Source organism: Triticum aestivum, chromosome 4A, assembly GCF_018294505.1.
Source record: "Triticum aestivum cultivar Chinese Spring chromosome 4A, IWGSC CS RefSeq v2.1, whole genome shotgun sequence".
Taxonomy (NCBI): Eukaryota; Viridiplantae; Streptophyta; class Magnoliopsida; order Poales; family Poaceae; genus Triticum; species Triticum aestivum.
The window spans coordinates 624911446-624983534 of NC_057803.1; the positions used below are offsets into that span (position 1 = coordinate 624911446).

General features: G+C 45.1%; 1 protein-coding gene, 1 long non-coding RNA gene and 1 other non-coding gene across 3 annotated transcripts; all 3 read left to right on the forward strand.

The window, feature by feature from the left end:
- Window positions 1–17431: 17431 nt before the first annotated feature.
- LOC123087708 (uncharacterized) lies at window positions 17432–17850 on the forward strand. Its single transcript, XR_006441491.1, has 2 exons — window positions 17432–17650; window positions 17759–17850. It is a non-coding gene; the product is annotated as an uncharacterized lncRNA (long non-coding RNA).
- Window positions 17851–32953: 15103 nt separating this feature from the next.
- LOC123084119 (wall-associated receptor kinase 3-like) lies at window positions 32954–42026 on the forward strand. The gene is made up of 5 exons (XM_044505888.1): window positions 32954–33712; window positions 38833–39394; window positions 39715–40221; window positions 40431–40574; window positions 40660–42026. The coding sequence occupies exons 1-5, from the start codon at window positions 32954–32956 to the stop codon at window positions 41931–41933; spliced, it is 3246 nt and encodes a 1081-aa protein (XP_044361823.1). The 3' UTR covers window positions 41934–42026.
- A 1132-nt stretch (window positions 42027–43158) lies between these two features.
- Window positions 43159–43240, forward strand: TRNAS-CGA (transfer RNA serine (anticodon CGA)). The gene has a single exon. It is a non-coding gene; the product is annotated as a tRNA-Ser (tRNA).
- Window positions 43241–72089: the final 28849 nt, after the last annotated feature.

The following is a 72089-nucleotide window of genomic DNA, read 5'->3' on the forward strand; positions in this document are numbered from 1 at the left end:
TGATAAGCTCGAACCCAAATCGGAGAAATGTGTCTTCATAGGATACCCAAAGGAAATTGTTGGGTACACCTTCTATCACAGATCCGAAGGCAAGACTTTCATTGCTAAGAATGGATCCTTTCTAGAGAAGGAGTTTTTCTCGAAAGAAGTGAGTGGGAGAAAAGTAGAACTTGATGAGGTAACTGTACCTGCTCCCTTATTGGAAAGTAGTACATCACAGAAACCGGTTTCTGTGACACCTACACCAATTAGTGAGATACCTAATGATGATGATCATATAACTTCAGATCAAGTTACTACCGAACCTCGTAGATCAACCAGAGTAAGATCCGCACCAGAGTGGTACAGTAATCCTGTTCTGGAAGTCATGCTACTAGATCATGATGAACCTACGAACTATGAAGAACTGATGGTGAGCCCAGATTCCGCAAAATGGCTAGAAGCCATGAAACCTGAGATGAGATCCATGTATGAGAGCAAATATGGACTTTGATTGACTTGCCCACTGATAGTAGTGTTACTATCTACAAAGCTAGAATTGTCGCAAAAAGGTTTTCGACAAGTTCAAGGAATTGACTATGATGAGAGTTTCTCACTCGTATCTATGCTTAAGTCTGTCTGAATCATGTTAGCAATTGCCGCATTTTATGAAATCTGGCAAATGGATAAACAAAACTGCATTCCTTAATGGATTTATTAAAGAAGAGTTGTATATGATGCAACCAGAAGGTTTTGTCAATCCTAAAGGTACTGACAATATATGCAAGCTCCAGCGATCCATCTATGGACTGGTGCAAGCATCTCGGAGTTAGAATATACGCTTTGATAAGTTGATCAAAGCATATAGTTTTATACAGACTTGCGGTGAAGCCTGTATTTACAAGAAAGTGAGTGGGAGCACTACAGCATTTCTGATAGTATATGTGAATGACATATTGTTGATCGGAGATAATGTAGAATTATTCTGCAAAGCATAATGGAATTTTTGAAAGGAGTTTTTCAAAGAAAGACCTCGGTGAAGCTACTTACATATTGAGCATCAAGATCTATAGAGATAGATCAAGATGCTTGATAAGTTTTTCAATGAGTACATACCTGGACAAGATTTTGAAGTAGTTCAAAATGGAACAGTCAAAGAAGAAGTTCTTGCCTGTGTTACAAGGTGTGAAGTTGAGTAAGACTCAAAACCCGACCACGGCAGAAGATGGAGAGAGAATGAAAGTCATTCCCTATGCCTTAGCCATAGGTTCTATAAAGTATGCGATGCTGTGTACCAGATCTATTGTATACCCTGCCCTGAGTTTGGCAAGGGAGTACAATAGTGATCTAGGAGTAGATCACTAGACATTGGTCAAAATTATCATTAGTGGAATAAGGATATGTTTCTCGATTATGGAGGTGACAAAAGGTTCGTCGTAAAGGGTTACGTCGATGCAAGTTTTGACACTGATTCAGATGACTCAAAGTCTCAATCTGGATACATATTTAAAGTGGGAGCAATTAGCTAGAGTAGCTCCGTGCAGAGCATTGTTGACATAGAAATTTGCAAAATACATACAGATCTGAATGTAGCAGACCCGTTGACTAAACTTCCCTCACAAGCAAAACATGATCACACCTTAGTACTCATTGGGTATTAATCACATAGCGATGTGAACTAGATTATTGACTCTAGTAAACCCTTTGGGTGTTGGTCACATGACGATGTGAACTATGGGTGTTAATCACATGGTGATGTGAACTATTGATGTTAAATCACATGGCGATGTGAACTAGATTATTGACTATAGTGCAAGTGGGAGACTTAAGGAAATATGCCCTAGAGGCAATAATAAAGTTATTATTTATTTCCTTATATCATGATAAATGTTTATTATTCATGCTAGAATTGTATTAACCGGAAACATAATACATGTGTGAATACATAGACAAACAGTATGTCACTAGTATGCCTCTACTTGACTAGCTCGTTGAATCAAAGATGGTTAAGTTTCCTAGCCATAGACATGAGTTTTCATTTGATTAACGGGATCACATCATTAGAGAATGACGTGATTGACTTGACCCATTCCGTTAGCATAGCACTTGATCATTTAGTTTGTTGCTATTGCTTTCTTCATGACTTATACATGTTCCTATGACTATGAGATTATGCAACACCCATTTACCGGAGGAACACTTTGTGTGCTACCAAACGTCACAACGTAACTGGGTGATTATAAAGGTGCTCTACAGGTGTCTCCGAAGGTACTTGTTGGGTTGGCGTATTTCGAGATTAGGATTTGTCACTCCGATTGTCGGAGAGGTATCTCTGGGCCCACTCGGTAATGCACATCACTATAAGCCTGGCAAGCATTGCAACTAATGAGTTAGTTGCGGGATGATGGGTTACGGAACGAGTAAAGAGACTTGCCGTTAACGAGATTGAACTAGGTATTGAGATACCGACGATCGAATCTCGAACAAGTAACATACCGATGACAAAGGGAACAGCGTATGTTGTTATGCGGTTTGACCGATAAAGATCTTCGTAGAATATGTAGGATCCAATATGTAGGATCCAATATGAGCATCCAGGTTCCGCTATTGGTTATTGACCGGAGACGTGTCTCGGTCATGTCTACATAGTTCTCGAACCCGTAGGGTCCGCACACTTAAAGTTTTGGTGACGATTGTATTATGAGGTTATGCGATTTGATGTACCGAAGGTAGTTCGGAGTCCCGGATGAGATCGAGGACATGACAAGGAGTCTCGAAATGGTTGAGACGTAAAGATCGATATATTGGACGACTATATTCGGACGTCGGAAAGGTTCCGAGTGATTCAGGTATTTTCGAGAGTACCGGAGAGTTACGGGAATTCGTATTGGGCCTTAATGGGCCATACGGGAAAGGAGAGAAAGGCCTCAAAGGGTGGCCGCACCCATCCCCATGGGCTGCTCCGAATTGGACTAGGGAGGGGGCGCGCCCCCTTCCTTCCTTCTCCTTTTCCCTTCCCTTTCCTTCCCTCCTACCCCTACTACTTGGAAGGGATCGTAGTTCTACTAGGAAAGGGGGAATCCTACTCCCGGTGGGAGTAGGACTCCCCTAGGGCGCGCCATAGAGAGGGCTGGCCCTCCCCTCCTCCACTCCTTTATATACGTGGCCAGGGGGCACCACATAGACACACAAGTTGATCAGTTGATCTCTCCCAACCGTGTGCGGTGCCCCCCTCCACCATATTCCACCTCGGTCATATCGTAGCGGTGCTTAGGCGAAGCCCTGCGTAGGTAGCAACATCATCACCGTCACCACGCCGTCGTGCTGACGGAACTCTCCCGTGAAGCTCTGCTGGATCGGAGTTCGCGGGACGTCATCGAGCTGAACGTGTGCTGAACTCGGAGGTGTCGTGCGTTCGGTACTTGGATCGGTCGGATCGTGAAGACGTACGACTACATCAACCGCGTTGTGCTAACGCTTCCGCTTTCGGTCTACGAGGGTACGTAGACAACACTCTCCCCTCTCGTTGCTATGCATCACCATGATCTTGCGTGCGCGTAGGAAAATTTTGAAATTACTACATTCCCCAACAGCCGAAAGCTTCTGCCCGCCGGCCATGTCACCACCGTCGCCGCAGCCGCTCAGGCTCAAAACCGAGCGCGTCACCGTGCTCAGCACAGCTCCACGGGCCCAGAGCAACCACCCGTTGCTCCTGCCGTGCACCATAGCAACGTTTGCATCATCGCCCGAACTCTGGCTGCCACATTTGAGGATGCCGCCGTCGTTCTAGGCCACCTACGGCGACGCCACCTGCACCAAACGACGCGGACGGGTTCCAGGTCTGCGTAGCACCCCTCCACGCATCAAACCGTGGCCGGAGTAGCGATTCCGCAGCACTCCGCTGCGCCTGCCGTCGCCGGCGTCAAGCCACCGGAGCGTTTGACCTTTGACCCAGGGTTTGACTCCCCTGAGTCACCCACGTGTGGGCCCAGGCCCCTAATTAACCTGGGTTTAGGATTAGTTTAGTGTTAACTAACTTTGTTAATTAGCCTAGACAATGACACACGGGACCCACTGCTCAGATTTGACCAGGAACGGTCATGTTGACTTGCTGACGTCACACCAACGTCATGCTGGCGTAGTAAATGCTTTTCTGGTTTTTCTTATTCAGAAATGATTTAGAAATTTCAGAAAATAGTTAAAACTTCTAAAAATCATAGAAAATCAACCGTAACTCCAAATGAAATAATTTATATATGAAAAATTATCAGAAAAATCCAATCTATCCATTTATGCTACTTTCATGCATGATCAACCAACTTATACCCACTGTATAAGTGAAAACATGATAGCGGCATTTTAAATGCTAAATATGGAGTTTGCATATGAACCCTTGGTCCATATGGACTTCATTTAAATTGTTGCTAGATGCATTTGTGCAAATCATAACATTATTGCCATGTCACATTCATGCATCATATTGTTGCATTGCATTGACTGTGTTTCCTCTCTATTGCCGGTGTTTGTCCCCTCTCGGTAGACGATGTTCCGACGATTTGATCGATGACACCGATGAAGAACTATACTATCTTCAGAAGTGCCAGGCAAGCAAAACCCCCTTGGTCATTCTGATACAATCCCACTCTCTCGACCTGCTCTCTTTTACTGCATTAGGACAACAACATTTCAACTGTTACATGCTGCGGTAGCTGAACCCCTTTCCGGTGCATGACCTGCCATTGCCACAGTAAATAGATGAAACCCACTAGCATGAGTAGGAATTGTTTGAGCCCTGATGTGCCTACTCATTCATGCTTGTTGTCATACCTGCTACTGCTTAGAGTTGAGTCAGGTCTGATTCATCGGGAATGAATTGGAACGTGGTGAACATGTCCTACCGTTGAGAGCTAAGTGTGTGAACATGATTTGGTAAAGGTAGCGGTGAGAGGCCATGTAGGAGTACATGGTGGGTTGTCTCATTACAGCCGTTCTCAGGAACTGATTTCTGTGTTTGTGATCCATGAACAGTTACTACCACACATTGGGTTCCGGTAACTCGGCCCCTCTCGGCTTATTAATCAACTCGATCTCTGTCCAGGAGTTGCAACTAGTTTCTGGTGTTTGTAGGTAGTGTTAGTAGTCTACCAAGTGGCACCCGGTACAGGTGGGCTTGGGACAGACTAGGCACAGTGGCACGGTGTACCAAGTGGCACCCGGATGGTGGGCTTGGGAACCCTGCACACATCGTTTGGGGCCGTGAGCGACACCCCGGCCGGATCTCCTTGCGGATGGAACCCGAATAGGCGATAAACCTGGATGAGAGACTTGTGTGGTTAGTCAGGTCGTGGCCGACACCCTCGCCCGGCTTCCTTTTGCAGGTTACCGAGGTACATGACGTGTACAGGGCGATAAGTGGCGAGAGCGTGTGTGAAGAAGTACACCCCTGCAGGGTTATCATTATCTATTCGAATAGCCGGATTCCTCGGATATGGAAACTTGGACCCCTTGCATAGTTCATAGACAAGTGAAAGTGGATACTCTAAAACTCGCAAGATAAGCGTAAGTGCTGTGGATGGCGTTCTCGCAGGGAGACGGGAGGGGATCCATAGTGGTGTATTGGTATGGTGAATTGGTGGACTCGTGTGCGCTGCCTCAAAAGAGTTTACTTGCAGTCATAGTTCAGGTTAGCCACTGAGTCAAAGCTGGCTTGCTGCAGTTAAACTCCACCACCCCTTTTATTGATACCGATGCATATGTAGTTAGCTCTGATGTAAGTCTTGTTGGGTACATTTGTATTCACGTTTGCTTATTTTATGTTTTGCAGAGAGACTTCAGTCTCGCTAGTAGTTCCACGTGGACTTGGACGTTTAGCTTGTTACCTCAGCTACGATCTTATACCCTTGGGAGGGTCTGGTAGATAGTCAGGCTCCTCAGCCTTCTTCATTTTTAGTTGGTTGTACTCAGACAAGTTAAGCTTCCGCATGTGCTTTGACTTGTATGCTCTGAATGTTGGGTCATGAGACCCATGTTTGTAATATCTCACTCCTCGGAGCCTAATGAATAAATACTTTGAGTCGTAGAGTTTTGTTGTGATGCCATGTTGTATTTACACATATCGAGCATATTATGTGTATGATTGAAATGCTTGGTATGTGTGGGATGCGACAACCTAGTTGTTTATCCTTGGTAGCCTCTCCTATGGGGAAATGTAGTCTTGTGCTTCCATGAGCCATAGTAGTCCGCTACAGCCCGGTTCACCGGAGTCCTGCTAGCCTAGCACTACCGCTCCGGAACACTTGACTGTCCGGCATGTGATTCACTTCGTTCCTGTGTCTGTCCCTTCGGGGAAATGTCACGGGGTGACATCCGGAGTCCTGCCTAGCCTGCTACAGCCCGGTTCACCGGAGTCCTGTTAGCCCAGTGCTACAGCTCGGATTCACACGCTGCTGACCGACATGCTCGATGTTGATTCATGTATGTCTGTCCCTGTAAGTTAGTGCCACTTTGGGTTCACGACTAGTCATGTCGGCCCGGGTTCTCTGTCATATGGATGCTAGCAACACTATCATATACGTGATACAAAAGGCGCAAACGGTCCCGGGCCATGGTAAGGCGACACCTGTGGGAATACTGTGCGTGAGGCCGCAAAGTGATATGAGGTGTTACAGGCTAGATCGGTGTGACTTAGAATCGGGATCCTGACAGATACGATACCGGGGCACCTCCCCAAGCTTGGCAGTTGCTAAGGGGAGTGCCCATACCCATGTGATTATATCTCCTTTGTCGGTGAAGAAGGTGGAGGTGTTGTTGTCTTAGTTGATGGCTTAGTCTTTTCCCTTAATTTGCGCTTGAGGACGGTATTTTGATCCCTCAGATCATCAATTTCCCACACCAGGGTTAATATCTTTTTGCATAGGTCCTGCTTATTTTCCTGCAGGAGACGAAAAGGGATAAACTCGAACTTGGGTTTCTTTACCCTATCAGGGAGACTTGACTTTTTGAACTCCACATGCATGTCCCTAGGTTGAGGTAACGGTGCTTCATCTTCCTCTAAGCTCGTCTCCTCCTTCTCCTTGGGTTCATAGTCCTCTTCTTCCTCTGTGGTCCATCCATTATGTTCCACATCTCCATAGACCTTTGAATTTGCTAAGTAATCATCCACATAGCTTTCTCCTTCCGAATCCTGGGAAGACATGTTGATTTAATCTGCAACGGGATAGCTCAAAACAAAGATAAGAGGTTTTGCGTGATACGGGAGTCAAAACCTTCAGGAGAATATATAATGAATTTTTACCAACCAAAATACGTAACGTGCAAGAAAACAGAGTCCAGAAGGCACACAAGGTGCTCACGAGGTAGGGGGCGCGCCCAGGGGGGTAGGGCGCGCCCACCACCCTCGTGGGGCCCTCGTGTCCTTACCGGACTGCTACTTATTTTTCTATTTTTCTAAATATTCCAAAACGGAGAAATATTGCCTTAAAAATTGTTTTGGAGTCGGTTTACTTACCGTACCACATACCTATTCCTTTTCAGAGTCTGAAACGTTCCGGAAAGTATCTCTTATGTATTCCTCCAGGGTTACGGTTTCAATAATATTGGTTTCAACATTTATGGGATTACCTGAGATATAATGTTTGATTCTTTGACCGTTTACCACCTTCGGATTTGTGCCCTCGAAGTTGTTGATCTTTATGGCACCGGAACGATAGACCTCCTCGATAACATAGGGGCCTTCCCATTTAGAGAGAAGTTTTCCTGCAAAAAATCATAAACGAGAGTTGTATAGCAATACATAATCACCTACATTAAACTCACGCTTTTGTATCCTTTTGTCATGCCATCTTTTAACTTTTTCTTTAAACAACTTGGCATTTTCTTATGCTTGGGTTCTCCATTCATCAAGTGAGCTAATATCAAATAACCTCTTTTCACCGGCAAGTTTAAAATCATAGTTAAGCTCTTTAATAGCCCAATATGCCTTATGTTCTAGTTCGAGAGGTAAGTGACATGCTTTTCCATAGACCATTTTATATGGAGACATACCCATAGGATTTTTATATGCAGTTCTATAAGCCCATAATGCATCATCAAGTTTCTTAGACCAATTCTTTCTAGACCTATTAACAGTCTTTTGCAAAATTAATTTGAGCTCTCTATTGCTCAACTCTACTTGACCACTAGACTGTGGGTGATAAGGAGATGCAATTCTATGATTAACATCATATTTACCAAGCATTTTACGGAAAGCACCATGAATAAAGTGTGAACCACCATCAGTCATTAAATATCTAGGGACTCCAAACCGTGGGAAAATAACTTCCTTAAGCATTTTAATAGAAGTGTTATGATCAGCATTACTAGTTGGAATAGCTTCTACCCACTTAGTAACGTAATCAACAGCAACTAGAATATGTCTGTATCCATTAGAGGCAGGAAAAGGTCCCATATAATCAAAACCCCAAACATCAAACGGTTCAATAACAAGTGAATAATTCATAGGCATTTCTTGACGTCTACTAATATTACCAATTCTTTGACATTCATCACAAGACAAGACAAACTTACGAGCATCCTTGAAGAGAGTATGCCAATAAAAACCAGATTGCAATACCTTATGTGCAGTTCTATCTCCAGCGTGGTGTCCTCCATAAGACTCGGAATGACACTTGCGTAGGATATGTTCCTGTTCATGCTCAGGTACACAACATCTAATAACACCATCTACTCCTTCTTTATAAAGATGTGGGTCATCCCAAAAGTAATGTCTCAAATCATAGAAGAACTTTTTCTTTTGTTGGTATGTGAAGCTAGGTGGTATAAATTTAGCAACAATATAATTAGCATAATCAGCATACCATGGAGTACTACGAGAAGTACTTATAACATTTAATTGTTCATCAGGAAAGTTATCATTAATAGGTAGTGGGTCATCAAGAATATTTTCTAACCTAGACAGGTTGTCTGCAATGGGGTTCTCAGCTCCCTTTCTATCAATAATATGCAAATCAAATTCTTGTAGCAAGAGAACCCATCTAATAAGTCTAGGTTTAGCATCTTTCTTTTCCATAAGATATTTAATAGCAGCAGCATCTGTTTGAATAGTTACTTTAGAATCAACAATATAAGATCTGAACTTATCACAAGCAAATACAACTACTAAAAGCTCTTTTTCAGTAGTAGCATAATTTCTTTGAGCATTGTCTAGAGTCTTACTAGCATAATGAATAACATTTAATTTCTTATCAACTCTTTGCCCTAGAACAGCACCTACAGCATAATCACTAGCATCACACATTATTTCAAAGGGTAGGTTCCAATCAGGTGGCTGAACAACAGGTGCAGAGACTAATGCTTTCTTAAGTATTTCAAATGCTTCTACACAATCATCATCAAAGACATATGGTATATCTTTTTGCAATAAATTAGTCAGAGGCCGAGAAATTTTTGAGAAGTCCTTAATGAACCTCCTATAAAATCCGGCGCAACCAAGGAAACTTCTTATACCTTTGATGTCCTTGGGACATGGCATCTTTTCAATAGCATCAACCTTGGCTTTATCAACTTTAATACCTCTTTCAGAAACTTTGTGCCCCAAGACAATACCTTCATTAACCATAAAGTGGCACTTTTCCCAATTCAAGACAAGATTAGTTTCTTCACATCTCTGCAAAACTCGATCAAGATTGCTCAAGCAATCATCAAAAGAGGAACCATAGACGGAAAAGTCGTCCATGAAAACCTCACAAATCTTTTCGCAAAAGTCAGAGAATATAGCCATCATGCATCTTTGAAAGGTGGCAGGTGCATTACATAAACCAAAAGGCATACGTCTATAAGCAAAAGTACCAAAAGGGCATGTAAAAGTAGTCTTTGATTGATCTCTAGCCGACACAGGTATTTGAGAGAAACCAGAATAACCATCTAGAAACCAAAAGGCATTCAATTACCATCCTATAACCTGTGATAATTCTTTGTGAAATCAATTCATCTTTATCATTAGGAACAACAGTAATACCTCCCTTCTTAGGGACACAATGGACAAGACTTACCCACTCACTATCAGCAACGGGATAGATTATACCTGCCTCCAGAAGCTTTAGTATTTCTTTTCTTACCACTTCTTTCATTTTAGGATTCAGACATCGTTGAGGATCACGAACTGGTTTGGCATCTGCTTCCAAATTTATTTTATGTTGACATAGAGTGGGACTAATGCCCTTAAGATCATCAAGAGTATATCCAATAGCAGCACAGTGCTTCTTCAGAGTTTTCAATAAACTTTCTTCTTCATGCTCTGAAAGGTTAGCACTAATAATAACAGGATATATCTTCTTTTTATCAAGATAAGCATATTTAAGATTATCAGGCAAAGGTTTAAGCTCAAACACGGGATCACCCTTGGGTGGAGGAGGATCCCCTAAGATTTCAATAGGCAAGTTGTGATGCAAAATAGGTTCCTGTTTAAAGAATACTTCATCTATTTCCCTTCTTTCATTCATGAACATATCATTTTCATGGTCTAGCAAATAGTGTTCTAAAGGATCACTAGGAGGTACGGCAATAGAAGCAAGACCAATAATTTCATCCTTACTAGGTAATTCTTCCTCACGATGTTGTTTACTAAATTTAGAGTAATTAAACTCATGAACCATATCATCCAAGCCAACGGTAACAACATTCTTAGTGCAATCTATGGTAGCATTGACAGTATTTAAGAAGGGTCTACCAAATATAATGGGACAAAAGCTATCTTGTGGGGAAGTAAGAACAAGAAAATCAGCAGGATATTTATTTTTTCCACACAAGACTTCAACATCTCTAACAATTCCAATTGGTGCAATAGTATCTCTATTGGCAAGTTTAATAGTAACATCAATATCTTCTAACTCAACAGGTGCAATTTCATTCTTAATTTCTTCGTATAAAGTATGCGGTATAACACTAGCACTAGCACCCATATCACATAAGCCATGATAACAATGATCTCCTATTTTAACAAAAATAGCAGGCACGCCTACCACAGGTCTATGTTTATCTTTAGCACAAGGTTTAGCAATTCTAGCAGTTTCACCTTCGAACTGAATGACATGCCCATCAATATTATCAGACAAGAGATCTTTAACAATAGCAATATTAGGTTCTACTTTAACTTGCTCAGGAGGTGTATAAGTTCTAATATTGCTTTTACGAACAACAGTTGAAGCTTTAGCATGATCCTTTATTCTAACGGGGAAAGGTGGTGTCTTAATATAAGAAGTAGGAACAATATGATCATTATAAGTGACAGTCTTTTCTTCAACTTTAATAGGTGCAGCTACTTTTACTTCTATGGGAGGATGATATTTAAACCACTTCTCCTTAAGGAGATCAACATAAGTAGCAAAAGATTCATAGAAAGAAGCTACTATCTCAGAGTCAAGTCCATATTTAGTGCTAAACTTACGGAAAATATCGGTGTCCATAAAACATTTAACACAATCAAACTTAGGTGTCATACCTGACTCCTTATCTTCGTCGAAGTCCCAATCTTTAGAGTTGCGTTTAATTCTATCCAATAAATTACATCTGAATTCAATAGTCTTCATCATAAAAGAGCCAGCACAAGAAGTATCGACCATGGTGCGATTGTTTTTAGAAAGCCGAGCATAAAAACTTTGCATAATTATTTCTCTTGAGAGCTCATGATTGGGGCATGAATATAACATTGATTTAAGCCTCCCCCAAGCTTGAGCGATGCTTTATCCTTCGCGAGGCCAGAAATTATATATATAATTGTGATCACGATGAACAAGATGCATAGGGTAATACTTTTGATGAAATTCCAGCTTCAATCTTTTATAGTCCCATGATCTCATATCATCACATAGGCTATACCATATCAATGCGCCTCCCTTCAAAGATAAAGGGAAGACCTTCTTCTTAGCAACATCATCGGGTATACCTGCAAGCTTAAATAATCCACAAACTTCATCTACATATATTAAGTGCTCATCAGGATGCTTTGTTCCATCTCCTGTAAAAGGATTAGCTAGCAGTTTTTCTATCATACCCGAAGGATACTCATAAGGAATTTCATTTTCAATAGGTTCAGTAGGTTGAGGAGCAACTCTTTGCTCTACTGGTCGGGGTGAAGATACCCCGAACAAGCCCCTCAGAGAATTACTTTCCATAGTAACAAGTGACAGTAAATTTCAGCACACTATATAAATTTTTCCTTACCAAATTCCACCTACCAAATGCGCTACACTCCCCGGCAACGGCGCCAGAAAAGAGTCTTGATGACCCACAAGTATAGGGGATCTATCGTAGTCCTTTCGATAAGTAAGAGTGTCGAACCCAACGAGGAGCAGAAGGAAATGATAAGCGGTTTTCAGCAAGGTATTCTCTGCAAGTACTGAAATAAGTGGTAACAGATAGTTTTGTGATAAGATAGGTTGTAACAAGCAACAAGTAACAAAAGTAAATAAAGTGCAGCAAGGTGGCCCAATCCTTTTGTAGCAAAGGACAAGCAGGAACAAACTCTTATAATAGGAAAAGCGCTCCCGAGGACACATGGGAATATCATCAAGCTAGTTTTCATCACGTTCATATGAATCGAGTTCGATACTTTGATAATTTGATATGTGGGTGGACCGGTGCTTGGGTGCTGTTCTTACTTGAACAAGCATCCCACTTATGATTAACCTCTATTGCAAGCATCCGCAACTACAACAAAAGTATTAAGGTAAACCTAACCATAGCATGAAACATATGGATCCAAATCAGCCCCTTACGAAGAAACACATAAACTAGGGTTTAAGCTTCTGTCACTCTAGCAATCCATCATCTACTTATTACTTCCCAATGCCTTCCTCTAGACCCAAATAATGGTGAAGTGTTATGTAGTCGACGTTCACATAACACCACTAGAGGCTGGACAACATACATCTTATCAAAATATCAAACGAATACTAAATTCACATGAATACTCATAGCAAGACTTCTCCCTTGTCCTCGGGAACAAACATAATTACTCACAAAGCATATTCATGTTCATAATCAGAGGGGTAATAATATGCATATAGGATCTGAACATATGATCTTCCACCAAATAAACCAACTAGCATCAACTACAAGGAGTAATCAACACTACTAGCAACCTACTAGCACCAATCCCGGACTTTGAGACAAGAATTGGATACAAGAGATGAACTAGGGTTTGGAGATGAGATGGTGCTGGTGAAGATGTTGATGGAGATTGCCCTCTCCCGATGAGAGGAGCATTGGTGATGACAATGGTGATGATTTCCCCCTCCCGGAGGGAAGTTTCCCTGGCAGAACAGCTCTGTCGGAGCTCTAGATTGGATCCGCCAAGGTTCCGCCTCGTGGCGGCGGAGTCTCATCCGAAAAGTTCCTCTCTATTTTTTTCTCATCGAAAGACCTCATATAGGAGAAGATGGGCGTCGGAGAGCCACCAGGGGGCCCATGAGGTAGGGGGGCGCACCCTAGGGGGCGCCCCCCACCCTCGTGAGCAGGGTGTGGGCCCCTGGCCTTCATCTTTGGCGTGGATTTTTCTTTATTTCTTTTAAGACGTTCCGTGGAGTTTCAGGACTTTTGGAGTTGCGCAGAATAGGTCTCTAATATTTGCTCCTCTTACAGACCAGAATTCCAGCTGCCGGCATTCTCCCTCCTTATGTAAACCTTGTAAAATAAAAGAGAATAGCCATAAGTATTGTCACATAAAGTGAAATAATAGCCCATAATACGATAAGTATCGATATAAAAGCATGATGCAAAATGGACGTATCATGCTGCCACTGCTAGTGGATCATCAAGGAGGGCAACATCTGCTGCCAGTCCAGCTCCAGCAAGGAGGGCAACATCTGCTGCTGCTCCAGCTAGGAGGCAGCCAGCTGCTCCAACTGCTCCCAAGGGTAAGGCAGCAGCCAGTAAATCTTCATCATCTGCTCCCAAGAGTAAGGCACCAGCAACCAGATCTTCATCAGCTGCTACAAAGGGACCAAGGTTAGCTTTCATGCCTCCAAGACCAAGTGATGGTTCCCAGAGAGTCAGGAAGCCGAGCAACAGAATGAAGGATTACTTGACTGCCTCTGGTGCAAAATGGTGATGATTTGGTTGTGTTGATGCTTTATCAAACTATGGCATTTTGGTTGTGTTGTGAAACTATGTTGCTGAAGTTATGCTACTCCAGTTATGCTACTCCAGTGTTGATGGTGATTTGGTTGTGTTGATGTTGTATCAAACTTTGGAATTCTAGTAGTCCTGTGATGCTCAACTGTTATGATCAATTTGTATCAAACTATGGCATTCTAGTAGTACTGTTGATGCTGTGATACTCTTGATGTTGTGATACTCTTGATGCTTACTTGATGCCTCGACGTCGACCAAAAGCCAAAAACCCATCACTTGGCCTACCTTGATGCCTCGACGTCGACAAAAAGCCAAAAAAAACCCTACTTGATGCCTCGATGTCGACAAAAAGCCAAAAACCCATCACTTGACCCTACTTGATGCCTCGACGTCGACAAAAAGCCAAAAACCCATCACTTGGCCTACTTGATGCCTCGATGTCAACAAAAAGCCAAAAACCCATCACTTGACCCTACTTGATGCCTCGACGTCGATAAAAAGCCAAAAACCCATCACTTGACCCTACTTAATGCCTCGGCGTCGATAAAAAGCCAAAAACCCAAACTTGGCCTACTTGATGCCTCGACGTCGACAAAACGCCAAAAACCCATCACTTGACCCTACTTGATGCCTCGACATCGATAAAAAGCCAAAAACCCATCACTTGACCCTACTTGATGCATCGACGTCGATAAAAAGCCAAAAACCCTAACTTGGCCTACTTGATGCCTCGGCGTCGATAAAAAGCCAAAAAACCCTAACTTGGCCTACTTGATGCCTCGGCGTCGATAAAAAGCCAAAAACCCTAACTTGGCCTACTTGATGCCTCGGCGTCGATAAAAAGCCAAAAACCCTAACTTGGCCTACTTGATGCCTCGGCGTCGATAAAAAGCCAAAAACCCTAACTTGGCCTACTTGATGCCTCAGCGTCGATAAAAAACCAAAAACCCTACTTGGCCTAGTTGATGCCTCGACGTCGATAAAAAGCCAAAACAACCATAATTGACACTACTTAACTCAGAATCATCAGTTGAACAGGAACATACTAAAGCAAAAATCATCATTTGCAAACAGATTACTTAAGATAACATTAACCAGCTCTAAATACCACCAAATTCAGCACTAGTTCAAATCCATACATAATCATAGTTTGACATTCAGGACTAGTTCAAATAGCACCACATTCAGCACTAGTTCAAATGCAAACATCTTACTTAAGATTACATATCCATAGTTCAAGAGTACTCATAGTTAATAGAATTTAAACTACTATCATTACAACAAATGCCAAACCACACCCTGCAAAAGGTCAGCAAATGCCAAATGATATTGCCCATTCTTCTCTTGCACTGCTTTATCCATTTATGATGGCCTTGATCCCCTCCAGCTTCACATTGCTCTCTTCAATTGTCTTCTTGAGCTCATAAATGTGGATTTGCAAATTCTTCTTCTCTTCAGCTAGCTTCAACTTCATGTTCTTAATGACAGTACCTTGAGCAGCTGCTATGTTCTTCAAAGTGTCATACTTCTCCTGCAACTTGGTTGTTTCAGCATCTTTCCTTTCTATCACTGCCCTCTGCTCCTGGGCATCCATAAGTGCATTGACATCTTCAACCAACTTCTCATAGCTGGCCTGGAGTTTCTTCTTCTCTTGTGTCAGGTCATGAACAGTAAATGAATGCATCAGACATTCATCATTCCTGTCCATCTTACTCTGTTCATACATAGACCACAACTTGAACAGTGCATTCTCAAGGGTAGTGGGCCAAGATGGATCAGTCCATTCTACTAGTCCACAGTTTTTACCTTCTGGGAAAAAGAGTATTAACAAAATGAATTACATAACAGTGACTTGCTTACAATGATAGGCTAGATTACTTTATACTAAAATTCAGATCATGCTCTAAAGTAAACAACTACTAAGTAAACAATGCTGGTGTGCTAACCCATGAATATTCTGTCCTAAAATAAGCTAACATGATAGAGTTAAAAAATGACCTAACTAAACAATATTGCCAGATCCAAACTAAAAAATGCTGGTCTGCCAACCCATGCATCTACTCTCTTAAAATATGCTAACCTGACAGAGTTAACAAAATGACCTAACTAAACAATGTTGCCAGAACCAGACTAAACAATGCTGGTAGAGTAAACAATTAATGAATCCACTGTCCAAACTTCACAATATAATACAATGCCTGCTTCCACGGTAAACAATGACTGCATCCACTGTCCTAACCTCACAATATGATACAATGACTGCTTCCACAGTACATATCCATGCTAAACAAATGACATATCTGTTTGGTAAATCCACAACTTCCAATTAGTTCAGCTGGAACCATACCTTCTCTGCACAACAAAGAAACCTCCTGCCAGTGTGAATCCCTTCGAAAGCAACACGCCTTTCTGCTGCCTTCCCGTGTCCATGGCACAAAACATACATATCTGTCTCAGGGCCCTCGAAATCTGAGTCTTCAATGCTAGCAGGAACCTGGAGTGCAAAGGAATGACAGAGACTTGGTCCAATGATTGAAAAGAAGCTCATTCCAGAAATCCCCAAATATCAAACCCTAACCCTAACTCTGAGAATTGACCTTAATGGTGTCGTCATCAGAATCTGAGCTCATGTACTGCCTGGTGTGCTCGCTGCTATCGACCCATCACTCCACGACACCATGGCGCTGCGGCGGCGGCGACGGGTGCGGCGACCAAGAACAGAGCGAGAGCGAGAAGAGAGCGAGAGCAAGAAGAGAGCGAGCGAGCAGAGTGGGGAAGGAGTAACGGTTGGCGCTTTTGACTGCTAGGACCGAACGGCGCTGTCTAACGTCGTCTGCCGGCTGTCGGGGCGGCCTGGAGTGCCACGTAGGCGAAAAACAGGCCCCAGCTGTCATAAACTCACTTAACACGGCCCGATCCGCCGATCAGTGGTTTTTTGCAAAAGAATTACGCCAGACGTGGTGCTGTCTGCAGCAAATCTGTATCCTAGTGTTTTCCGCAAACCTAGCCCTCAAAGTGGTGGTTTTATGCAATTTACTCCTGCCGGATGTTTTCTCATTGCCAACCATTCTGCATGTTCCATGCATTGTAGTTTCTTGGGAAAAAGCAAGCATTTGCTCAAATCATCTAGCGTACTAAGGATTATAAAGACGGATTAATTGTACATCTGTGCATAAATATTGTTACGTTGTGTTACTAGTATTTCTTCAGAGGGTCACTCATACATATTATAAAGTAAAAGGTTCCTAAATCTGTATGCCGAATAGGCTATGAAATTTGAATGAGTTTTTTCCAACGTTGGTTTTTTCGCTTTTGCAGAGAAATGTGCTGGACATGAATGGCAAATACATTACCAAATGATTAAGGGGATCTGCCATGGTCTACACTACCTTCACAAACAACGCATTACTCATTTGGATCTGAAACCTGAGAACGTTCTGCTGGATGCTAACATGGAACCAAAAATTACAGACTTTGGTCTGTCAAGATTCCTTGCTGAAGGGCAATCCATAATTGTGACCAAGCAAATATTTGGAACACGGTAAGCTAAGCCTCTTGAGAACTCCATTTTTTACATCGATGTCAAATATGTTGAATTTTCTTTGTACCAGGATATCTCATATTGACTATTGTATATATTGTCATGCAGGGGATCAATTGCACCAGAACTTATTAATAGTGGTGAAATATCATTCAAGTCAGAGATATATGGCTTGGGTGTCATAATCACAAAACTATTAACGAGAGATAACAACTACGATTTTGAAGATGTAAGGAGCACCTATCTAGCCATTCTAGTATATGTTGTTTAGTTATGTCAAAAACAATTACCAATCATACATGCATAGTCAATTTTCAACAAGCAGAAAGTTCGTAGTTTCATGTGTGAAATCATACTAAAAATTCTTAAGCAATTTCGTAGAACTCGTAAAGTGGATATACATGCAGAGAAACATGGTGAAAGAGTCCGAGTAAACAAAAATATTAGCTGAATTAAATTTGTAGTTTATCGCACTTTCAACTAGGTAGAGAATTTGGTTTGGCATTCCTCTGTTAACATCACTGCATGCTTGAGCTGAGCTGGCACCCATGTGTGCCAGTTCCACGACCTGCAGCACCTCCCACGGTCGACATCCTGCATTTCCAGACACCCTGGACCTGGAGACAGAGCCCAGACATCTAGCTGTAGTTCTACGTATTTCCTAACGGCTCCCATGGTAAGACGGCTTTAGATCGTTATCTCCTCTACATGGACAAAGGAAGCTTAGAGTTTCTTCGGTATCCTCCTCCAGCAAGGCTGTCATTTCTCTCCGCCTCCCGTCATCTTCCATCTCCATGTGCTGGAAAGAGGGGAAAACTCTGCTCTTTATCTGATGTACCACTGAAATGCACTAGTAGGCCTATGGAAAGCAATTACCTACGAACTTGAGACATGTATTGTTTATCATCAAACAAATCTTCGGTGTATGGCATAAGTTAGTTCAATTAATGGGTATCCTCGCTTCATACAACATATGGGGGTTGTTATCCTTATTATATATTCTAACTTTACAGTGGCATAAAACACTAGAGGTGGGCTGCTCACAAGAGAAAAGGTGTGTTGAGATAGCTCGAAAATGCATGGAGTATGACCAACATAAGAGGCCTACGATGGATGAGATCATGCAGGAGCTGAATGAGATGGAAAACACTATCCAAGAGAAGAAGCCTTCAGTTGTTCAAAAATGGAGAAACAACCTGTCGTCTTCACTGGTATGATTATTCAAAGCAAATAAATGCCCTTATAACCTCAAAATTAAATAGAGCTTTTCTCTAGTAAAACATCTTTTTGTGAGAGTTCTTTCAATCACCTATTGTTATCCATCATTTGAGATATTTGGTACTCCTGTGGTGGCTTGAAACACTTGGCTGATGAGCAGAAGGGGCACTGGAGACAGAGGAAGGATCGAAACTAGCACATTCAGTCCACCCTGCTTGGAGCCTGAAGACGTCAGGAGACTTCCACCCCGTGTGGATAAATTGCTTGATGTGATGTGCTATTGTTTGTGCATGGTTATATCTCGATCGGCCTGTAACAGTGTCATTCGCAATGTGGCAGTGACCTTGATACCGTGGCCAATTGTGTTTTCGAGTTGTTCAGATTGCGACTCTGCTTGGTTCATCGGGTTGCAAACCAGACCTAGCTAGCACTTGGTCTGAACTGGTTGTATCAGTACCATTCTATAAACTGTTCAGGCTCTGTTTTCCTCCGTCCGTACGGTTGTCATGCGTTCTTCTTGCATGTTAAATTTTATGACAGCACCAGTACTGAACTTGTGATCCGTGCGGTGTGTATTTGTTGTGCTAAACTAGCATAGAATAGATCTATTTTTCCTGTAATTTAAATCCATTGATTAGGAAGGATAAGTAAACTTTGAAAGAAAGGAAAATGATCATCTAATTATGTGCTGTTAGTAGCTAGATGGCTTCTCTCTCTTTTTCATCTGACGAAAGGATAAGGAGGCAGCCTACCCAGCGCTACTGGTTCCTCGTCCATTAGAGATGAGGTAGGAGGTGACATGGGAATCGATGTCGTTGCATCCGGGTTGGGCGCCGCCGTCGCCGCCCGTCTCCACCACGAACTTCTGTCCCTGCAGGGCTGTTCCGCTCTCGCTGTGCTCCCGAGCTTGGCACAGCCTCGTGTCCGACCATCACCAGTCGTCTCCCTGTCGCAATTGCAATGTCAGAGTTGCAAATGGTGATGAAAACGACGATGGTGCTGCTGCGACATCATCACTCATTGCAAAAAAAAAAAATCCGCAACATCAACAATGTTGCAGAAGTCCTCCCGCAACATCATCTTTGTTGCATAAAATTCTTGATTCACAACATAGATGGCATCATCTTTTCAGTAAAAAAAATTCTGCAACATTATTCATGTTGCAAAAGTCCTCCCACAACATAATCTATATTGCAAAAAGGTGAAGATGAAAAAAATAATTCTGCAACACCACCACCTACTGCAAAAGTCCTCCCGCGGCATCATCTATGTTGCAAAAAAAGTTGAAGACAAAAGTAACGCTTTGGTGGTTTTGCAACAAAGCAATTGTTGCAGAGCGAGCTGCGCAACATTTATCTTGTTGGAATTCCCGACGCGTCTCATTTGGAAGATCGGATGGCTATTTATTCCCCAATCCAACGATGCAGGCAGGAGTAGCGCGGCTTAAACGGAAAGGACAATTTTGATTGGGAGCCACGGAATCCAAGTCCTTGATGACACACTAATCGGCAAGGAAAACGTTTATTTTAAACCGGATGAAAACAACCAAACACAAGCCTCCGCGTGCGATCGACACGCGTCCCTTCGCTTGGCCCCACACCCATGTATTTTTCTCCCGCATCTTCGTCTCCTTCGCGACTCACAATTCTTTCCTGCAAATCCCCTCTCTCTCTTGCTGCCCACATGGCGCACGCTCTCCTGCTGCCCACTCAAGATGGCCACTCGCTCTCCTGATGCCCACTGCCGTAGCCGCGCTCGCCCTTCTCTTCCATGGCCGAGTTGTTGCTACTGCAAGGGGCGCCGCTGCGTTGCAGCCAGTAGGCAGAAGCTTCAATGTCGACCACCGCCTGCCATGGCCGTCGGAGTTGATGCTGCTACTGTGACGGGGAGCATCTGCGTATGGCGTCAGAGCTGCGATTTGAGCATCGCGCATGGCCTTCCTGAGCTGTAATGGAGAGCGGCACTGCGAAGGTGACCGCGGCGAGTGGCCGACGAGGTGACGCTGCAACTCCGACGAAGTTGCCTTGAAGCTGTTGGGGAAGCACGCCGGTGTTGCAATGGGGCAACCTCCGGCCGCTGGAAACAAAGCCGGCGCTCCAATGGAGCTTCACCGGAGTTGCAATGGAGCTTCGCCGGAAGCAAGTGCTGCATTGTAGCTTGTTGGAGTTGCATCGGAGCTTCGCCGGAGCTGCCAGTGCTGCGTTGTAGCTTGTCGGTGTTGCACCGGAGCTTCGCCGGAGCTGCCAGTGCTGTGTTGTAGCACTGTCGGAGTTGCATCGGAGTTTTGTCGGAGCTGTCAGTGCTGCGTTGTAGCGTTGTCGAAGTTGCATTGGAGCTTCGCCGGATGTCGTCGGTGCTGCGTTGAAGCTTCGCCAGACGCCGACGGTATGCCATGAGAGATGCAGTGGAATTGTTTCCGGGATGCAACAACGCGGCATAGAAGCAGTCGCGCACTTACTACTGTCGTTTGGCGTTGCTATGATCCAACTGCCACACCGGGCTATGATCCAGCGGCCACAGCGGGCTAATCGGACGGCCGCCTAGCCGGAGAAATCATTCGGCTGATTTGTAGCATCGGCCAATCGGCAATGTTATTTCTCTACGACTAGTAAAGCGTGCACGTGCAATGCACGTATCATCAAAGAGTCATGGTTCACACCCTCCTAACTTCTCCCACTAAGGGAAAAATGGCGGCGACAGTTTGCCCTTCCCTTTGTCATCGAGATAGTGGGTCCCCTCATACATATTTCACTGCTCCAAACCGAGGGGGGGTGTTTCGACTCTAGCACGATGAGGATGTCGTTGCACAAAAATAATACAACCCGCTCTCGTCCACCACCCAAAAAAATTGGACAATGCACCATTCATGCATTTTTTTTCTTTCAGTGGAAACAACAATCTATTAATAAATAGTTTGCAATGTCATGTGCAATCAGTTGCCTAGCAACACACCTATGCTCTGACTTCGGTTTTCACCGCATTGCTTCATCTCTAAATGTTTAGAGCAACAGTCAGTAACACCCCCCCTTTGTGGTTGCAAGCACTCACGTGGTTGGTCATTATTTTGTGAAAAAGAATTGAAAAGAATCAGTATTTACCTTCACCCATTCACCCATTTTCTCTAGTCTTAACCACCTATCCAGTTGCCTGGCCAGTTGTATTGTGGCAATCGCATCAGGTGTACCTGCAAAATAGGTTTTTCATACAATTGTCATGAGGTTGAGTTTCTGCATCATTTTCCCTTGTCATATTAGTGTTGCTTCAATATAAACATAAAAATAGCTGATTCGTTTGATCAGAAAGTAAATACCAGGGTTTCAAACATGGTTGACGAATTGCATTGGAGCTTACAAGGTATGGAATGTCAAACTAATAGTAGTAACAGCATGCGTGTTGAGAATATCTTGTCCTATATGTCTTTTTTTACGGGTAAAATCTTGCATTAATCAAATAGCATCATCATTACAATCTGCTTTACTACCTCTCGCAAGCCGGAACCAAAACGAGGAGACAAAAGATGATTGATCTCGCAATCAATGATGCAAACATTGATCTGTGTAGATCCTTCTCCTTGAGCACGTTCACTACTGATAGCGTGTCTAGTTTCACACAAATAGGCAACTCTGATATCTGAATGGCAATGAATATTCCCTCCATACAAGTACATAACTCTGCTTCGTGTCCTATATTATAATGAAGAAAATAAAAGTTTAATTTCATATGAAGTATTTTAATAACCTTAAGATAAGTATGACTTCATTCTTTATCAATAACTTTGAAACCACAATCTCCCACACTTAAAATTTTCAGAGTCCTAGTCTTCTCAAACATTGCATTCATACTTCCTGCCAAGAGAAAGGTCAAAATAGCTATTAGAAAAATTAAGGCAGCCTAGAAACACAAATATGAGTTAATCAATACTCGTATTAGTTCAGAAAGTATCATTCTTTCAATAGCCAGTCTCCAACCTTTTATGATTTAGTATGATTGCCACGTTTACTGGAGATGTGGCCAATGTGTTATCTGCTCTCTGATGTCCTGCAAGGCTACTAAAAACAGAGAAATCATTTGCATATAGATAAGTAATTTTATGCAAAAAAATAATGGTTGAAAACTTACTTAAAAATGCAATGCTCCAATTTCGCAAACACTCATTTCTTTTTTTTTTCCGGGAACACGCATGAGAATTGCATGTAAATATATTAAGAAGGGGAGAGTATATCAACCTAAAGAAGGCCAACAAGAGCAGCAGCGCCACAAAGTTTAAACAACTATAAAACAAAAAGATGACGCAGCCTGCAGCTAAATATCGTTGTCTCTTCAGCAAAAATATTTCCATGAAAAAATCTAGCTATAACTTAGTATTTTCTATTTATATGTGGCGTGTCGGGTTTTTTTTTCAATGAAGAAAATGAACAATGCATTTTCTATATCTCAATTCTTAATCCGCAATTTGTTAGAGCTTCAGTTTTACTCATCGTCCTTAAACTCTTTGTTTTGAATGAAGGGACGAAAGAACCATCTCCAGAACCCTTTCCCTCTTAAACTATATAAAATTTATTTCGGAAATTTTATTTAGTTTGATTTCTAGAACACAGAAGAACATTGGTATAAATCGCTTGCACACCCTGTCCTTGCTGTGCTCTTCTCTCCTCACTCTTCTTTTCACTTACTCGCTGGTCCATGATTAGAGCATCTCCAACAGCCGCGCTAAACTAGCGCCGCGCCGCAAATTAGGCCGTTTTAGCGTGCGCGCAACGCGGCGGGTCGCTCCAGCGGACGCGCAAAAACGGCGCGCGCGCTATAACGGGTTGGGCGCGCGGTCGAAAACACTTAGACGCTCGGTGTATTTCGGGCGCCCGCTGCAGCGCGCGGCACACTCCAGCGCTCGCGCCCGCACTTCCTCTCCCACTTCCACCCCCCGTCCGGCCGCGCCGCCGCCGCCGCCCGCGCCCCCCGGCGACCGTTCAGGCTTCCCCGGCCTATCCCCGTGCGCCCGCGCTTCCGCCCCATCCCCTCCTAGTCCCGCCGGCGCTCGCGCGCCTCCGTCATCCGAGGAACAGCGCCCGAGCGCTCGCTGCCGCGCCGCGCCCGCAAGGTGTTTGACAAAACGCCTACAAGGTATGTATTGCTCAAACTTCATGAATTTGATGCATGTTTTGAATTGTAGTTTTTATAGTATAGTATTGAACATTGTAGATGAGTTCGTCGTATGATTCTTCCGAAGAAGAATTTGATATGGAAGAGGAGGAGGATCTTGCAATGATCCTAGCTATGCATATAAAAAAACCGAAGCACGGTGGTTCGGTTATGGTCGGCAGAAAATTTGGAGGGATAGGATCGATGCCCACAACAGATTGATCAGGCATTATTTTGCGGAGAATCCCATATACCCTGAGTCGTATTTTCGTCGCCGGTTTAGGATGAGCACCGAGTTGTTCAGGCGCATTGCAGAGAAACTAGCGAGCCATGACCGTTTTTTTTCAGCAAAGGAGGAATGCCGCCGGAGAGCTCAGGCATAGCACCTTTCAGAAGGTGACAACCGCTTTGCGTATGTTGGCATACGGTATACCGGCTGATCTTGTTGATGATCACTTGGCTATGGGTGAGAGCCAAGCCATCATGTGTGTCAAGCGCTTTGCAGTGGGAATTGTGCAAGTGTTTGGCGAGGAGTATTTGAGATCTCCTAATGCTGAAGATGTCGCAAGGCTATTGGCGATGAACAAAGCTCGCGGTTTTTCTGGCATGCTTGGCTCAATAGGTTGCATGCATTGGAGTTGGAAGAATTGTCCAAAGGCATGGCATGGGCAATTCCACGGCAAAAAAAAGGGTTCCACTATAATCCTTGAAGCGGTGGCCGATCAGGAGACTTGGATTTGGCATGCATTCTTTGGAATGCCTGGATCTTTGAATGACATCAATGTTGTCAACCGGTCACCACTGATGAATAAGATTGCAAACGGTGAGTTGCCACCGGTGCAGTTTGTAGCAAATGGCCGTACGTACAACTATGGCTATTATCTAGCGGATGGCATCTATTCAAAGTGGCAAACCTTCGTGAAGCCGTTGAAAAAGCCGGAAGGTAAGAAAAATCTTGACTTCCACAATGCTCATGCGGCGGCTAGAAAAGATGTGGAGAGAGCATTTGAGATTTTGCAAGCCCAATTTGCTATTGTGAGAGGACCGGCTAGATTTTGGGATCAAAAAATGCTTTGGTACATCATGCACGCATGTGTGATCATGCACAACATGATCATCGGGAATGAGCGTGGCCAAGATTTAGACTACTCACAATATGAGCTCTTGGGATATCACGTGCGAGTGCGACGGAGGGCCGAAAAGGTAGCCCGTTTTATTGCCTCCTATCATGCCATTCGGCGTCCCGCAACGCAAATGAACTTCAGAAATCAATTGAAGAGTGGTGGGCATGACATGGACGACAAAGAGCATGATGATATCTGCATTCGACATTGTATTGTTCATGAACTATTTGTTGTGTTTATTGCATTTGTTGTACTGAACGATAAACTATTTGTTTGAGTTGTAATGATAACGAAATTGAACTATTTATTGTTGATTTATTTTTCTTGTTTGATCATTTTTGCTCATAAAATACATGTATATGTGGTTTGTGCGGCGCTCACGTGTTATATTTTTGCGCTCTGCTGGAGCGGCGCGCGCGCTGCATTATAGCGTGGCTGCTGGAGCCAGCGCAGGCGGACGCGCTAAACCAGCCGAAGCGCGTGCGGCAAACAGATTTTTTACGCGCGGCGCTTAACGCGGCTGTTGAAGATGCTCTTAGATGACAAAAACAGAGCCCCTAAATCCCTGATGGATGCGGTGCTGAGCGACTGCACCTGTGTCTCAAGTGTGTGGATGCCTGCGTGGTGGTCGTCGCATTGCGCGATGCAGTGTCCATCATCAGCGCCTGCATGCTGGCTGCCCGTGTGCGACACGTCGTCGCCATTCTCGGCCTGCTTTTGGCGACCGTCCTCCAGGACAGCTGTGACGACGCCCTGGTCGTCATCCGCGGGAACCTTAAAGAGTCCATAGAAGTCCGCGACTCCACGAGGCGTGCGAGTGCTGGACGTCGACCTGCGCCATGCCAAGGCCATCGTGAGCGCTTGCATGTTGGCCGCTAGCATGCACCACATAGTCATCATCGTTGGGCTGCGTGAGGCGGCAATCCTTCGAACGGCATGCTGTGACGTCCATCTGCGACCTCGCCGTCGCCTTGGTGAACGCCGCCCTCCGCGGGCACGCTCGCACGACTCCGTTGCCTTGCTGGATGCCGCCTTTCGCGGGAACGCCACCATTGCCCTATTGGATGCTGCCTTCCGCGGGAACATCACCGTGCGGGTGGACTCCGTCGCCCTACTGGACGCCGTCCTCCGCAAGCAAGCTATCTGTCTTCGCAGTTCCCACAGGTGGATATCTTCCATGGCCATGAGCTTGACGGGGAGGAGAAGAGGTGGACGAAGATGAAAGGCGAAAAGATAGAAGGAGAAGGCGTGCGATCTGAAGTAATTAATGCGGGAATTACAACGGAAGCGGAGGTAGAGGAGCATAGTTGGAAAGAATCGCCCAAATATCCCACGCGCAGATCTCACGCGCAGATCATGGATTATATTTGGCAAAATATTATACCCACAGTAAACGAAATCAGGGGAGTAATTAGTTAGAATTTTTTCCTAAAGAAAAGGTGCGTGAGGATGGTCTGCGGCAGAACATCCAATCTGAACCGTTCGATTGATTGGCAGACCACCGGGACATTAGACTAGCCACAATGGGTAGTAACATGGACTAGTAACATGCTCATGTTATTAGTCTATGTTACTACCTCTATAGTGGGAAGTAACATATGTGTGGTAACATGGAGCCCTTCATTTATTAGGCTATAGACACATTTTGTCTTGATATGTGTGATGTTACTCATACTAGTACTTCAATTATTTATTGCATGTTACTACTTTCATCTCTTTCTTTATTTATTGCATGTCACATCACCTATTTAACCTAGATATGTATGATGTTACTATCTATGTTACTCTCATTGTGGGTAGTCTTATGGGTTCTTAAATTTCACTTACTCAATTAGATCTAAGGGCTCTGCTTATTCCATGTACATTTTGTAGTGTGTCTTTAAAAAAAATTCATGTTTGCTCTTTTAATAGTAGTGTAGATGTAGATACCAAGGCGTCCGTAGGTCTAGCCGCCCTCGACACCGTCCTTCTTGTTTCCCCAAAACCCCTTCTTCCGGGGCAGCCCCCGTATTAATCTCGTTTCCCCAAAACCCCATGGACGAGCTCGCCAGCGACCGCCCCGGCCTGCCGCCGCCGCTCCATCTTCCGCATCTCCCGGACAACATGCTCGTGGAGATCCTCCTGCGCCTCCCGCCAGAGCCCATCCACCTCTTCTGCGCCTCCTTCGTCTCCAAGCACTGGCGAAGCCTCGTGCACGACGCCCGATTCCTCCGCCTCTTCCGTGAGTTCCACGTGGGGAACTGGGGATGCCTCCCGTCCTCGGCTTCTTCAGCAACCGGCTGGATCATTCCCTCTTCGTCCCCACCTCCGGCGGCTTCGCGCTCTCCGCCGCCGCCAAGATGTCCCACCGCGACTGGTGGGCCCTCGACTGCCGCCACGGCCGTGCCCTCCTGGAAAAGTTAGGGTCCCGAACGCTCCTCGTCTGGGACCTCGTGACCGGCGACCGGCGCTACCTGCCCCTTCCCCCCGCCTGCAAGCGGAGTGACAACGGCGCGGTTCTCCGCGCGGCCGGCCACGCCGATTGCCATTGCCATCGGTGCCCGTTCCTCGTGGTGTACATGTTCAGACGACGTAATTCTGCTGCAATCTGTGCGTCCGTCTGGTCGTCCGAGACCGGCGTCTGGAGTGAGACCACCTTCATCATTGTACCATATTTATCAGTTGTTCCGGAACCGTCAACTCTGGTTGGGAATAAACTCTACTGGCTGCTGGAAAACTCTGGTATCTTAGAGTATGATTTGGATCATCATGGGCTGGGTCTAATTCACGAGATGCCATACGACGCTCTCTGGGCGGGGAACTTCCTCCTCATGCCGGCAGAGGATGGACGGCTTGGTTTGGCCGGAGTTGAACGACACAATCTTCATCTGTGGTCACTGATTGCGAGCATTGATGGGCGGGTAACATGGACACATCAAAGGGTAATTGATCTTGGGAATTTCCTCGGGCCAGAAGTGGCGGCGAACTGTATCTATGGAATTGGTTTTGCTCAAGATGTTGGGGTGATCTTCATTCATATGCACGCTACCGTCTATATGATCTATCTCAAGTCCATGCAGATCAAGGAGGTGTCAGAGAAAGGGTTGTACGGCGGCGAACTTCATTACACAAGTTTCTATGCTCCAGGTACTGCCATTGTGTCCAATGTTGGCATTGAGGAGATCAACATTATTATTATTTTTGATAGAGTAGAAAAAAGGCGTCCCTATTCCTTCAATGTATTGTGCACAAAAGAAATAAATATAAATTATTGAATATTTGTTTCAAGATAGATAATCTACAGTGTCTTGATGAATCGTATTAATCTTGTATTACATGTCATTTTGTAGCAAAAGCAAGTGTTTTGTGCAAGGTGAGATATATTATAGTGGTTTCATTGAAGCGTCACCATATCTTATCAGTTCTTTAGCCCAGTTGCCATTGGTTTATTGACTAATTTTTTTCATAGGAATTACCATTGGTGGTGGAGATGATCAAGCTGAAATGTTGAACAACAGTTGAGATGATTGTGCTATCACATCTGCGGCGATGCTTTTGTTGGTAGATGATGTGACGTTCCCTTTTTTTTTGCTTGGATGGCTTGACAATTTTGCCGTGCATATGCAACTGGTCGATATTCTCTCCATGGTAAAGAAGCTGGCATGCTATAGAATACAGTTAGAACCCTGACGCTGTGTTTTAGTTCTGTTCCTCTACCCCTTGGACGGCAACAGCTCTCAGATCGACCTTAATTATTCGGCTTTTCTCTTAGAGCTGGGAAACACTTCCCCCTGTGCCTGCACAATTCATAGCTCATTGTGCTAATGTGCTACCGTGATGCAATTTATCATGTCATACATTTTATATCCCTTTGATCATCAATCAAGAGTTGGAGTATGCATTTCAAAAAATATAATGACCAGAAGGTTTTGGTCCTTCAAACATGAATTCATGCTCCCATTTGTGTGGGTACTAAGAGCATCTCCAGCCGTTCGGCCTCCAGGACGTCGAAAAAGACCTGTCTGGGGCCGAACCGGCGTTTGCTTGTCGCGTGGGGGCGATTGCGTTCCCAGTCATCGCCGTCAGGTCGCTGCCAAAATCGCGCAAACTCAGCGATCTAATACGAATCTGGCACAAACTCGGCGATTTTTCATTGAAATTTGTACAAAAACAGAGAAACATACAAACTACGCCTAGCCCTACTACGCCGCGGCCGCCACCCGCCTTCTACATGCCGAGGAGCCTGTAGAAACGGGTGTAGTCGCCGCCGTCTTCATCGGCGTCGCACGCCCTGCCGGAGCCGCCGCCGTCCCTACTGCACGCCTGGCCAGGGTCGCCGACGCGTGGGGAGTTGGACGGCCTGGCTTCGTCCTCCTCGTCGCTGTCAAGGACGACGACGCCGCCCTCCTCGCGTCCGCGGCGCCGGGCCTGGAGCTCCACGTACTCCCGGCGCTGGCGCGCCACCTGCTCGCGGACGTAGTCCGCCTTCGCCCCCTTGAGGGCGGTCTCGTCGTTGGTGGCCATCTCCGCATGCTCCGGCTTCACGGGGAGCAGCCCCGGCTCGGTCTTCGGCCGGACCAGGCGGAGGGAGCGCGGGGAGGAGCGGCCGCCCTCTTTGATGACGAGGGCGCCACTGGGGGTGTGGCGACGAAGCGACGTCTCCTCCGGCTCCAGCTTGATGGGGCGGAGCGCCGGCGAGCCGGAGCCCGACGATGAGGAGGTCCCCGGCTCCATTCGCTGCAGCGTCCAGGAGCTGTCACGGCGGCGAGAGAATGACGAGCGCAGTGGGTACTAAAGGCGCGGCGTGTTGCCGTTCTCGATGTGGTCGAGGACGGCCTCGAGGGTGCGGCCGGGCATGCCCTACCACTCGCGCCGTCCGTTGGCGTTGAGGCGGCCGCGGGGGATGACGCCGTTGGCGGAGGTGATATGCTCTTCGCGGCGGCGCTCGAAAGTGCATCGTCCACAGCGTGTGGCTGTCGGCGGCGTACCTCGGCTCGTTCCGTTGCGCCTTCGTCAGCAACGAGCGGATGCGGGCAATCTCGGCCCGCCGTTCGGCCCCGGGCTGCACCGGTACCGGGACGCCGATGACGCTCAACTTCCACGAGCCCGGCACCCTCATGTCTGGGGGTGCCAGATAGTCGGCCTCGTAGAGGAGGCGCGCCTCGTCCTCATGGAGATGGCGTCGGCCGAAGCCGTTCGCCGCCGCGGAGTCGCCGGGGTACCGTTCGGCCATTGCTCGTCGGCGAGGAAGAGGGGGGAGAGGCGGCTTCTGTGGGAGACGAGGCGAGAGAAGGCGAGTTGTGGCGACTGATGCGTTCACCAACGGGGAGGTCGGCTTTTATAGCCGATTCGGGGGGCGCGTCCTGGACGCCTTCACTGCGCCGCCCGTGAGGCATCAATGGAGGCTGACCGGCGCGGCAGCGCGGCAGCCTTGGCATTGATTCCTACGGGAACCGAGGCGATGAGGACGACGAAGCGGCGTCTCGCTGACTCGGCAGGCCCATTCTCGTTCGCGCCAAAATCGCTTTCCCCGGCGCCCCCCAGCGCGCCCGGTTTGGCCTGGGTCTGCCGGCGTCAGTTTCGGCCCAAACCGGCGAAATACAGGCTCCTGGGGCGCGACTGGGCCGTGTTTTGGGCGCCGGCGGCAAAAAAACGCCTTGGGGGGCCTCTTGGGGGTACGGCTGGAGATGCTCTAAATCTCAACTTTCATTTCAAGAAAAAAGTATAACTGTAAATCAGACGTTTCTTTACCATGCCTTGTGGTGTTTACATGATATTACCCCTACTGTGTACAAAGTTGACCACCATACTGCACATGACTCGTAAGCTTGGTAGTACAGCGTTCACTTTTGGCAGCATATCATTCCTTGGTTCGTTCCAGGTCATTTTTATACTTAGATGTGCAGAGAGACTTGAGAACATGTTTAAGTGGTAGTTACTGTTTTCCTAGTGTTGTTTGAACTTGCAGATATTGTTTTCTCTGAAATTTGTCCCTCAAAAGTAGCCAAAATTGGCTCTGTTTGATGAAGTTGCTCGCTATGCAAGTACCTAGGTCATGTTCTTTGTCTCTGTGGCACTCATGCAAGGTGCTCAATATTTTGCCTGGTGATGTCGTAGCTGTTAGGCGCTTTGTGTGGCTGTAACAAACTTGCAATGCCAAATGTGGCACTAGCTTGCGAGAGAGGATGAGTTTTTTTTTTTTTGCGAAATAGGACGAGTTAATCATGCAATGTTATCTTTAGTGATTTCTATAGATGTTATCCGACTGCGACTTGCTAGATATAAAGATATTGTTGACGAGAAGAGTCTGTTCAATTTTTTCATGAATACGCAAAGCTTGCGTATCTTTTATTGATGAGAGAAGTGCATATTTCAATCAACTCTTGCCTTAGTCTAATTTACAAACCTCAAGTCTAATAATGTCTACATTACAACTCTCAACTATTAAAACCGGCCAAGATTCAACCCTCCTCTCCCTTTTTGACTGGTTGACCATCTAATCAACATGTCCAGTCAGCAAGCTACGTCAGCAAAAAATTCAAAATTAAAAAAACTGCAAAAAATCCAAAAATATATAATCAATTTTTTAGAAAAACTATAAAATAAAAATAAAACTTCAAAATTCTGGAAAATTGAAAAAAGTATGTGCCTGTTTTTTGAAAAAGAAAACTCAAAAACAAAGTTCAAAAACTTTTCCTAGATGGTTAGTATTGTTTTCTTGACTTTTTTACAGTTTTTTATTTTTCCTGCATTTTTTATGTGAAAGACTTTTTCTGGAATGTTTGAATTTTTTTTGTGAGGTTGCTTGTTGACTGGATGGTCAACTGATAAAAACCGGTCAATGGGGAAGGGGAGGGTTGAATCCGGATTGGTTTTAAGAGTTCGGAGACGATATTAAAGTTGATAGTTTGTAAATTAGACTATGCTAAGTGTTACAGGTTGAAATATGCACTTCTCTCTTCATTGATAAAAGAAGTTGAAATGAGAATAAAGGGGGTACATCATATGACACAACCAAAGATGGCATAGACATGGTGCCTGGAGCGAAGAGACATGAGATGCTACAACAAAGCGCTAAAGTAGCCTGAACAAGAGAAACAACCCGAGCCGAAACAATATCCCAAGTCTTGAATAGCATCACCGAGTACACCACGAGATGACACCTTCATGAAGGGGAACGATGTTGATGTTGCTGTCGTCTGATCTGAAGAAGCGGATCCAAGGTTTCCCCTATTGCTCGAAGAGGGGCACAGGAAAAGGCCGTGGAACTGTTGTTAGCATCATCAAGCCGAGCAGAGATTTCACGATGTCTAGCATCAACAAGCTGCCATCATAACCTGCAAGTGGATCGGCGGGTTGAATGCGGAGCGCCGAAGTAGGCTTTCGGGCTCCGCCCCCCGTGTGATTGTCGGGTAGGCGGGCGTCTTGTCAGCCCGCCAGTCACATCCGATCTGAATGTGGAGAGGGCTCTCGAGATGACATATATAGAGAGAGAGGTGTTTTGTGTGGGTCCATGTAGCCAGTCCTAGGTCTGGACTTCCCCAAACCTCTCCAATTTGATGCCGGTTTTGCGGGATTTTGGATGCCCGGACCAATCTGGGCAATCATGGTGACTACCGTTGGATGGTTAAATATTTATGCGTGTTTTTGGCGATCCGTGTGTTGCCTTATGGCTCAAACATTGAGAGAAAATATATACAAACTGGGTTTCTTTTGCATAAAACGCCTCAAACAAATGACTCGAGGGCCCATTTAGCAAAAAACACAACCCCATTTACCCTCGCGTGACAAAAAGTCAAAACAAAAGTAACCCCCGGCATGCAATTCCCCAATTCCCAAACCTATGGAGGAGCTCGCTGGCGACCGCCCCGGCCCGCCGCCGCTCTATCTCCCGCTTCCCCCGGACGACCTGCTCCTGGAGATCCTCCTGCGCCTCCCGCCGGAGCCCATCTACCTCTTCCGCGCCTCCTTCGTCTCCAAGCACTGGCGCAGCCTCGTGCACGACGCCCGCTTCCTCCGCCGCTTCCGTGAGTTCCACGGGGGGACGCCTCCCGTCCTCGGCTTCTTCAACAACCAGTTGGAGCATCCCCTCTTCGTCCCCACCTCCGGCGGCTTCGCGCTCTCCACCGCCACGATGTCCCACGACGACTGGTGGGCCCTCGACTGCCGCCACGGCCGAGCCCTCCTGGAAAGGCTCGGATCCGGAAAGCTCCTCGTCTGGGACCTCTTGACCGGCGACGAGCGCCACCTGCCCGCCCCCCCAGCCTGTGACGGGATGTACAACGGTACGGTTCTGTGCGCGGCCGGCCACACCGTCCACGGCGACTGCCGGTCGTGCCCGTTCCTCGTGGTGTACGTGTTCAGTCGAAGTAGTTCTGCTATCTGTGCGTGCGTATTGTCATCCGATACTGGCGTCTGGAGTGAGGTCACCTCCATCGATGTACAATCTTTAGTAGTTGATCCGACACCGTCAGCTCTAGTTGGGAACACACTCTACTGGCTGCTGGAATACAATAATATCTTTGAATATGATTTGGATAATCATAGGTTGGGTCTAACTGCGAAGTTACCAGGCGACACTCTATGTAGCTATCGGGGGCAGGTTGTCATCATGCCGACAGAGGATGGACGTCTTGGTTTGGCCGGAGTCGAAGGACCCAATCTCCATCTGTGGTCACTGCTGACAGGCATTGACGGGCTCGTAACATGGACACATCAAAGGGTCATAGATCTCGAGAATTTATTGCACCGGAAGTGGTGGCATTATGTATCTATGGAGTTGAGGCGGTTGGTTTTGCTGAAGATGCTGGGGTTATCTTCATTTATGTGCACCCTAGTGTCTATATGATCCATCTCAAGTCCATGCAGATCGAGGAGGTCTCAGAGAAAGGTACCTTTGGCAACGTACTTCCTTACAAAAGCTTCTATGCTCCAGGTACTGCCATCGTCTGCACCAATTTACCAACAAGTCCTTCATGTCTGAGTGGAAGACAACTCTTTCGCAACTAACAAATGTATATGAAATTATGATGCCGTTGCATTCTTACTTGCATATGTTTCTCTTCATCCAGACCCAACATCTACCATTTGTGTGCATCATATTGCATAATGAATTAGTATGTAGTGGGGAGAAATCAACTTTTGATGTTCTATCAGTGGTACTTTTAGATCTCTTGTAGATTTAGTCAATACTGCTCCATTTAAAGGTGATTTATTACTATATATACAGTTGAAAGGAAGAGCATAGCTGTTTCTGAGCGCCGATTTATAATTTCTTCTGTCATGGTTGCCCTACTGGTGTTGGATAATATGATCTCACTCACACATGAGAGTTGTGTTGCGTAATAAAATGACGTCGCCACCAATTCATTAGCGAGTCATTGCAAGATTTGTTTCTCTTTCTGTTTAAGCTACTGGATTCAGTTAAGGTATAAATGGTCTGCAGTGTCTTGAGTTGACATTGTAATCTTGTATTACATGTCATTCCTAAAATGTTCCTTATCTTGTAGCAAAATCAAGTGTTTTGTGCAAGGTAAGGTATATAACAGTGGCTTCACTGAAGTGTCACCATCTCTTATCAGGTGTTTTCTTGCCCTATTGCCATTGGTTTACTGACTCATCTTCTCATAGGAACTATAATTGGAAGTCGAGATGATCAAGCTGAAATGTTGAACAACTGTTGAGATGATTGTGTTGTCACATCTGCGGTGATGTTTTGTTGGTTAAAAGAGGTGATGTGACATTTGTCTCACTGTATTTCTGTTGTTCTGCTTGCATGGGTTGATAATTTCCTTGAATCTGCAACGGGTCAATATTCTCTGCAATAGTAAAGAAGCTGCCGTGCTCTACATAATACAGTCAGAACTCTGAGCAATGTGTTTTAGTTCTGCTTCTCTAGCCCTTAGACGTCAACAGCTCTCACAACGACCTTATTCGACTTTTCTTGGAGCTGTGAAACACTTGCCGCTGGGTTTGCACAGTTCATAGTTCATTGTGCTAATGTGCTGCTGTGATGCAGTTTGTCATGTCAGTCATTTTATATATTTTTTTTGACAAGTGGACATTTTATATCCTTTTGATGCATAGTTGCATCAGTCGTGAGCTGGGGTCTGCATTTCAGAAAATAGAATGACCAGAAGGTTTCGACCCCTTCAAACATGAAGTCATGCTCCCATATGTGTGGGTTCAGTTAATCTCAACTTGATCATCTTGAGACAAAAGTATACCTGGAAATCAGATGTTTCTTCATCATGCCTTATTATCCCTCGTGTTTACAGGATCTTACCCCTTCTGTATACAAAGTTTACCACCACACATGGTTGGTAGGCTTGGCAGCCTATCGTCGCTGCAGGTCGTTTTTATAGTGAGATGTGCAAAGAGACGTGAGAGCATGTTTAACTAGTAGAAACTGTTTTTCTAGTGCTGTTTGAGCCATCCTGAAGAGTGGTAGCATTTCAGCTTCAGGAACATATCCACACCTGCATGACTAATCAACAGCTAGCACACTCCACACGTGTGTGATCCATCCGACCGACAAAAGCAAAATTTGAATATTTGCTTGATTGCATGAAACATATCCACCGTGGACTAAACATTGTGATCATATTCAACACAAATTAATAGATGTTGAGTGGTAGGAACTCGGATGGCACAGCACCACCATTGTTGGCACAATCAACTCATGATTTCAGCACGCATTCTTATCATATTTTCACTAGATTTTTTCGGACAATCCCAAGGTAAGATTGATTGACGGAGTCAAGAGATGGAGATCTTGGTTTAGCAGCGGCTGCCTGTCCTTTTCTTTCGTGAAAGGTATGATCTAGAGTGTGATTCTGATCCCGTGATTGGGTGCTTGGCGTAGAATGAGTGGAGCATACTAGGAATGCCGAAGGCAAGAGAACATGGCGTCTTTAACTCTCCCAAGTCCTAACGCACATTTCTGGTTGAAAATCTTCTATATCTAAATAGTTAGCCCCCACTAACCTACTTCTCTCCACATGCAAGCATGCCATCACAACATGCAACATACATGAAAAAATGCCCACCTCAACATGAAAGCATTCAAGAGAATTTTCATTCTATTATGTTATTTTTATTAATAAATATTTTACAACTATACAATAACCAAACATTGTAAATATTATGTATGTTTTTAGTTCTCATATTATTACACCGAATTTTCATGTTGCATAAAATCAAATATCACTAAATTCTATTACAAAACATTATCGCAACAACTTTTGGGGTAATGTCATTTAGTTATTAGCAATGGCGACGTCCAAAATGTAGCATCAAAATAGTTTTGCATACAAACTGTTTCCTACACCTTAGGTATCGAAAGATATTTGGCATGAGATATATGTACAACTTATTAATGCCATCTCTAATTTGGTTGTTGGTCATTTCTTCCTCGTCCTTCTTGGGGAATACTGAAGGCTGCACCCCATGAGTCACATTATTCGTCTCCTTTCAAATTATTCATCAAAAAATATTTGGGGCGAGAATATGCCATCTCTAATTCGCCTCATGACAATTTCTTGCTCATCTTTCTTGGGGAATTTTGAAGGCGGTGTACCATGAGCAACACATGCGTCACATTCCTCGTCTCCTGTCAGAACTATCTTATTCAAGTTGCGAGATCGCTGCAACACAGATCTTATGAATGTATATTGTTGTTCTATTAACCTAAAGCCGGCGAATTCAAGCTCTTTCAGAATCCTGTTCTTGGAATTGTTGAAGTCCATCTCCCACCAAGGAGTCCTTCTTTTGAAAGTAGAGAAATGATCCCTTAACTTTAAAACCAGCAAAACTTAGTCCCTCTACTTTTAAAACCGGATAAGTTTAGTCCCTCATGTTGTTTTTGATGGTTTTCTGCAGACAACTAGCTTACGTATGCACGTTAATTGATCTAAGCTGATTCCTCTCGGGCCAAAAGCACCGGCCAGTGTTAGCTCTCAACTCACACGCTCAGGTGCACTCTGATGTGAACATCAGCACTTGAGTAGTTTGTGCAGCAAACAACTTGACGCGCTGCTAGACACTTGCAGCGACATGGAACGACATATGGATGCAGCTGTCGGACTCGACTCGCACGGCCTCGACATAAAAATAGTGAGCTCGTGCCCTGCTAACTGAATGAGAAGAAAACGGAAAAAAAATCAAGCGCATCAGGGAGAGCTTGCTTTATACTCAAGCGAGCTAGTACGAGGCTACCTTTGTACAGGAGAATGGCCGTGTGTTGGGCGCTGCTTCGGCCGGAAGGGGTGGCGTCATGGCCGATAGCCACCGCGCAGAGTACCACCCGCAGGGATTAAACTTATCCGGTATTACAAATTGAGGGACTAAACTTATCCGGTTTTGAATATTGAGGGACTAAGATTTACTGGTTTTACAATTGAGGGACCATTTTTATATTATCGAAAAGTTGAGGAACGAAAAATATACTTATCCCTTTAATGGGCCGGCCTTTGAAGCATCCGTTTGCGTCAACGCATTTAAGGCCCTGCTTGGATTAAATCATTTATTTTCCATTCCAAATACACTTGTAAAAAATACAGTCATCCGCCCGCCTAGAAACTGCTCATAGCCGGTGAGTTACACTTATAAGTAAAATACAACCATATTAATTTACATCCATTCCAAGCGCGGCCGGCCTAACCAGCACTTATCCATCTTTGATGTGCAAGTTCAAAAAGTTTCAGCTCCTAATTCGAACTACACTTAGAGGACAAAAAAGAGAAAATCAGATTTGATGCGCATGTTACCTCGCTCGTTCGCTCTCAGCGACGGCGCAAGCAAGCAGCGACCAACACATTCTTCTTCGATAACCATCCGCATCTTCTCCGCCACAGGTAATTTCCCCAAACCCATCAGGACCAGAGCTCCATCGCTGTCTTCTTCCTGATAATTTCCCCTATGTGAGTTACGAAACCGTATGTGTGCAGGGAACTGACCCCGTGAGCCGCAACTCAACAGGCCCTTGAGTTTCTTGGATCTTTCCTAGCTAGGATGATGCTGGTGCGTCTCCAACGATCGATGCCCCTCCGCCTTGATTACAAGTTCACAGATCACACACGCTATGGTATGAACACAGCTTTGATGCTGAATTGTCAGAATTGACTACATTTAGCCGCGCTTGCAACCAGCGACGTATATTGCCTTCCTGTGCACCAGTGGCTGTCAACTACTAGCACAAGTCACATGAGTCTTGCCCAAGCTTGGGCACCTTCATGTGTCTTTGATGCTGCATCCACAATTTAGTCGCGTTCACAATCGGCGTCGTCCATCGTGTCCATCTTGCCTTCTTGTGCACCACTGGCTGTCAACTACTAACAAGTCAAAAGAGTCTTGCACAAGCTTGTTCCCTGTGTCACCCAAGCACAGGTGGCGTTCCCTCCTCCATTGATGAATTGTATGAATATTGCTAGCTCACATATGATGGGGTTCCAAGAAAAAACAGAGGTCAGCAAGTCTTGCACAGACCTCACAAGTCAGCAAACCTGTATTCAAGATGTTGATGTATGGCACGCACGCAGACCCACCAATTCATGACCAAGTGGAATTCCATGTTCTACTTTTTGACAGATGTATGGTGGCGTGCTTCGCTCGGTTGTTGACAACGCATTCTAGAACTTATTATATGCGTGAAAGTCTTCCGGAGTTCCCACGGGAGATGGCGGGAAAGTCTTCCGGTTGCTCTGCAAATCACATCTTTGATAGGCTTCTAGTAATATACAGTACAGGGTGCTCTGTTCTCTCCCACCTTTTGGGTTCCTCGGCTGCGGCATCGGGGTCTACCTGTACCACCCTGACACGGGTGACCTCGTCGGCCACTGCACGATTAAGTGCACCTCCATGGCGAGCTTGCTCCTCGTGATGGAAGGTGGAGGGATCTGCAACGGCATGGGCTGCTGCACCGTCACTTTCCCCGTGGCGTTCCGAGGGTTTAGGGTGACCATCGTGAAGAACAACGAGACAGTGCCACAGCCTTTTGCTAACATCACCATCAAGGCTTTCTTGTCATTCCGCCCGTATATCTTTAGTATTGCGGACCTGTTGTCCGATAAGATAAATGCAAGCACTGTCGGTGCTTCCTCTGCTGCGTACCTCTCGACTGTGATCACAGATAAGCCCAATTGCGCAAAAGCTCGGTCGGATGATAAGACACGGTATGCCTGTGGCAGTAGCAATTGTGAGAATGTGGCAAATGGAGGCTACTATTGTACCTGCTCTGGCAGTTCTGATGATGGTAATCCCTACATTCTTGATGATTGCAAACAAGGTACTCACCCTCCTTCCACACCTAGTTTCTTTTTCATTTGATCCAATTATATGAATTATGTTTTTCAAAAAGGTACTCCATCCGTTCCTTTTTATAAGACGTTTTGGACAGCTGGCATTGAGCTGTTTTGTGCTCTGTCTGAATTGTCTAAACGTCTTATAAAAGGGAACAGAGGGAGTATATGATGTGATGTGTTAAGAACATTCTGGAAATGATAGTCAGGGACTTGAACAACAAATGGTGTATAAAGCGCTTCATTTGTTCATTGATTGTTATCTCATCACATATGTTTGGTTATTGATATTTCTTCACTGAAACAGAGTATAATCATACCCCCAAAATGAACTGTTCTAGATCATGTGGTAGCACAAACGTTCCTTTCCCTTTTGGGTTTGAACCAGGGTGTTACGCTACCAGGAGATTTCAACTGAATTGCGCATCCAATCGCACTCTTATTGGCAGACCACCTGCAAAATATGAAGTGACAAATATTTCATTAGATGATGGACTGCTATATGTTAATAAGCTTTCAGAGTTTGAAGATGCCAACATGAATTATCTATCAATATACTACGGTGGCTCTGGATATTTTGGTCAGCAACTGGTATATGGATTGGATAAGTCTGATTTATCTGAGGAATTTGGTGTCTGGAGGTGGTCCGCGGCCAACCTTACATGTGAAAGTGCAAAAAAAGACAGAGCGTATGCATGCCGTAGCGCGAATAGTGAGTGTATTGGTGTCACGCATGGAAAACTCTACATTGGTTATCGATGCAAGTGCTCTCCTGGCTTTGAAGGAAATCCTTATGTCGAAAATGGATGCACAGGTATGTGCTTTTGTATTTTAGTGTGTTCTGTTTTATGGTATGCAGAAATAACATGGATTTTTCATGAGAGTGACATGCTATCGGTATAATTTTATATATGTTGTTTGCCGATATTAACGAGTGTTTAGCAGGTAGAAAGCAAATAGAAATACAAAATGACATATCATCCAATCCAGTTTACAAAATGACATATCATCCACTGCTTGCAGATATTGACGAGTGTCTGATACCCAATAACTGTAATGGGACATGCTATAACCTGAAAGGAAGCTTCCGTTGTTGCCCTCATGACATGTTCTTTGATCCAGTAGAAAAACAGTGCACTCCTGATAAGCGGCAAAATCTTGTTTTGGGTATGTCAGTGCTGTTCGCTGTCTTGTGCATTCCCATTGTCAGAAAAATAAAACAAATCTTCATCTGTTGCAATTACTCATGTAGGGGTTTCTACTGGGATTGGCAGTGGTTTTGGAGTACTAGCTCTTGCACTGGGTGCGATTATACTAATGAGGAGATTGAAGAGAGGCGCTCAAAGGAAAATCCGAAGGGCATTCTTCAGAAAAAACAGAGGTCTGCTCCTGGAGCAGCTGATCTCATCCACCAGTGAAAGCGTCACTCACAGCACAAGGATATTTTCCATGGAAGAGCTAGAGAAAGCAACCAACAACTTTGACCCGACGCGTGTGCTCGGGCACGGAGGCCATGGCACCGTCTACAAGGGGATTCTATCCGACCAGCGGGTGGTGGCCATCAAGAAGTCCAAGATGGTGGAGCAGAGCGAGATCGACCAGTTCGTCAACGAGGTGTCCATCCTGTCCCAGATCATCCACCGCAACGTGGTGAAGCTCTTCGGGTGCTGCCTCGAGTCCGAGGTGCCGCTTCTCGTGTACGAGTTCATCTCCAACGGCACGCTCCATGACGTCCTCCACGGCGACCCGGACGCCAAATGCTTGCTGACGTGGGACGATCGTATCAGGGTTGCTCTGGAGGCTGCAGGGGCGCTTGCCTACCTCCATTCGTCCGCCGCGATGCCGATCTTCCACAGGGATGTGAAATCTGCCAACATACTATTGGATGACACTTTCACCACGAAGGTCTCGGACTTCGGCGCCTCCAGGTCCATCTCCATCGACCAGACTCACGTGGTGACCATCGTGCAGGGGACATTCGGGTACCTAGACCCGGAGTACTACTACACCGGGCAGCTCACCGAGAAGAGCGACGTCTACAGCTTCGGCGTGATACTCGTCGAGCTCTTAACAAGGAAGAAGCCAATTTTTCTCAACAGTCTTGGTGAGCAACAGAACTTGTGTCATTACTTCCTTGGACGGCTGAAAGACGAAACCGTCATGGATATTATCGATTCTCAAGTTGTGGAGGAGGCCAGCCAGAGCGAGATCGACGAGATGGCGTCGGTCGCCGCGATGTGCTTGAGGACTAGAGGCGGGCAGAGACCTAAGATGAAAGAAGTGGAGCTAAGGCTGCAGCTGCTGCGAGCTAGGAGGCGACCTCCTAGAAGACACGAACAAGAGTTGCAAAGGCACGGAGAGACCAAGCCGTTGTTGTCAACTCCAATTAAGTCCAGATCTACTTCTGTGGCCATGGCCAAGAACGTTGAGCTTGGCATCGTCGCTGATAATCCGCCATCGCGGACTCTCACGAGGTGCTACTCCATGGAGCAAGAGATGGCAGCTTCATCAGAGTTTCCTCGTTAGGCGGTAGTAGATTTTGTTTCGAAGAGGACTTTCCCCATGCGCCCTGTGTTGTTTATCTAGACTAGATTCTTGCAGTACCTTGATTTTAGCATTCAATCCCTGTGACTAGTAAGTAATGGAGTGGATAGTAGAAGAATGTGTTGATAAATTCAGTGTAAGAGTGTATACAGAAGGTTCAGAGCAAGAGATGGTATCTTCATCAGAGTTTCCTCGTTAGATGCAGAATCTGTTACGAAGAGGACTTCCCCGCGCTCCGCGTTTTGTTTATCTAGACTGCTGCAGCGCCTTGATTTTGGTTTGAGGGTATGACAATTCAATCCCTGTAACTAGTAGGAGTAGTGACTAGTGGTAGATGGTGGAAGAAATGTGTGCACAAATTCAGTGTAGGAATGTGTACACGAATACCAGGCCCTGAGGCGGTGCCCCCCCTCCGGCGGCAGGTGCAGCACCACCTACCCCCTTCCAGCCTGGTGGTCCGGCCAGCGTTAGCTTCCTCATTCAAGATTCCACACATGGCGGCTATGGGATTGCTCAGCTTCAGGCCAGGGAGAAATCTCTGCTCGGCATGTGGGTGTCATTTTTCCTTCTTGAAGGCGCTGTCATGGCCTTCAGCTGCGTCCCTCTTCGAACTCGGGGGAAACTCTAGGTTCGGTTGCTCCGGACCGGATGGCGAAGACGTCTCGGCGCCGTCTTCCTTCTTGAAGGCGCTATCTTGCTCGCTCGTGGTGTCCCCAGTGTTGGCTTGGCGATGTTGAGGCTTATCGCTGGTTCGGCATTGTCGCTCTTTGGTTTGGGTTGGGTTGGTTCTAGCTGTGTTGTTCCTTTTTTGTTTGGGCCGAGCACCCCTCTCCTTGTGCTCCGGGCACCATTTCACGCCTGTCTGCGTTCGTGTTATGTGTTGTACCCCTGTTGTACTCATTCTATTCCTTCTATCAATGCAATGATACGCAAGCTTTGCGTATTCGCGAAAAAAAAATGTCCACACCAGATTCATTGTAAGAATGTCCACACCAGATTCAGTATAAGAGTCTTATTGCCTTTTTTTTTAACCCTCAAGTTTAGGTGGCCATGAATGTGTGTACAGAAAATGAATTTCATGTTAGTTTGCTCCATTATTTAGCTGATGAACTGGAGCGTTTGTCTGGATTGGGCATCTTGGTTTCTGCCCAGTGTGGGTGTAAGGTATGAGATAAATACGTTTAGTTCCAAGTTGTGGACGTGGAAGGTCGATATGTCCGAGTGGTTAAGGAGACAGACTCGAAATCTGTTGGGCTTTGCCTGCGCAGGTTCGAATCCTGCTGTCGACGCTTTATTTTTTCCTTTTCTTTTCTTCTCCGTCGAGTATTTTTTACCTGCAAATGCAATAAGCACAATGTCTATTTTGGAAGAGTTATGAAATACTTTTAAGGCATGGTCTGCACTATGCAAAACTTAAAACTTAGGAAAACGAGCTTCCCGTGCTTACTCCAGAGCAAAAGACATTGCACGAATCACACCACAACATAACGATGTTAGGTTCCGCATGGACACCATGCCAAGCCGATGTACTTAACTCCCCCGAGATCATCATTACGATGAAGAAATAAATGGGCCAATATTCTCTTGTTGCTTATTTCTCGGTTGCGCATAAACTAATCAAGTGAAGCCATCGACATGCTTCATATTTTTATCCATATAAACGTCTTTGTAAATTACAATCGTGATTTCCAGACCATCAACGGAGTTTGTTGGCGGCGGCGAGTTGTCTGTGGCCAGGGACGGATTAAGCGAGGGGGGAGGAGGGGGGCGAGGGGGGAATCCCCAACGATCGAATCGTCCCTCGATAGCGATCAGCTATTCCGTAATCTTTCTGCTTACGTACATGTATGAAAACTGCTTCGCCCCCCCCCCTCCCCCCAAAGAAGAGGCACTGTTAGTTACCGCGCGAAGCCACGTATCGATAGATGGATGCTAGTATGTTCGTTTCAACGCCGGTGCGATCTAGACCGATACGATACTACCTGCTAGCCACTCCGATCAGATCTCTCCATCGTGCCGCCATCAAGAAGCGGAGAAGGGAAAGGGGGCGCTGGGACAGGCAGGCGCCGTTGTGCCGATCCACGGCCACGCTGCCGGTTGCCGGCAGCCCGAACACACGACAGTTGAGCGGCAACAACTCAAGGGGGAAAGGTAATTTATGTTGGAAATATGCCCTAGAGGCAATAATAAATTGGTTATTACTATATTTCCTTGTTCATGATAATCGTTTATTATCCATGCTAGAATTTTATTAATAGGAAACTCAGATACATGTGTGGATACATAAACAACACCATGTCCCTAGTAAGCCTCTAGTTGACTAGCTCGTTGATCAATAGATGGTTACGGTTTCCTGACCATGGACATTAGATATCGTTGATAACGGGATCACATCATTAGGAGAATGATGTGATGGACGAGACCCAATCCTAAGCCTAGCACAAAGATCGTGTAGTTCGTATGCTAAAGCTTTTCTAATGTCAAGTATCATTTTCTTAGACCATGAGATTGTGCTGATGGGGAACGTAGTAATTTCAAAAAAATTCCTACGCACACGCAAGATCATGGTGATGCATAGCAACGAGGGGAGAGTGTGATCTACGTACCTTGTAGATCGACAACGGAAGCGTTGACGCAACATAGAGGAAGTAGTCGTACGTCTTCCCGATCCGACCGATCCAAGCACCGTTACTCCGGCACCTCCGAGTTCTTGGCACACGTTCAGCTTGATGACGATCCCCAGGCTTCGATCCAGCAAAGCGTCGGGGAGGAGTTCCGTCAGCACGACGGCGTGGTGACGATCTTGATGTTCTACCGTCGCAGGGCTTCGCCTAAGCACTGCAACAATATGACCGAGGTGGAATATGGTGGAGGGGGCACCGCACACGGCTAAGGAACGATCATGAAGATCAACTTGTGTGTCCATGGGGTGCCCCTTGCCTCAGTATATAAAGGATGGAGGAGGAGGAGGAGACCGGCCAAGGCTTGGTGCGGCCAGGATGTGGAGTCCTACTAGGACTCCAAGTCCTAGTAGGAGTCCACCAAGAGGGGAGGAAGGGAGAAGGAAGTGGAGGAGAAGGAAAGGTGGCCGGCCCCCTTTTCCCTAGTCCAATTCGGACTAGAGGGGAGGGGGGGGCAGCAGCCCCTTGGCCCTTTCTCCTCTTCCCACTAAATCCCATCAAGGCCCATTGCTTCTCCCGTAACTACCCGGTACTCCGAAAAATACCCGAATCACTCGGAACCTTTCCGATGTCCGAATATAGTCGTCCAATATATCGATCTTTACGTCTCGACCATTTCGAGACTCCTCGTCATGTCCCCGATCTCATCCGGGACTCCGAACTCCTTCGGTACATCAAAACTCATAAACTCATAATATAACTGTCATCGAAACCTTAAGCGTGCGGACCCTACGGTTCGAGAACAATGTAGACATGACCGAGACACGTCTCCGGTCAATAACCAATAGCGGGACCTGGATGCCCATATTGGCTCCTACATATTCTACGAAGATCTTTATCGGTCAGACCGCATAACAACATACGTTGTTCCCTTTGTCATCGGTATGTTACTTGCCCGAGATTCGATCGTCGGTATCCAATACCTAGTTCAATCTCGTTACCGGCAAGTCTCTTTACTCGTTCTGTAATACATCATCCCGCAACTAACTCATTAGTTGCAATGCTTGCAAGGCTTAAGTGATGTGCATTACCGAGAGGGCCCAGAGATACCTCTCCGACATTCGGAGTGACAAATCCTAATCTCGAAATACGCCAACCCAACATGTACCTTTGGAGACACCTGTAGAGCTCCTTTATAATCACCCAGTTACGTTGTGACGTTTGGTAGCACACAAAGTGTTCCTCCGGCAAACGGGAGTTGCATAATCTCATAGTCATAGGAACATGTATAAGTCATGAAGAAAGCAATAGCAACATACTAAACGATCGGGTGCTAAGCTAATGAAATGGGTCATGTCAATCAGATCATTCAACTAATGATGTGATCCCGTTAATCAAATAACAACTCTTTGTCCATGGTTAGGAAACATAACCATCTTTGATTAACGAGCTAGTCAAGTAGAGGCATACTAGTGACACTCTGTTTGTCTATGTATTCACACATGTATTATGTTTCCGGTTAATACAATTCTAGCATGAATAATAAACATTTATCATGATATAAGGAAATAAATAATAACTTTATTATTGCCTCTAGGGCATATTTCCTTCAGTCTCCCACTTGCACTAGAGTCAATAATCTAGATCACATCGCCATGTGATTTAACATCAATAGTTCACATCTTTATGTGATTGGTTCACATCTCCATGTGACTAACACCCAAAGGGTTTACTAGATTCAATAATCTAGTTCACATCGCTATGTGATTAAGACCCAAAAAGTGATCATGTTTTGCTTGTGAGAGAAGTTTAGTCAACGGGTCTGCCACATTCAGATCCGCATGTATTTTGCAAATTTCTATGTCAACAATGCTCTGCATGGAGCTACTCTAGCTAATTGCTCCCACTTTCAATATGTATCCAGATTGAGACTTAGAGTCATCTGGATCAGTGTCAAAACTTGCATCGACGTAACCCTTTACGACGAACCTTTTGTCACCTCCGTAATCGAGAAACATATCCTTATTCTAGTAAGGATAATTTTGACCGCTGTCCAGTGATCTACTCCTAGATCACTATTGTACTCCCATGCCAATCAGTGTAGGGTATACAATAGATCTGGTACACAGCATGGCATACTTTATAGAACCTATGGCTGAGGCATAGGGAATGACTTTCATTCTCTTTCTATCTTCTGCCGTGGTCGGGCTTTGAGTCTTACTCAATTTCACACCTTATGACACAGGCAAGAACTCTTTCTTTGACTGTTCCATTTTGAACTACTTCAAAATCTTGTCAAGGTATGTACTCATTGAAAAAACTTATCAAGCGTCTTGATCTATCTCTACAGATCTTGATGCTCAATATGTAAGCAGCTTCTTCGAGGTCTTTCTTTGGAAAAAAAAACTTCTTTCAAACACTCCTTTATGCTTTGCAGAATAATTCTACATTATTTCCGATCAACAATATGTCATTCACATATACTTATCAGAAATGCTGTAGTGCTCCCACTCACTTTCTTGTAAATACAGGCTTCACCGCAAGTCTGTATAAAACTATATCCTTTGATTAACTTATCAAAGCATATATTCCGACTCCGAGATGCTTGCACCAGTCCATAGATGGATCGCTGGAGCTTGCATATTTTGTTAGCACCTTTAGGATTGACAAAACCTTCTGGTTTCATCATATACAACTCTTATTTAATAAATCCATTAAGGAATGCAGTTTTGTTTATCCATTTGCCAGATTTCATAAAATGCGACAATAGCTAACATGATTCGGACAGACTTAAGCATAGATACGAGTGAGAAACTCTCATCGTAGTCAACACCTTGAACTTGTCGGAAACCTTTTGCGACAATTCTAGCTTTGTAGATAGTAACACTAGTATCAGCGTCCGTCTTCCTCTTGAAGATCTATTTATTTTCTATGGCTTGCCGATCATCGGGCAAGTCAACCAAAGTCCACACTTTGTTCTCATACATGGATCCCATCTCAGATTTCATGGCCTCAAGCCATTTCTCGGAATTTGGGCTCATCATCGCTTCCTCATAGTTCGTAGGTTCGTCATGTTCAAGTAACATGACCTCCAGAACAGGATTACCGTACCACTTTCGTGTGGATCTCAATCTGGTTTACCTACGAGGTTCGGTAGTAACTTGATCTGAAGTTACATGATCATCATCATTAGCTTCCTCACTAATTGGTGTAGGAGTCATAGGAACAAATTTCTGTGATGAACTACTTTCCAATAAAGGAGAAGGTACAATTAACTTATCAAGTTTTCTACTTTCCTCCCACTCACTTCTTTCAAGAGAAACTCCTTCTCTGGAAAGGATCCATTCTCAGCAACGAATATCTTGCCTTCGGATCTGTGATAGAAGGTGTCCCCAACATTTTCTTTAGGGTATCCTATGAAGACGTATTTTTTCGATTTGGGTTTGAGCTTATCAGGATGAAACTTTTTCACATAAGCATCACAACCCCAAACTTTAAGAAACGACAACTTTGGTTTCTTGCCAAACCACAGTTCATAAGGCGTCGTCTCAACGGATTTTGATGGTTCCCTATTTAATGTGAATGCAGTTGTCTCTAATGCATGACCCCAAAATGATAGTGGTAGATCGGTAAGATACATCATAGATTGCACTATATCTAATAAAGTACGGTTATGACGTTCGGACACACCATTATGCTGTGGTGTTCCAGGTGGCGTGAGTAGTGAAACTATTTCACATTGTTTTAACTGAAGACCAAACTCGTAACTCAAATATTTTACCTCTGCGATCATATCGTAGAAACTTTTATTTTCTTGTCACGATGATTTTTCACTTCACTCTGAAATTCTTTGAACTGTTCAAATGTTTCAGACTTATGTTTCATCAAGTAGATATCCCCATATTTGCTCAAATCTTCTTGTGAAGGTCAGAAAATAATGATACCTGCTGTAAGCCTTAATATTCATCGGACCACATACATCAGTATGTATGATTTCCACCAAAACTGTTGCTTGCTTCATTGTTCCGGAGAATGGCGTTTTAGTCATCTTGCCCATAAGGCATGGTTCGCAAGCATCAAGTGATTCCAAAATCCCATCAGCATGGAGTTTCTTCATGCGCTTTACACCAATATGACCTAAACGGCAGTGCTACAAATAAGTTGCACTATCATTATTAACTTCGCATCTTTTGGTTTCAATATTATGAATATGTGTATCATTAAAATCGAGATCCAATGAACTATTTTCATTGGGTGTGTAACCATATAAGGTTTTATTCATGTAAACAGAACAACAATTTATTCTTTTACTTAAATGAATAACCGTATTACAATAAACATGATCAAATCATATTCATGCTCAACGCAAACACCAAATAACACTTATTTAGGTTCAACACTAATCCCGAAAGTATAGGGAGTGTGCGATGATGATCATATCAATCTTGGAACCACTTCCAACACACATCGTCACTTCACCCTTAACTAGTCTCTGTTCATTCTGCAACTCCCGTTTCGAGTTACTACTCTTAGCAACTGATCCAGTATCAAATACTGAGGGGTTGCTATAAACACTAGTAAAGTACACATCAATAACATGTATATCAAATATACTTATGTTCACTTTGCCATCCTTCTTATCCGCCAATCACTTGGGGTAGTTCCGCTTCCAGTGACCAGCCCCTTTGCAGTAGAAGCACTTAGTCTCAGGCTTAGGATCAGACTTGGGCTTCTTCACTTGAGCAGCAACTTGCTTGCCGTTCTTCTTGAAGTTCCCCTTCTTCCCTTTGCCCTTTTCTTGAAACTAGTGGTCTTGTCAACCATCAACACTTGATGTTTTTCTTGATTTCTACCTTTGTTGATTTCAGCATCACGAAGAGCTTGGGAGTTGTTTCCGTTATCCCTTGCATATTATAGTTCATCACGAAGTTCTACTAACTTGGTGATGGTGACTAGAGAATTCTGTCAATCACTATCTTATCTGGAAGATTAACTCCCACTTGATTCAAGCGATTGTAGTACCCAGACAATCTGAGCACATGCTCACTAGTTGAGCGATTCTCCTCCATCTTTTAGCTATAGAACTTGTTGGGGACTTCATATCTCTCAACTCGGGTATTTGCTTGAAATATTAACTTCAACTCCTGGAACATCTCATATTGTCCATGACGTTCAAAACGTCTTTGAAGTCCCGATTCTAAGCCATTAAGCATGGTGCACTAAACTATCAAGTAGTCATCATATTGAGCTAGCCAAATGTTCATAACGTCTGCATCTGCTCCTACAATAGGTCTGTCACCTAGCGGTGCATCAAGGACATAATTCTTCTGTGCAGCAATGAGGATAAACCTCAGATCACGGATCCCATCCGCATCATTGCTACTAACATCTTTCAACACAATTTTCTCTAGGAACATATCAAAATAAACACAGGGAAGCAACAACGCGAGCTATTGATCTACAACATAATTTGCAAAATACTACCAGGACTAAGTTCATGATAAATTTAAGTTCAATTAATCATATTACTTAAGAACTCCCACTTAGATAGACATCCCTCTAATCCTCTAAGTGATCACGTGATCCAAATCAACTAAACCATGTACGATCATCACGTGAGATGGAGTAGTTTCATTGGTGAACATCACTATGTTGATCATATCTACTATATGATTCACGCTCGACCTTTCGGTCTCCGTGTTTCGAGGCCATATCTGTATATGCTTGGCTCGTTAAGTATAACCTGAGTATTCCGCGTGTGCAACTGTTTTTCACCCGTTGTATTTGAACGTAGAGCCTATCACACCCGATCATCACGTGGTGTCTCAGCACGAAGAACTTTCGCAACGGTGCATACTCAGGGAGAATACTTCTTGATAATTAGTGAGAGATCATCTTAAAATGCTACTGTTAAACTAAGCAAAAATAAGATGTATAAAAGATAAACATCATATGCAATCAAAATATGTGACATGATATGGCCATCATCATCTTGTTTCTTTGATCTCCATCTCCAAAGTACTGTTATGATCTATATCGTCATCGACATGACACCATGATCTCCATCATCTTGATCTATATCAATGTGTCGTCGTGTGGTCGTCTCGCCAACAATTTCTCTTGCAACTATTGCTATCGCATAACGATAAAGTAAAGCAATTATTGGACGCTTGCATCTCATGCAATAGAGAGACAACCATAAGGATTTTGCCAGTTGCTGATAACTTCAACAAAACATGATCATCTCATACAACAACTTATATCTCATCACGTCTTGACCATATCACATCACAACATGCCCTGCAAAAACAAGTTAGACGTCCTCTACTTTGTTGTTGCAAGTTTTACGTGGCTGCTACGGGCTTAAGCAAGAACCTACGCATCAAAACCACAACGATAGTTTGTCAAGTTGGTGCTGTTTTAACCTTCGCAAGGACCGGGCGTAGCCACACTCGATTCAACTAAAGTTGGAGAAACTGTCACCCGCAAGCCACCTATGTGCAAAGCACGTCGGGAGAACCGATCTTGCGTAAGCGTACGCATAATATCGGTCCGGGCCGCTTCATCCAACAATACCGGCGAACCAAAGTATGACATGCTGGTAAGCAGTATGACTTATATCACCCACAAACTCACTTGTGTTCTACTCGTGCATATGACATCAACACATAAAACCTAGGCTCTGATACCACTGATGGGGAACGTAGTAATTTCAAAAAATTTCCTACGCACACGCAAGATCATGGTGATGCATAGCAACGAAGGGAGAGTGTGATCTACGTACCTTGTAGATCGACAACGGAAGCATTGACGCAACGTAGAGGAAGTAGTCGTACGTCTTCCTGATCCGACCGATCCAAGCACCGTTACTCCGGCACCTCCGAGTTCTTGGCACATGTTCAGCTCGATGACGATCCCCGGGCTTCGATCCAGCAAAGCATCGGGGAGGAGTTCCGTCAGCACGATGGCGTGGTGACGATCTTGATGTTCTACCGTCGCAGGGCTTCGCCTAAGCACTGCAACAATATGATCGAGGTGGAATATGGTGGAGGGGGCACCGCACACGGCTAAGGAACGATCATGAAGATCAACTTGTGTGTCCATGGGGTGCCCCTTGCCTTAGTATATAAAGGATGGAGGAGGAGGAGGAGGCCGGCCAAGGCTTGGTGCGGCCAGGATGTGGAGTCCTACTAGGACTCCAAGTCCTAGTAGGAGTCCACCAAGAGGGGGGGAAGGGAGAAGGAAGTGGAGGAGAAGGAAAGGTGGCCGGCCCCCTTTTCCCTAGTCCAATTCGGACTGAGGGGAGGGGGGGCGCGGCAGCCCCTTGGCCCTTTCTCCTCTTCCCACTAAAGCCCATCAAGGCCCATTGCTTCTCCTGTAACTACCCGGTACTCCGAAAAATACCCGAATCACTCGGAACCTTTCCGATGTCCGAATATAGTCGTCCAATATATCAATCTTTACGTCTCGACCATTTCGAGACTCCTCGTCATGTCCCCGATCTCATCCGGGACTCCGAACTCCTTCGGTACATCAAAACTCATAAACTCATAATATAGCTGTCATCGAAACCTTAAGCGTGCGGACCCTACGGTTCGAGAACAATGTAGACATGACCGAGACACGTCTCCGGTCAATAACCAATAGCGGGACCTGGATGCCCATATTGGCTCCTACATATTCTACGAAGATCTTTATCGGTCAGACCGCATAACAACATACGTTGTTCCGTTTGTCATCGGTATGTTACTTGCCCGAGATTCCATCGTCGGTATCCAATACCTAGTTCAATCTCGTTACCGGCAAGTCTCTTTACTCGTTCCGTAATACATCATCCCGCAACTAACTCATTAGTTGCAATGCTTGCAAGCCTTAAGTGATGTGCATTACCGAGAGGGCCCAGAGATACCTCTCCGACATTCGGAGTGACAAATCCTAATCTCGAAATACGCCAACCCAACATGTACCTTTGGAGACACCTGTAGAGCTCCTTTATAATCACCCAGTTACGTTGTGACGTTTGGTAGCACACAAAGTGTTCCTCCGGCAAACGGGAGTTGCATAATCTCATAGTCATAGGAACATGTATAAGTCATGAAGAAAGCAATAGCAACATACTACACGATCAGGTGCTAAGCTAATGAAATGGGTCATGTCAATCAGATCATTCAACTAATGATGTGATCCTGTTAATCAAATAACAACTCTTTGTCCATGGTTAGGAAACATAACCATCTTTGATTAACGAGCTAGTCAAGTAGAGGCATACTAGTGACACTCTGTTTGTCTATGTATTCACACATGTATTATGTTTCCGGTTAATACAATTCTAGCATGAATAATAAACATTTATCATGATATAAGGGAATAAATAATAACTTTATTATTGCCTCTAGGGCATATTTCCTTCATGTGCAACTCCCGGATACCGTAGGAATGCTTTGGGTGTGCCAAATGTCACAATGTAACTGGGTGGCTATAAAGGTACACTACAGGTATCTCCGAAAGTGTCTGTTGGGTTGGCACGAATCGAGACTGGGATTTGTCATCTATGTAAACAGAGAGGTATCTCTGGGCCCACTCGGTAGGACATCATCATAATGTGCACAATGTGACCAAGCAGTTGATCACGGGATGATGTGTTATGCAACGAGTAAAGAGACTGGCTGGTAATGAGATTGAACAAGGTATCGGGATACCGACGATCGAATCTCGGGCAAGTACAATACTGCTGGACAAAGGGAATTGAATACGAGATTGATTGAATCCTCGACATCGTGGTTCATCCAATGAGATCATCGTAGAACATGTGGGAGCCAACATGGGTATCCAGATCCTGTTGTTGGTTATTGACCGGAGAGTCGTCTCGGTCATGTCTGCATGTCTCCCGAACCCGTAGGGTCTACACACTTAAGGTTCGGTGACGCTAGGGTTGTAGAGATATTAGTATGTGGTAACCCGAAAGTTGTTCGGAGTCTCGGATGAGATCTCGGACGTCACGAGGAGTTCCGGAATGGTCCGGAGGTAAAGATTTATATATAGGAAGTCCTATTTTGGCCACCGGAAAATGTTCGGGATTTTTCGGTATTGTACCGGGAAGGTTCTAGAAGGTTCCTGAGTGGGGCAAACCTGCATGGGGGGACCCACATGAACGTGGGTAGTGGGGGCAAGGCCCCACACCCCTGGTCAAGGCGCACCAAGATCCCCCCCTTAGAAGGAATAAGATCATATCCCGAAGGGATAAGATCAAGATCCCTAAAAAGGGGGGATAACAATAACAATCGGTGGGGAAGGGAAATGATGGGATTTCTTCCCCCCACCTTTGCCAATGCCCCAATGGACTTGGAGGGCAATAAACCAGTCCCCTCCACCCCTATATATAGTGGGGAGGCGCATGGGAGCCGCACCCTAGCCCCTGGCGCCTCCCTCTCCCCTCGTAACACCTCTCCCTCTCGCTGAGCTTGGCGAAGCCCTGCCGAGATCGCCGCTGCTTCCACCACCACGCCGTCGTGCTGCTGGATCTCCATCAACCTCTCCTTCCCCCTTGCTGGATCAAGAAGGAGGAGACGTCTTCCCCAACCGTACGTGTGTTGAACGCGGAGGTGCCGTCCATTCGGCGCTCGGTCATCGGTGATTTGGATCACGACGAGTACGACTCCATCAACCCCGTTCTCTTGAAAGCTTCCGTTCGCGATCTACAAGGGTATGTAGATGCACTCCTCTCTCTCGTTGCTAGATGACTCCATAGATTGATCTTTGTGATGCGTAGAAAATTTTAAATTTCTGCTACGATCCCCAACAGTGGCATCATGAGCTAGGTCTATGCGTAGTTTCTATGCACGAGTAGAACACAAAGCAGTTGTGGGCGTGGATATTGTCAATTTGCTTGCCGTTACTAGTCTTATCTTGATTCGGCGGCATCGTGGGATGAAGCGGCCCACACCGACCTTACACGTACGCTTACGTGAGACTGGTTCCACTGATTGACATGCACTAGTTGCATAAGGTGGCTGGCGGGTGTCTGTCTCTCCCACTTTAGTCGGATCGGATTCGATGAAAAGGGTCCTTATGAAGGGTAAATAGAAATTGGCATATCACGTTGTGGTTTTGGCGTAGGTAAGAAACGTTCTTGCTAGAAACCTATAGCGGCCACATAAAAACTTGCAACAACAATTAGAGGACGTCTAACTTGTTTTTGCAGCATGTGCCGTGTGATGTGATATGGCCAAAAGGATGTGATGAATGATATATGTGATGTGTGAGATTGATCATGTTCTTGTAATAGGAATCACGACTTGCATGTCGATGAGTATGACAACCGGCAGGAGCCATAGGAGTTGTCTTAATTTATTTATGACCTGCGTGTCAACATAAACGTCATGTAATTACTTTACTTTATTGCCAAAGCGTTAGTCATAGTAGTAGAAGTAATAGATGACGAGACAACTTCAAGAAGACACGATGATGGAGATCATGATGATGGAGATTATGGTGTCATGCCGGTGACAACGATGATCATGGAGCCCCAAAGATGGAGATCATAAGGAGCAAAATGATATTGGCCATATCATGTCACTATTTGATTGCATGTGATGTTTATCATGTTTTACATCTTATTTTCTTAGAACGACGGTAGCTTGAATAAGATGATCCCTCACTAAAATTTCAAGAAAAGTATTCCCCCTAACTGTGCACCGTTGCGAAGGTGTTGGGGAACGTAGCAGAAATTCAAAATGTTCCTACGTGTCACCAAGATCTATCTATGGAGAGACCAGCAACGAGGGGAAGGAGAGTGCATCTACATACCCTTGTAGATCGCTAAGCGGAAGCGTTCAAGAGAACGGGGTTGATGGAGTCGTACTCGTCGTGATCCAAATCACCGGAGATCCTAGTGCCGAACGGACGGCACCTCCGCGTTCAACACACGTACAGCCGGGTGACATCTCCCATGCCTTGATCCAGCAAGGAGAGAGGGAGAGGTTGAGGAAGACTCCATCCAGCAGCAGCACAATGGCGTGGTGGTGGTGGAGAAGCGTGGCAATCCTGCAGGGCTTCGCCAAGCACCACGGGAGACGAGGAGAAAGAGAGGTAGGGCTGCACCAACGGGGAGAGGAACTCATCTCGTGTGTTGGGCAGCCCCAAAACCTCCACTATATATAGGGGCAAGGGGGAGGGGGAGGCGCCCTAGGGTTTCCCCTAGGGGGGGCGGCGGCCAGGGCAGATGGGATCTCCCCCTTGGGTGACTTGGCCCCCAAGCCAGGAGGTGGGAACCCTAGATAGGGCGCCCCAAACCCCCTGGTCACGTGGGAATAGGTGAGGGGGGCGCACAGCCCCTTAGTGGGCTGGTTTGCCCCCTTCCCTTCGCCCATGAAGCCCCCCAACACTTGCTGGGGCTTCCGAAACACCTTTTGGTCATGCTGGTCATCACCCGGTACCTCCGGAACACTCCTGGACTCCAAAACCCTTTGTCCAATATATCAATCTTTACCTCCGGACCATTCCGGAACTCCTCGTGACGTCTGGGATCTCATCCAGGACTCCGAACTACCTTCGATAACCACATACAAACTTCCTTTATAACCCTAGTGTCATCGAACCTTAAGTATGTAGACCCTACGGGTTCGGGAGACATGCAGACATGACCGAGACGTTCTCCGGTCAATAACCAACAGCGGGATCTGGATACCCATGTTGGCTCCCACATGTTCCACGATGATCTCATCGGATGAACCATGATGTCAAGGACTTAATCAATCCCATATACAATTCCCTTTGTCTATCGGTACGATACTTGCCCGAGATTCGATCGTCGGTATCCCGATACCTTGTTCAATCTCGTTACCGGCAAGTCTCTTTACTCGTTCCGTAACACATCATCCCGTGATCAACTCCTTGATCACATTGTGCACATTATGATGATGTCCTACCGAGTGGGCCCAGAGATACCTCTCCGTCACACGGAGTGACAAATCCCAGTCTCGATTCGTGCCAACCCAACAGACACTTTCGGAGATACCCGTAGTGCACCTTTATAGCCACCCAGTTACGTTGTGACGTTTGGTACACCCAAAGCATTCCTACGGTATCCGGGAGTTGCACAATCTCATGGTCTAAGGAAATGATACTTGACATTAGAAAAGCTTCAGCATACGAACTACACGATCTTTGCTATGCTTAGGATTGGGTCTTGTCCATCACATCATTCTCCTAATGATGTGATCCCGTTATCAATGACATCCAATGTCCATGGTCAGGAAACCGTGACCATCTATCGATCAACGAGCTAGTCAACTAGAGGCTTACCAGGGACATGGTGTTGTCTATGTATCCACACATGTATCTGAGTTTCCTATCAATACAATTCTAGCATGGATAATAAACGATTATCGTGAACAAGGAAATATAATAATAACTTATTTATTATTGCCTCTAGGGCATATTTCCAACAGTCTCCCACTTGCACTAGAGTCAATAATCTAGTTCACATCGCCATGTGATTAACACTCACAGGTCGCATCGCCATGTGACCAACATCTAAGAGTTTACTAGAGTCAATAATCTAGTTCACATCACTATGTGATTAGCACTCAATGAGTTCTGGGTTTGATCATGTTGCTTGTGAGAGAGGTTTTAGTCAATGGGTCTGAACCTTTCAGATCCGTGTGTGCTTTACAAATCTCGATGTCATCTCCTAGATGTAGCTACCACGTTCTATTTGGAGCTTTTCCAAATAACTGATATACTTGGAGCTATTCTAAATTGTTGCTCCATTATACGTATCCGGTATCTCTACTCTGAGCTATCCGGATAGATGTTAAGCTTGCATCGACGTAACCCTTTACGACGAACTCTTTTACCACCTCCATAATCGAGAAAATTCTTTAGTCCACTAGTTACTAAGGATAACTTTGACGGCTGTCATGTGATCCATTCTTGGATCACTCTTGTACCCCTTGACTGACTCATGGCAAGGCACACTTCAGGTGCGGTACACAGCTTAGCATACTGTAGAGCCTACGTCTAAAGCATAGGGGACGACCTTCGTCCTTTCTCTCTATTCTGCCGCGGTCAGATTTCGAGTCTTACTCAATGTTCACACCTTATAACACAGCCAAGAACTCCTTCTTTGCCGATCCATTTTGAACTCCTTCAAAATTTTGTCACGATATGTATTCATTTGAAAGTACCATTAAGCGTTTTGGTCTATCCTTATAGATCTTGATGCTCAATGCTCAAGTAGCTTAATCCAGGCTTTCCATTGAAAAACACTTTCCAAATAACCTTATATGCTTTCCAGAAATTCTACGTCATTTCTGATCAACAATATGTCAACAACATATATTCATCAGAAATTCTATAGTGCTCCCACTCACTTCTTTGGAAATATAAGTTTCTCATAAACTTTGTATACACCCAAAATCTTTGATCATCTCATCAAAGCATACATTCCAACTCCGAGATGCTTACTCCAGTCCTCAGAAGGATTGCTGGGGCTTTGCATACTTATTAGCATCTTTCAGGATTGACAAAACCCTTCAGTTGTATCACATACAACCTTTCCTCAAGAAAATCATCGAGGAAACAATGTTTTTTGACATCCTATCTGCAAGATTTCATAAATAATGCAGTAATCGCTAATATAATTCCAACAGACTCTTAGCATCGCTACGAGTGAGAAAGTCTCATCGTAGTCAACTCCTTGAACTTGTCGAAAAACATCTTAACGACAAGTCGAGCTTTCTCAATGGTGATACTTACCATTATTGTCCGTCTTTCTTTTAAAATACATATGTACTCAATAGCCTTACGACCATCGAGCTGTTCTGCCAAAGTCTACACTTTGTTTTCATACATGGATCCTCTCTCGGATTTTATGACCTCGAGCCATTTATCGAAATCCAGGCCCACCATCGCTTCTCCATAGCTCGTAGGTTCATTGTTGTCTAGCAACATGACTTCCAAGACAGGATTACGTACCACTCTGAAGTAGTACGCATCCTTGTCATCCTACGAGGTTTGGTAGTGACTTTATCTGAAGTTTCATGATCACTATCATAAGCTTCCACTTCAATTGGTGTAGGTGCCACAGGAACAACTTCCTGTGCCCTGCCACACACTAGTTGAAGAGACGGTTCAATAACCTCATCAAGTCTCCACCATCCTCCCACTCAATTCTTTCGAGAGAAACTTTTCCTCGAGAAAGGACCCGATTCTAGAAACAATCCCTTATTGCTTTCGAATCTGAGATAGGAGGTATACCCAACTGTTTTGGGTGTCCTATGAAGATGCATTTATCCGCTTTGGCTTCGAGCTTATCAGCCTGAAACTTTTTCACATAAGCATCGTAGCCCCAAACTTTTAAGAAATGACAGCTTAGGTTTCTCTAAACCATAGTTCATACGGTGTCATCTCATCGGAATTACGTGGTGACCTCTTTAAAGTGAATGTGGTTATCTCTAATGCCCAACCCATAAACTATTGTGGTAATTCGATAAGAGACATCATGGTATGCATCATATCCAATAGGGTGCAGTTATGATGTTCGGACACACCATCACACTATGGTGTTCCAGGCTGTATTAGTTGTGAAACAATTTCCACAGTGTCTTAATTCTGTGCCAAACTCGTAATTCAGATATTCATCTCTATGATCATATCATAGATATTTTATCCTCTTGTCACGACGATCTTTCAACTCCACCCTGAAATTACTTGAACCTTTCAATAATTCAGACTCGTGATTCATCAAGTAAATATACTCAACATCTACTCAAATCATCTGTGAAGTAAGAACATAACGATATCCACTACACGCCTCAGCACTCATTGGACTGCACACATCAAAATGTATTACTTCCAACAAGTTGCTTTCTAGTTCCATTTTACTGAAAACGAGGCTTTCAGTCATCTTGCCCATGTGGTATGATTTGCATGTCTCAAGTGATTCAAAATCAAGTGAGTCCAAACGGTCCATTTGCATGGAGTTTCTTCATGCATATACACCAATAGACATGGTTCGCATGCCTCAAACTTTTCAAAAACGAGTGAGCCCAAAGATCCATCAACATGGAGCTTCTTCATGCGTTTTATACCGATATGACTTACGTGGCAGTGCCACAAGTAGGTGGTACTATCATTACTATCTTTTGGCATGAACATGTGTATCACTACGATCGAGATTCAATAAACCATTCATTTCAGGTGTAAGACCATTGAAGGTATTATTCAAATAAACAGAGTAACCATTATTCTCTTTAAATGAATAACCGTATTGCGATAGACATAATCCAATCATGTCTATGCTCAACACAAACACCAAATAACAATTATTTAGGTTTTAATACCAATCTCGATGGTAGAGGGAGCGTGCGATGCTTGATCATATCAACCCTGGAAACACTTCCAACACATATCGTCAGCTCACCTTTAGCTAGTCTCCGTTTATTCCGTAGCCTTTTATTCCGAGTTTACTAACATTTAGCAACCGAACTGGTATCTAATACCATGGTGCTACTAGGAGTACTAGTAAAGTACACATTAACACAGTGTATATCCAATATACTTCTATTGACCTTGCCAGCCTTCTCATCTACCAAGTATCTAGGGTAATTCTGCTCCAGTGGCTGTTCCCCTTATTACATAAGCACTTAGTCTCGGGTTTGGGTTCAACCTTGGGTTTCTTCACTAGAGCAGCAGCTGATTTGCCATTTCATGAAGTATCCCTTCTTGCCCTTGCCCTTCTTGAAACTAGTGGTTTCACCAACCATCAACAATTGATGCTCCTTCTTGATTTTTACTTTGTGGTGTCAAACATCGCGAATATCTCAAGGATCATCATATATGTCCCTGATGTATTATAGTTCATCACGAAGCTCTAGCAGCTTGGTGGTAATGACTTCGGAGAAAACATCACTATCTCATCTGGAAGATCAACTCCCAGGCGATTCAAATGATTGTTGTACTCAGACAATCTGAGCACAAGCTCAACAATTGAGCTTTTCTCCCTTAGTTTGCAGGCTAAGAAAATCCTCGGAGGTCTTATACCTCTTGACGTGGGCACGAGCCTGAAATTCCAATTTCAGCCCTCGAAACATCTCATATGTTTCGCGACGTTTCAAAAACCGTCTTCGGTGCCTCAACTCTAAACCGTTTAACTGAACTATCACATAGTTATCAAAATGTGTATGTCAGATGTTCGCAACATCCACATACAACGTTCGAGGTTCAGTACACTGAGCGGTGCATTAAGGACATAAGCCTTCTATGAAGCAATGAGGACAATCCTCAGTTTACGGACCTAGTCCGCATAATTGCTATTATCAACTTTCAACTAAATTTTCTCTAGGAACATATCTAAACAGTAGAACTGAAGCGCGAGCTACGACATAATTTGCGAAGACCTTTTGACTATGTTCAGGATAATTAAGTTCATCTTATGAACTCCCACTCAGATAGACATCCCTCTAGTCATCTAAGTGATTACATGATCCGAGTCAACTAGGCCGTGTCCGATCATCATGTGAGACGGACTAGTCAACATCGGTGAACATCTTCATGTTGATCGTATCTACCATACGACTCATGCTCGACCTTTCGGTCTTCTGTGTTCCGAGGCCATGTCTGTACACATGCTAGGCTCGTCAAGTCAACCTAAGTGTTTGCATGTGTAAATCTGTCTTACACCCGTTGTATGTGAACGTTGGAATCAAACACCCGATCATCACGTCGTGCTTTGAAACAATGAACTGTCGCAACGGTGCACAGTTAGGGGGAACACCTTCTTGAAATTTTAATGAGGGATCATCTTATTTACTACCATCGTTCTAAGTAAACAAGATGTATAAACATGATAAACATCACATGCAATCAAATAGTGACATGATATGGCCAATATCATATTGCTCCTTTTGATGTCCATCTTCGGGGCTCCATGATCATCATCGTCACCGGCATGACACCATGATCTCCATCATCATGATCTCCATCATCGTGTCTTCTTGAAGTTGTCACGTCATCTATTACTTCTACTACTACAGCTAACGGTTAGCAATAAAGTAAAGTAATTACATGACGTTTATGTTGACACACAGGTCATAAATAAATAAAGACAACTCCTATGGCTCCTGCCGGTTGTCATACTCATCGACATGCAAGTCATGATTCCTATTACAAGAACATGATCAATCTCATACATCACATATATCATTCATCACATCCTTTGGCCATATCACATCACATAGCATACCCTGCAAAAACAAGTTAGACGCCCTCTAATTGTTGTTTGCATGTTTTACGTGGCTGCTATGGGTTTCTAGCAAGAACGTTTCTTACCTACGCAGAAACCACAACGTGATATGCCAATTGCTATTTACCCTTCATAAGGACCCTTTTCATCGAATCCGATCCGATAAAGTGGGAGAGACAGACACCCGCCAGCCACCTAATGCAACTAGTGCATGTCAGTCGGTGGAACCGGTCTCACGTAAGCATACGTGTAAGGTTGGTCCGGGCCGCTTCATCCCACGATGCCGCCGAATCAAGATAAGACTAGTAATGGCAAGCATATTGAACAAAATCAACGCCCACAACTACTTTGTGTTCTACTCATGCATAGAATCTACGCAATAGACCTAGCTCATGATGCCACTGTTGGGGAACGTAGCAGAAATTCAAAATTTTCCTACGTGTCACCAAGATCTACCTATGGAGAGACCAGCAACAAGGGGAAGGAGAGTGCATCTACATACCCTTGTAGATCGCTAAGCGGAAGCGTTCAAGAGAACGGGGTTGATGGAGTCGTACTCGTCGTGATCCAAATCACCGGAGATCCTAGTGCCGAACGGACGGCACCTCCGCGTTCAACACACGTACAGTCCAGTGACATCTCCCATGCCTTGATCCAGCAAGGAGAGAGGGAGAGGTTGAGGAAGACTCCATCCAGCAGCAGCACAATGGCGTGGTGGTGGTGGAGGAGCGTAGCAATCCTGTAGGGCTTCGCCAAGCACCACGGGAGACGAGGAGAAAGAGAGGTAGGGCTGCACCAACGGGGAGATGAACTCATCTCGTGTGTTGGGCAACCCCAAAACCTCCACTATATATAGGGGCAAGGGGGAGGGGGAGGCGCCCTAGGGTTTCCCCTAGGGGGGCGGCGGCCAGGGCAGATGGGATCTCCCCCTTGGGTGACTTGGCCCCCAAGCCAGGAGGTGGGAACCCTAGATAGGGCGCCCCAAACCCCCTGGTCACGTGGGAATAGGTGAGGGGGGCGCACAGCCCCTTAGTGGGCTGGTTTGCCCCCTTCCCTTGGCCCATGAAGCCCCCCAACACTTGCCGGGGCTTCCGAAACACCTTTCGGTCATGCTGGTCATCACCCGGTACCTCCGGAACACTCCCGGACTCCAAAACCCTTCGTCCAATATATCAATCTTTACCTCCGGGCCATTATGGAACTCCTCGTGACGTCCGGGATCTCATTCGGGACTCCAAACTACCTTCGGTAACCACATACAAACTTCCTTTATAACCCTAGCGTCATCGAACCTTAAGTGTGTAGACCCTACGGGTTCGGGAGACATGCAGACATGACCGAGACGTTCTCCGGTCAATAACCAACAGCGGGATCTGGATACCCATGTTGGCCCTCACATGTTCCACGATGATCTCATCGGATGAACCACGATGTCAAGGACTTAATCAATCCCGTATACAATTCCCTTTGTCTATCGGTACGATACTTGCGCGAGATTCGATCGTCGGTATCCCGATACCTTGTTCAATCTCGTTACCGGCAAGTCTCTTTACTCGTTTTGTAACACATCATCCTGTGATCAACTCCTTGATCACATTGTGCACATTATGATGATGTCCTACCGAGTGGGCCCAGAGATACCTCTCCGTCACACGGAGTGACAAATCCCAGTCTCGATTCGTGCCAACCCAACAGACACTTTCGGAGATACCCGTAGTGCACCTTTATAGCCACCCAGTTACGTTGTGACGTTTGGTACACCCAAAGCATTCCTACGGTATCCGGGAGTTGCACAATCTCATGGTCTAAGGAAATGATACTTGACATTAGAAAAGCTTCAGCATACGAACTACACGATCTTTGCTATGCTTAGGATTGGGTCTTGTCCATCACATCATTCTCCTAATGATGTGATCCCGTTATCAATGACATCCAATGTCCATGGTCAGGAAACCATGACCATCTATCGATCAACGAGCTAGTCAACTAGAGGCTTACCAGGGACATGGTGTTGTCTATGTATCCACACATGTATTTGAGTTTCCTATCAATACAATTCTAGCATGGATAATAAACGATTATCATGAACAAGGAAATATAATAATAACTTATTTATTATTGCCTCTAGGGCATATTTCCAACAGAAGGTTCATTGTGTCGAAGCATCACGTGATGATCGGGTGTGATAGATTCTAACGTTCGAATACAACGGGTGTTGACGAGCCTAGCATGTACTGACATGGCCTCGGGACACATGCGAAATACTTAGGTTAACTTGACGAGCCTAGCATGTACAGACATGGCCTCGGAACACGGAAGACCGAAAGGTCGAACATGACATATAGAAGATACGGTCAACATGAGATGTTCACCGTTGATGACTAGTCCGTCTCACGTGATGATCGGACACGGCCTAGTCGATTCGGATCATGTTTCACTTAGATGACTAGAGGGATGTCTATCTGAGTGGGAGTTCATAAAATAATTTGATTAGATGAACTTAATTATCATGAACATAGTCTAAATTGTATTTGCAAATATGTTGTAGATAAATAGCTCATGTTGTAGCTCCATGTTTCAATACGTTCCTAGAGAAAGATTAAGTCGAAAGATATTGTAAGCAATGATGCGGACTAGGTCCGTAGTCCGAGGAGTGTCCTCACTGCTACACAGAAGGCTTACGTCTTTGATGCACCGCTCGATGTGCAAACCCCTACAACGTCGTCTGTGGATGTTGTGAACACCTGACAGACACATCCTGATGACTACTTGATAGTTTAGTGCACCATACTTTACGGCTTAGAATCGGGATTCCAATGACGTTTTGAACGCCATAGAACATATGAGATGTTCCAAGAGCTGAAATTGGGATTTCAGGCTCATGCCCATGTTGAGAGGTGTGAGACCTCTGACAAGTTCTTTTGCCAACAAGATGGAGGAGAATAGCTCAGCTAGTGAGCATGTGCTCAGAATGTCTGGGTGCTACAATCACTTAAATCAAGTGGGAGTTAAACTTCCAGATAAGATAGTGATTGATAGAGTTCTCTAGCCACTATCACTAAGCTACTAGATCTTCGTGATGAACTATGACATGCAAGGGATGGAGTTGATCCCGGAGCTGTTCGCGGTGCTTAAGACCGCAAAAGGTAGAAATCAAGAAGGAGCATCAAGTGTTGACGGTTTAACAAGACCACTGGTTTCAAGAAGGGCAAGGGCTAGAAGGGAAACTTCATGGATGGCAAACCAGTTGCCGCTCCAATGAAGGAACCCAAGGTTGAACCCAAACCCGAGACTAAATGCTTCTATTGTAAGGGGAACGGTCACTGGTAGCAGAATTACCCCAAATGCAAGGTAGATAAGAAGGCTGGCAACTTCAAAGTATATACATGTTATTAATGTGTACCTCACTAGTACTCCTGGTAGCACCTGGGTATTGGATACCGGTTCAGTTGCTATTATTGGTGACTTGAAGCAAAAGCTACGGACTAAACGGAGACTGGCTAAGGGCGAGGTGACGATGTGTGTTGGAAGTGTTTCCAAAGTTGATGAGATCACCATCGCACGCTCCATCTGCCTTCGGGATTAGTATTGAACCCAGATAAATGTTATCCGGTGTCTACGTTGAGCATGAATATGATTAGATCATGTTCATTGCAATACGGTTATTCATTTAAGTTAGAGAATACTGGTTATTTTGTTTACATGAATAATACCTTTCATGGTTATGCACCCTATGTGAATGGTTCATTGAATCTCGGTCGTGGTAATACACATGTTCACGCCAAAAGATGTAGAGTTAATAATGATAATACCACTTTCTTGTGGCACTGCCGCTTATGTCATATTGGCATAAGATGCATGAAGAAACTCCATATCGATGGATGTTTGGAGTCACTTGATTTTGAATCGCTTGACACATGCGAGCCATGCCTCATGGGCAGGATGACTAAGACCCTGTTTTCAGGTACAATGAAACGGGCAAGTGACTTGTTGGAAATCATACATACTGATGCGTGTGATCCAATGAGAATTGAAGCGTGCGGTGGATATCGCTATTTTCTCATCTTCACTGACGATTTGAGTAGATATAGGTATATTTACTTAATGAAGCACAAGTCTGAAACATTTGAAAAGTTCGAGCGATTTCAGAGTGAAGTTAAGAACCATCATAACAAGAAGATCAAATTCCTACGATCTGATCGATGAGAATTTCTGAGTTATGAGTTTGGCAATCACTTAAGACATTGTGGAATTTTTTCACAGTTGAAGCCACCTGGAACACCGCAGGGTAATGGTGTGTCCGGACGTTGTAATCGTACCTTATGAGATATGGTGTGATCTATGATGTCTCTTATCGATCTACCGTTTTCATTTTGAGGATATGCGTTAGAGACAACTGCATTCACTTTAGATAGGACACCATCTAAGTCCGTTGAGATGACGTCATGTGAACATTGGTTTGGCAAGAAACCAAAGTTGTCACTTCTTAATGTTTGGGGCTGCGATGCTTAAGGCTTCAGCCGGAGAAGCTCGAACCCAAAGCGGACAAACACATCTTCATAGGATACCCAAAGGTGACAGCTGGGTACACCTTCTATCTCAGATCCGAGGGCAAATTGTTTGTCGCTAAGAACGGGTCCTTTCTCGAGAAAGAGTTTCTCTCAAAAGAATTGAGTGGGAGGAAGATAGAACTTGATGAGGTTGTCGAACCTTTACTTCAACCAGAGAGTGATGCAACACAGAAAGATGTTTTCTGTGGCACCTACGTCTGTTGAATAGGAAGTTAATGATAGTGATCATGAAGCTTCGGATCAAGTTGCTATCGAACCTCGTAGGTCGACAAGGATATGTACTACTCCTAAGTGGTACGGTAATCCTATCTTAGATATCATGTTGTTAGACAACAATGAACCTACGAGCTATGGAGAAGCGATGGTGGGCCCGTATTCCGACAAATGATTAGAAGCCATGAAATCCGAGATAGGATCCATATATCAGAACAAAGTATGGACTTTGGTGGACTTGCCCGATGATCGGCAAGCCATTGAGATAAATGGATCTTTAAGAAGAAGACGGACGTGGGCGGTAATGTTACCATCCATGAAGCTCGACTTGTGGGAAAGAGTCTTTTCACAAGTTTAAGGAGTTGACTACGATGAGAATTTCTCACCCGTAGTGATGCTTAAGTCCGTCGGAATCATGTTAGCAGTAGCTGTGTTTTTCGATTATGAAATCTGACAGATGGATGTCAAAACAAGTTTTCTTACCAGTTTTCGTAAGAAAAAGTTGTATGTGATACAATAAAAGGTTTTGTCGATCCTAAGGATGCTAAAAGGTATGCTGGCTCCAGCGATCCTTCTATGGACTAGAGCAAACATCTCGGAGTCAGAATATATGCTTTGATGGAGTGATCAAAGCTTTTAGGTTTATACAATGTTTGCTAGAAACTTGTATTTACAAGAAAGTGAGTGGGAGCACTACAACATTTCTGATAAGTATATGTGGATGACATATTGTTGATCCGAAATAATGTAGAATTTCTGGAAAGCATAAACGGTTGTTTGAAGAATGTTTTTCAAAGGAAGACCTGGATAAAGCTGCTTACATATTGGGCATCAAGATCTATAGAGATAGATCAAAACGCGTGATGATACTTTCAAAGAACGCACACCTTGACATGTTTTTGAAGGAGTTCAAAATAGATCAGTCAAAGAAGGGGTTCTTACCTGAGTTGTAAGGTGTGAAGTTGAGTAAGACTCGAAGATTGACCATGGCAGAAGAAAGAGGAAGGATGAAGGTCGTCCCCTATGCTCTTGTCATAGGCTCTATACGGTATGCCATGCTGAGTACCGCACCTGATGTGTGCCTTGCCACATGTCTGGCAAGAGGGTACAAAGGTGATCTAGGAGTAGATCACCAGATAGCGGTCAAAATTATCCTTAGAGGAATAAGGAAATGTTTCTCGGTTATGGAGGTGATAAAGAGTTCGACATAAAGAGTTACGTCGATGCAAGCTTAACACCTATCCGGATAGCTCTGAGTAGAGATACCGGATACGTATAATGGAGCAACAATTTGGAATAGCTCCAAGTGGAACGTGGCAGCAGCATCTACGGTATAAAGTTTTTTGAAATACATAGGGATCTGAATATGGCAAGACCCGTTGACTACAACCTCTCTTACAAGCATAACATGATCAAACCCAGAACTCATTGAGTGTTAATCACATAGTGATGTGAACTAGATTATTGAGTCTAGTAAACTCTTTGGATGTTGGTCACATGGCGATGTGACCCGTGAGTGTTAATCACATGGCGATGTGAACTAGATTATTGACTCTAGTGCAAGTGGGAGACTGTTGGAAATATGCCCTAGAGGCAATAATAAATTGGTTATTATTATATTTCCTTGTTCATGATAATCGTTTATTATCCATGCTAGAATTGTATTGATAGGAAACTCAGATACATGTGTGGATACATAGACAACACCATGTCCCTAGTAAGCCTCTAGTTGACTAGCTCGTTGATCAATAGATGGTTACGGTTTCTTGACCATGGACATTAGATGTCGTTGATAACGGGATCACATCATTAGGAGAATGATGTGATGGACGAGACCCAATCCTAAGCCTAGCACAAAGACCGTGTAGTTCGTATGCTAAAGCTTTTCTAATGTCAAGTATCATTTCCTTAGACCATGAGATTGTGCAACTCCTGGATACCGTAGGAGTGCTTTGGGTGTGCCAAACGTCACAACGTAACTGGGTGGCTATAAAGGTACACTACAGGTATCTCCAAAAGTGTCTGTTGGGTTGGCACGAATCGAGACTGGGATTTGTCACTCCGTGTAAACGGAGAGGTATCTCTGGGCCCACTTGGTAGGACATCATCAAAATGTGCACAATGTGACCAAGGAGTTGATCACGGGATGATGTGTTATGTAACGAGTAAAGAGACTTGCTGGTAACGAGATTGAATAAGGTACCGGGATACCGACGATCGAATCTCGGGCAAGTACAATACCGCTGGACAAAGGGAATTGAATACGGGATTGATTGAATCCTCGACATCGTGGTTCATCCGATGAGATAATCGTGGAACATGTGGGAGCCAACATGGGTATCCAGATCCTGCTATTGGTTATTGACCGGAGAGTCGTCTCGGTCATGTCTGCATGTCTCCCGAACCCATAGGGTCTACACACTTAAGGTTCGGTGACGCTAGGGTTGTAGAGATATTAGTATGTTGTAACCCGAAAGTTGTTCGGAGTCCCGGATGAGATCCCGGACGTCACGAGGAGTTCCGGAATGGTCCGGAGGTAAAGATTTATATATAGGAAGTCCTATTTTGGCCACTGGAAAATGTTCGGATTTTTTGGTATTGTACCGGGAAGGTTCTAGAAGGTTCCAGAGTGGGGCCCACCTGCATGGGGGGACCCACATGAACGTGGGTAGTGGGGGCAAGGCCCCACACCCCTGGTCAAGGCGCACCAAGATCCCCCCTTAGAAGGAATAAGATCATATCCCGAAGGGATAAGATCAAGATCCCTAAAAAGGGGGGATAACAATCGGTGGGGAAGGGAAATGATGGGATTTCTATAGACACCGGAGAGGGCTAAAACCCTCCGGTTTATATAGACGCCGGAGAGGGCTAGGGTTACACAGAGTCGGTTACAATGGTAGGAGATCTACATATTCGTATCGCCAAGTTTGCCTTCCACGCCTAGGAAAGTCCCTTTCGGACACGGGACGAAGTCTTCAATCTTGTATCTTCATAGTCCAGGAGTCCGGCCGAAGGTATAGTCCGGCTATCCGGACACCCCCTAATCCAGGACTTCCTCAGTAGCCCCTGAACCAGGCTTCAATGACGACGAGTCCGGTGCGCAGATTGTCTTCGGCATTGCAAGGCGGGTTCCTCCTCCAAGTACTTCATAGAAGATTTTGAACACAAAGGTAGTGTCCGGCTCTGCAAAATAAGTTTCCACATATTGCCATAGAGAGAATAATATTTACACAAATCTAATCTGCTGACGTATTCCGTAGCGTGATATCACACCACGGCCAATTCTTTATTCGAATCATTTTATGGTCCCACCTCAGCGCGTTTAGTGAGGCGGTTTCCTTGGCACGCCTTGTCAAAGCAGAGATCGTGTCCCCTTATTCCGGGATTCTCATCAATACGGGCGTGGGTAACCCAACCGTACCCGTTGGTATGTTTTCTCGATCAAAGGCGAGTCCCAAACGGTCACGGGGAGGGCCCTTGGTATTCAACCTCTTATAAAGAGACCAAGGCCTTACTCCTTTCTTTAAATCTCAAACGAGTTCGCCCTTCGCCTCGAGTTCCAACACCCAAGGCTCCAGATTTCAGGCGCTTTGGACCTTCGACGATGTCCGGTTCCGACCTTCGAGGCCGATGGATGCCGTGACGGAGGAGGACGTGCTGAAGTTGAGAGAGGCCAGGTTCTTGACCGGTGAAATCTCGCATAGGCTGCCTGCTCAAGGGCAGGTCATTCCCACTCCCAAGCCTGGTGAGAGTGTGGTGTTCATGTCTCACTTCCTTCGGGGGCTAGGATTCCCGACTGATCCCTTTGTGAGGGGGCTCATGTTTTATTATGGGCTGGAATTTCACGACTTAGCTCCGAAGTCCATCCTCCATATTTCCTCATTCATCGTCGTGTGTGAAGCCTTCCTCCGTATTACTCCTCACTTCGGACTATGGCTCAAGACCTTCAAAGTAGAGCCGAAGATGATCGATGGACGGCACGCGGAGTGCGGAAGTGCTTTTATAAGCAAGAATGCTGGTGCTCCATGGCCTGAGGGCTCTTTTCCAGGGGAGTCCAGCTTATGGCAACGAGAGTGATTTTATGTCACTGCTCCCAGGAGCACCAAGTGGGTGGCGCTGCCTGCTTTCCACTCGGGCCCCCCGCCACGACTGGCGTCATGGGTCAATAAGGGGCTGGACTGGGGACCGGCAAAGGACGTGCCCTTGTTGCAGGGCCGCATCCGAGATCTCCTAGAAAGAGACATCAGTCTGGTCGTGGTGACGCAGGTTATGTTAATTCGCTGAGTTCTGCCCTGCAAACGTCGCCCCCTCCGCCTGTGGGAGTTCAACCCGGAGGGACCACGAGTTCTCCAATATTTTCTTGGCATGATGCCCGTGGAGATGTACAAATTGTTCTTTGCACCACAAGTAGTGTGTCCGGATTCTACGGAGGACGCAGGTCTGAGCTGCAATCGTCCGGATACTCAAGTAAGTAGCCTTGTGCCCGGACTCGCTATCCGTATATTTATCATAAAATTGCCCCTAAAAGAGTTGTCCTTTAAACAGGAGTGGATAGCGAAATCAAAGCTAATCAGGTGTCCGGCCCCCCTCCCCGAGACCACGTCGGGTCTCGTGCTAGTCAGGATGTTGGAGGTTGTGCCTTCAAAGGAAAGCGAGGGAGGGGACAAGGAAGCTACAGCCTCCTCGAAGGAGGTTGTCTGGAAGGGAGGAATCAAAAATTCCTCTCCTCGGGGAAAGAAAAGGACCGCCTCTGAAGACCCGGAGACCATGGCCTCAAAGCGGGGGAAGAAATCTTCGCCAGAGGGTCCTGTGCTGGGGGATACTTCGGCCGAATTATGCCCTCAAGGGGATTAGACCTCCACCGAGCTGTAAGTAGAGAGGAGTTTTATTTTTAAGGAACGAGAGAAATCCTTGCTTTTATATCTAAGAAAAGTAATCGAAAATTTACCTTGTAGCTCGGACCTTATCCCTTCTCAGCAGAGCTCGTCTTCGGGGGATCTTCTTCCGGAGATGATGGAGAGCGGAACGCCTCCCCCTGCCGTACCGCCTCGCGAGGCGGGCGACCCTGAGGTATCGTCGCAGAGGGTTTCTCCGAATCCAGCAGTGCCGGAAGGCAGTCATATGGCCCCCCAAAGTCCTCCGTGTCCGGCCTTCAAAAATGGCCATCGGACGAGTCCGGCACCGTCTGGTGCGCGGTCGGAGGAGCTGAAGGATCTGCTAGGCCGAGCATCTATCTCAGAGGAGCACCGTGCATTGATGGGTACGGTGATTGAGATGATTTCATCCACGGAGAGCGGATTGCACGAGGCCGTCAGGAGTTTACTGACAGGTTTTGAGGTACGTGAAATAATGTACCCTTTTTGGACAGTTGCGCATAAATAAGATGTGCCCTGTGTAGATAGTAGCCCCTGAGACTCTGTGCGTTGTCAAAAGTGACGGCGCGCAGAGGATCATAATCCCAGGTCTAATATTCCGCCTTCATACGTAG

Coding starts and splice junctions, on each gene's coding strand:
- LOC123084119 (XM_044505888.1), top strand. CDS start 32,954: ATGGAGGAGCTCGCTGGCGACCGCCCCGGCCCGCCGCCGCTCTATCTC. Junction 39,395..39,714: donor TCTTGATGATTGCAAACAAG/GTACTCACCCTC, acceptor TCACTGAAACAG/AGTATAATCATACCCCCAAA. Junction 40,222..40,430: donor TGTCGAAAATGGATGCACAG/GTATGTGCTTTT, acceptor CACTGCTTGCAG/ATATTGACGAGTGTCTGATA.